Here is a 70,788-nt window from a genome sequence, read left to right as displayed (position 1 = left end):
TGAATTTGAGTTTGTTCTAAGTTTTAGTTGCTCTCTTCAAATTTCACATTTGAGGTTTCTTTAATTTTCAGTGTGTCTTTATTATATATTCTATAACCCCTACTATTTAACGAATATCCTACAAATATTTCATTTTCTATTTTTGAGGTAAATTTTTCTAAGTGTTCTTTTGTATTTAGTATGTAAACTGGGCATCCAAATACTTTAAAATATTTAATATTAGGTTGTTTATTATAATACAGTTCAAATAAAGTTTTATTTATTGTAGTTCAGTTTTGTACATAACAAGTTGTACTAACAGCTTCTGCCCAAAAGTATTTTGGTAAGTTATATTCATTCAGTATTGTCCTAGAAGCTTCAAGTAGAGTTCTATTTTTTCTTTCTACTATTCCATTTTGTTGAGGTGTTTTAGGAATTCGTAATGGTAACCGTTTTCAAAACAAAATTGGTTAAAGTTGTAATTTTTAAATTCTCCTCCGTTGTCACTTATGATTCTTTTAATTTTTAGGTCTTTTTTTGTAGGATCGAAAAGAATTTTGATATCTCCACAATGACATGATATTGTCCACTTTGGGCCTAAGCCCTCATGGTTTTGTTCTTGGACTCTACCCAAAAGGCCTCATGCCAATGGAGATATCTTTCTCTTATAAATCCATGATCTTTCCCATGTATTTTTAATGTGGAGCTATGTTTGCAACCTTGCAATCCCAACAATCCCCCCTTTCAAACAAAGGACCACAGGCTTCCCATGGCCGATCTGTTGGACCCCGTGGTTATTTTGATGTGATCAACCAAGTTTAGGTTAGGTCCTTTTTGTCTGATCTCTGTGTCTAAGTGTGCAGGAACTTAGGAGCATAGGAAGTCGAGTGGAAGACACAGCTAGTCAGAAGGACGGCACGGGAAGGGAGACGACGGGCGCGATGCGCCCGAAGGATGAGAGAGCTGCGGAAGAGTACACCGGTGGGCGTGAAGAACGTGCGTGGCGTTCGAGGGACGTAAAGCCAGGACGGAAGACTGCTCGAGGAGAAGGCCGGGAAGTGGGTTCGGGTGAGCCCTATTCCGGATGACCGAAATCACCCAAGCAAGCCGAACCAGAGCAAGTCAACCGGGAAGTTGACTTAGCAACTGTTCGGTCGACCGAACCCTCTGATTGGTCGACCGAACCCCTTTTCATCAGAAGCTAGCCGATGGAGACACGTCAGGAGCCACTTCAGCAACCAATGGCTGATCGGTCGACCGAACCCTCTGATTGGTCGACCGAACCGAAGATAATCAGAGACTTGGTCGAAGCGATTTGATCGGGTCAGATTGAGCAGAGACCATTGGCTGATCGGTCGATCGAATACAAGGATCGGTCGACCGAACATAAGATTGATCCACAGAGCCTGCATCCAGACGGGAAGCTGGGAAAGTACACAGGTTCGGTCGACCGAACCTGGGGATCGGTCGACCGATCCCCCTCTCGAAGTCAAACCCTGATCCCGAAGATCAGGGGCTCTGGATGAGTCTTGGAACCCCTATATAAAGGGGTCTCGAATAGTACAACGAAAATCATCAACTCTGTAATTCTTTTTAAGCAACCTCTGTGCTCTTAAAGTGTAAAAGGCTTCTCCGCCTTCAAAGAAGGAAACTCTTTTAGTGCGCCTTTCCACCGCCTTGGATTAACAACCGTCTCGGTTGTAACCAAGTCAAATAGCTGAATCGTTTCTCTTTTCTTTTCTGTTAATTACTTTTATTATTAGTGTTGCTTTAATTTTAGAGTTGAAAGTTTGAGTAGGGTACAATTTTTTATTACAGGCAATTCACCCCCCTCTTGTCGGTCCCCGCTGCACCAACACGATCCTCGACCCACTTGGTCTTCCTGCCCCTCGGTCCACCCGACCTACTAGGACTTCCTTGTCTAGCCGCAACTAGGACTTCCTGCCTAGTGTCTGGTCCTCTTGATCTAAACATAGGAGCCCCCACTTTCTTTGTTCGAGGTCAATATTGTACTCACATGGCTCAATCAGACCATAACTCTTGTGCATAGTCGGTGGTTAAATCTTCTGGCAGTCTGGGCTCTGATACTAATTGTTGGAACCTTGACACTGCTAGGAGAGAGGGGGGGGGGTAAATAGCGTCTCACCCAAATCGTTACTTCCTACACTTGTTAAAACAAAATACAAATACTAACAATAGAAAGCAAACCTAACACGTTGATTTAACGTGGTTCGGAGATAAAGTTCCTACTCCATGGTTGTCCGTAAGGTGGACAATCTCGATCCGTCGGTGGATGATTCCCTGGAGAACTTCCGGCTAGCTCGCGTAGCTTCTTGTGGGTGGAGAAACCTCGCCACAACCTCGTAAAGCACGCTAGATCAGTTGGGCACTTGGAGACTCTAATTAGGGTTAACCACCACTAATTTTGTCAACTTTAAACCAAGCTTCCAATATTTGTTTATATAGGTCACAAGTTAGAAAACTCCACCTACCAGTCGACTGTCAAAACTAGCAGTCGACTGTCCTCTGTGGAAATTCGATCGTTACATCCCAACGGCTCGATACCAGTCGACTGCTCCACACTGACCAAACTAACAGAATCATTATGTTCACACCTAGTCGACTACGCGGTCAACTGTACCAATTGACTGCTAAAACATGCAGTCGACTGCTACAGTACTGCTATAGCAACGCTATAAGTAAAACCCTAGAGTCTAGGATTTGACCCCCGAGTACATTCGCTCAGCATCATCCTCGCCCGACCAACCTAGATCTAGCCTTCTAGCCTCCTCCATCAGCCTTGCGTCCCTCGGATGTCTCTCCATCCTTCACGTCTTGCCTTCTGGAGCTTCCATTGCCCTTGTCATTGTTGTCGGGTCTTCCTTTGCCAAGAGGTCGCGCCTCTGAGACTTCATCTATTGCCAAGTCACACTTGGACTTATGTTGCCAAGACTACATGCTTGGACTTACACTACCAAGACTCATCCTTGGACTTTCCTCCTTTGCGAAGATCACACTTGGACTTTCCTTGTTGTACCTGTATCATACACACTCACAATGCATATCAAATTACGATAATAATCCTAACTTAAACCTTTGCCCAAACATCAAAACCTAGGACCACTAGATTGCTCCAACATTTTCATTTTCAACTTGTTTGCAAAAATTAGTGAAGATTTTAAATGTTTCATCTTTACTTTTTAAAAATTTTACTCAGTTGAATTTAGAATAGTCATCTATTATTAATAGGCAATATAGACTTTCATTTATTGATTTGACCCCATGGGAATCAAATAAGTCTAAGTATAATAGTTCTAGTATTGAATTTGTTTGAAGTTGATTAGTTGGTTTGTGGATATATTTTGTTTATTTTCCTTGTTAATAAGCATTACAGATTGTTGAGTCTAAGTTGGGTAATTTTGGTAAGCCTCTAACTAATCCATTTAACTTAGATTTCTGAAGTTTGTGTGTGGCATCCTTCTATATCATAACCAGGTTTCTTCTTTTTGTGTTAAATAACACTTAAGCGAAGAAAAAGTTAGGTTAATTACATAGATATTGTCTTTTCTAGACCCTTTTAGGCTTACAGTATGGTTATCTAAGTGTTTAATTAAACATTCAGTAGAAAGAAACCTAACTTTATATCCAGAAACACACAGTGACTTATACCAAGAAGATTGTGCTTGAGGTTTTCAACAAGTAAAACTTTCTTAATAATGAAATCGGTTGTAAGTTCAATGTTACCTATCCTAATTACCTTGAGTTTGTCATTGTTTCCAAAGACAACTGTTCCTAAGCTTTTGTAGGTTAATTGAGTGAATTTGGTGTGATCTTAGTTATATGTTTGGAGCAATTACTGTCCAATATTCACTTGGTTTTCTACAACAGGTAGGAGCTAAGATTAGTTTAAGTTAATTTTAATCTAATTTTTTAAGTTTAGTTTTTAATTTGATTTTTAATTTTAATTTTAAAGTTTAATTTTTTAATTTAAAATAATTTTCATACTAGTTTTAAATTTAAAAAAAAATTAAGTTAAAATAAATTTTAAGATAATTTTTAAGTTAAATTAATTATTAAAATAATTTTTGAGCTAAATTAATTTTTTAATAATTTTAAGTTAAATTATTTTTTAAAATAAATTTTAAGTTAAAATAATTTTTAAGTTAAATTAATTTTTAGAATAATTTTTAAGTTAAAATAATTTTTAAGTCATTTCACCCGATCTATGTTTTCAATTAGGGAATCCTATAATTTTTATGAGATGAGTTAACTTCAATTCAGGGTTTAGTTTAACTTTATGTTAGATTCAGGTTTAGCTTTAGGCTCAACAAACATGCATTATTTGGATAAACTTCTGGGCTATAGTGAGTCACCTGGATATTATTAGAGTAATCATGCCTTCGAGATTTTCCAAATAGTCTTATCCACTGAACTTAGTACAAAACCTTGGTCTAACTAGTTATGATCCATAAGGGGTAGCTTCAGTTAGTTTCACTAAGTCAAATACACCAGGTCGAAGTCATATCTTCCTAGACATGTATAGACAGAGCTTCCCTAACCTACTATCATCCAAAACTTCACCAGTACCGTAGGTCAAGTTAAACTTTTATCCCTTTTTAAGCTAATCCAAATTACCCTGTCGGGTAGGTTATTTTTGGAGGTGTCAACTAGTTTGGAGCCTCCCCTAAATTATTGATCTAGATTAAATTTTAGTTCTGGATTTATGTCGATTACTTTTATAATTGTAATAAACTCGATGATAGTTTGGATTTGATTTGGTTATGTAGTTATTTGATTTTGATTTAGTTGATTTAGTTTTATAGTTAGGATTTTTAATTGGGCTATTTGATTTTACATAATATACTTTATTTTTAGGTATATAGTATTGATTAATTTCTACTTGCGTGGTTAGACATACTTTTGGAACCCAAGCTTTAGTTTGTGTTTTGTTTTGAGTTACAAGTGACATAAATGATTTATTTGTTGAGCTGGACTTGTATCTAAACCTAGATTTGTTATATACTCCTTTTTGATTATTTAATATTAGATCCAAAATTTTAAATCTAGTTGTGAAATTTTCTAACAAGCCTTTAAGTTTGTTAATTTCGATTTTTAGCGTTGAATTTTCCTCCTCAAGTTTTACAATTTGATTTGGATTATATTTTTCAATTTGTTCCTTGAGTTATTGGTTTTCCTCAAGGATCTTTTATTTTGATTTTCTTGTTCAGATAATTTTCTATTTAAGCATGGAATGACTTTAAAAACCTTTTTGCTTAAATTAAAATTTATCTCATCGGAACCTTCGGAAACGAGTACAGACTTGTAGCTTGATTTGGGTTCGGATCTATCTTCCGATTCATCCTCCTATTCTGATTCGCGGTCCATCAGTGCAGGTAGCTTCGGTACTTCTGATATTCGGCATTTGATTCATCTGAAGATGATTCGTCCCACGTTACTTTGAGTGTCTTCTTTCTAGCTACCTTATTTTTATCGTTTTCAGCTTTGGGCACTCGTTCTTGTAGTGACCCTTCTTGTTGCATTCAAAGCAGGTCACATTCTTTGGTTCGATAGTGGAGTTGATCTTTTGCAGGTCTTTTCTGCTGAAGTTCTTCTTTATCCCAGTGAACATTTTTCTTACTAAGGGGGGTGTATTCAATGTTGGACTTTTAATTACTTTGAATGACTTTTGTGGATTTTAAAGTCTAGGTGTATTAAATCTAGACTTTTATAAATTCTATAGAAATCTAATGGTATCCAAATTGAATTTTTATAGAGTTTTAAAAAGTCATGTGGTATTCAAACTCGACTAAAAATCTTTTGGTATCCAAAATTTTAATAGATTTTCATGGATTCTTTTAGAATTCCTTGGAAATAAATTTTAACCAATGAGAGCTCTTCAAAATACTTGGTACAAGTTTAAATATAAAATAAAAATCTTCTCCTCACCCTTGAGATTTCTATAGACTTCAAATCATTTTAATTTTTTACGAATAAGTTATTTCTCTTTCCGCTTCTCGATTTTAATTATTTCTTTAAACCTCATCCAGAGCCTACCAATACAATAGTATACAATCCAACTTGACGCATATTCAACAAAGAATCTTCACCATCAAATTTAACATTGTTCTCGATCTTATTCCTTCACCACCTTGATCATGTCGACGATCTACCATAGAGATTACTTTAGGGGTGTGTTATCTTCTATTACAAAACTAACTATACATATTTTTTTAACTTTATTATTATTATTTTTTAAAATTTTATACTTTTCTCTAATTTTTTTTAAGTTTACGTTTTTTTTAAAATTTATATATTTTTTAGTTTAATTTTTTTTTTAAAGTTTTTACTTTACGTTTTTTTAGTTTATGGTTTTTTTAACTTTTACGTTTTTTTAATTTAAGTTTTTTTAAAAGTTTATGTTTTTTCTTTACATTTTTTTTTTAAGTTTACGATTTTTTTTTTATTTTACCATTTTAAAATTTTTCTTTAATTTTTTTTTAAAGTTTACGATCTTTTCTAAAATAAAATTTTTATTATAAAAAGTTTGGCTTGTGACGGATTACATAATTTTCTTCACAAGGAGTGTCGTTCTGATGAATTTCTAGTTGAACCAAATAATGAAGCTTCATCATCCTTACCAAAACAAGTTCATGGTGTCGATTGCTTTGATCAATTATCTGATACTCAAGAACAACAACGAGCAAATGCCAATGCATGGAGAGATACAATAGCGAATCGAATGTGAAGTGATGTTATCATATTAGCAATAACGAAACGAATTTTTCTTTCTCATAAATCCACAAATTTTCATGAAACAGTTTATAAATGTCTGTAAAAATCTTGCAAAAAAGTCTATAGAACTCCATAGAATTCTTTTCACAACTAAGCGAGATTCTATACAAGTCAATAAAAATCAATCAACTCTACAAAAGTCTATCATTAAAAAAAGTCAATGAAAGTCATTCAATCTTTTGATTGAATTCACCCCCCTAAGTTCACCAGGTCTTCTTCGTCTTTTGAGTCTTGATCAGACTCACATTTAGATTCAGAAATGATTTTTGACTTTTCCTAGGAGAAACCTATAAAAAGAGTAATACCTTTCTCGGTTATGGCGTTAGTTTGTTGTATAGCTCAAGTTCATAAAATAATTCATCTAACTTTAATTTTGAAAGATTTTCAAAATTTTGTAGGCATCCACGATGGATGCCCACAGTGCATTTCGAGGAAATGCGTTTAGGGCATACCTTATTAAGTCACAGTTCTTCATTTGGTGGCCGATGGTGTGAAGCCCATTGAGAATGTTTTTTATCCTCACGTGGAGTTGACTCGCTGATTCTCCTTCCTGCATTTTTATATTGAATAACTTATTTAAATAAAGATTACGTTCAGTTACCTTAGCATCACTTGTTCTTTCGTGCAGTTCGATGAGCTTGTCCCACAGTTCCTTCGCATTTTCGTGTGGGCCTACTCTGTTCAGCTACTACTTCATTAATCCACATTGCAGTGTGTTGAGGGCTTTGAAGTCTGTCTAGGCTTTCTTCTTCATCTCCAGATTCCACTGTTCAGAGTCCATCGGATTTCCGGAGTTGTCAATAGGAGTCTTGTAGCCTCTGGTGATGTTGAACCACTGATCGAAGTCTGTCTTCAGGAAAACTTCCGTTCGCTTCTTCCAGTATGGGAAGTCGTCGCTATTGAATAGGGGAGGTCGGACGGTACTGTAACCCTCGGACTGGGCCATGAATCCTGCACATAAAGACAGAAGAGAGAGAGGGTCTCAAGACTTCGTCTTGGATTAGTAGTGTGGGAGAAAGAGAAAAATATTATGACTGAATTAATGTTGCACCAATTCAGATTAATTTGCTACGAAAAAGAATTTTCCAAAGAGGTAATTATACCAATTTAGATTATGTCAAAAAGCTAAAAAAATGAAAAGGAAAAAAATCACCCCCTTTGCCTGATTGGTGGTTGCACCAAATCATAGCGACACCCACTCTGATACGATTTGTTGGATCGTGACACACGTGAGAGGGGGGATGAGTCACATGGTTTTTGAAACACATCTTTTTCAGTTTTTAAAACTCGAGTACGTAGCGGAAAGTAAGACAGCATGAACCAAGATACTAGAAAACATAGGCGATTTTTACTTGATTCAGAGACTTCGGCGACTCCTACTCCAAGGCCCAGGTCCCGCGGACCTATCGATGGGCAATCTACTAAAAATCTCTTTCGGCATCCCCGGAAGAGAGAGTCGAGTACGAGAAGATTGAACAAGTGCAGTATGTTGCACTTGTTCTTTTGCAGTAATTAATTACAAGGAAAAGGTTACCGACACTTGAGGATCTAAGTGGAAGTATTCGTGTGTCGGTGTCGGTCTACCGGCCGTGATCGAAAGTTCTCAGAACAGTCCTCGGGCGCAGTAGCTTTGCAGCAGAGTCGTAGCAATAGCCTGGAGCAGTCGAAAGCTCAAATGGATGCGCAGTAGCTCGTATGCCGTTATTCTTCCAATGTCTCCTCGAGACTGTTTTATAAAAGGCTTGGAGGGCGCCTCCCATAAGTATGGAAGGCGCCTCCAATGAGATAAAATTTATCCCGACTTCGCTGCGCCTTACCTGCGAACCGGTCAAATTTTATCTACGAAGGGGGGCCTTCCATGAACAGTACTGAGACGCCTTCCATAGCCATGGAGGGCGTCCTCGGGTACTGTTCACCCGAAGGCAGCTTTGCTTCCTTGCTTGTTTTATTGCCCTGCTACAAATTTGTTAGTCCAAATACCCTGCAAAACAAGTGTTAGCACAAATATAATAAATAGAGTAATTAGTTCCTGTCCTGCCAGGACTAGAAACTAGTCAAGGTCTTAGTCTAGGAGTCCCAAATGGATCTAGATTAGACTAAAGCCTACTGTCCCTCAACTAGGGCGCGCCCTCACAGTCACTCTCCTCTAGTGACTTATCTTCACTTACCGTTTGCCAGACATCTGGTCAGCCCGTCGACCAGTCTGAACTTCGTGCCAGCTATCTAATCAATCCGTTGACCTAATTAGATTTCGTACCAGATATCCGGTTAGCCCGTCGACCTATCTTAATTTCGTGCCAGCTATCTGATCAGCCCGTCGACCTAGCTGGGCTTCGCACCAGCTATCCAGTTGACCCCTCGACCTAGTTGGGCTTCACACCAGCTATCAGGTTGACCCATTGACCTAGCTGGGCTTCGCACCAGCTATCCGGTCAGTCCGTCGACCTAGCTGGATTTTTCCTGCACACTCAGTCAAAATATTAGATCACAACAAAAATGACTTAATCTATTTTGTCATTTATCAAAACCTGAGTTAAACCATTAGTGTTAATCGCACCAACAGTAATCATGGGATAGATTTGTCACATTAAGTATGGGTCAAATCCGTTAAAAATTAAGAATATACTTTCTCATGGAAATCATTTGTAGTTTTTTAATTTATCTTATAGATAGTCATGGGCCACTATGTGGGGACATTGTTCAAATAAATTAACATATTATATAAATTTGAGAAAACAAAACATCACAAGCGTTTGTAGTCCAACGGTTAGGATAATTGCCTTCCAAGCAATAGACCCGGGTTCGACTCCCGGCAAACGCATTTTTTTTTTTTTGCCTTTTCTAATTGTTATTTTTTTGCATTATGTATGCATAATAAAAGTAAAATTGTAGCATTTGCTATAAATAAAAACAAATAAATATTTTGGATGCGAAGGGTTTCGCATCCAAATCAGTCATGGGGTTTCGTTCCGTTCTCCTCCGAGCATCGCGGGCAAGGCTCAGATACTCGCCGTCGCCGGAGGACCCGCGCTTCCGGCGGTCCTTCTCTCAGCTTCTTCACTCGGAACCCGAAAGGTTTCCTCTCCTTTCCTTTCCCATGCCCTCCGCTTTAATTGAGGCGGCTTATTTGGCTCTGCAGACCTTCCTTCGGGATTGCGTTCGACATTGACGGTGTAATTATTCGAGGCCGAACCACCATCGGAGGCTCCTCTCACGCCCTTCGGAGGCTCTATCACGCCGACGGTATCGCCATACATATTTTGGCTTTACTCTTCTACCCCGCATCCAGTCGTTCTATTACTTGATTTAAGCATATGATTAAATTTACAGTTTTATGTGTGAAAAAAAATGTAATGTACAAAATGTGAAGGTTTCTTAGGAGGTTTTTTGAATTTACGTTGTATCATACTGGCGTCCATAATTAAGATAACTGTTAGAATGACTTCATGTTGGTGAAGTAAGGAAGTTAGCTTCTTTTGCTCCAGTTCATGTTTTCTTTTTCTTTTTGTTTTTTTTTTAAGTTTTGGGCTGTGTATCTTGCTTCTGCATCTGATGAGAGCGCAAATTTCTTCTTGGCAGGCACTCTCAAGGTTCCTTTTTTGTTCTTAACAAACGGTGAGCCTTGTCTATGGTTGTGTTTTAGTTTAATCTGATACAATGTGTTCGATTTCAATAAAGCGGACTTCAACTTTGTTAGATTGAATTTTTACTACTCAGTTAAATCTTCTCTCTACTTCTTTTGCAACAATAGATGATGTTTGTCACTCTGTAGTCTTTTTAATCTTATATTATTCACTTGACAAACACAGTAAATCTTTACTGGAGGGATAATTTTAGTACATCTCTCTTCTCTCTCCAACACACTCCTTAGTCTCTTTTAATCCTTCACTTAGCAAACATAGTAGAACCTTTACCGTTTTACTTGAGGGGGTTTCAATGACATTTCTCTCTCTCACATACACAAGTACACACAGTTTCCATATACGTACATGATAGATAATCTTTTTACTGAATAGGCTAATTGATGCCATTTTCATTCTGCCAACACACACATTGTTACATATGTCTACATGATAGATAGCCTCTATACTTGATAGATGCCTCTGTACTGAATAGGTTAATTGTTACCATTTTCATTATGTTTACGCTAAGCATGTCATGCTTGTTCAATATGAAGTGGAACCTACCTAAGTGATGGTAAGAAAAGTTACCTGAAACTTTAACTGTATAAATGTACAGGAGGTGGCGTCCCTGAAACTAAACGATCTTTGGAGTTGAGCGAGCTTTTGGGAGTTCCCATTTCACCTCTACAGGTTAGTTATATCCTTCATATATTTCTCCATATTTAGGATCATATTGACAAAGTTTAACTATTGATTTAGGATCATATGTAGCCGCATTTTCATACTGAAAAAAACCCTTATGGATTAACAAGTTTGTGTTAAAAGGAGCAGAATGAGTTAGGTTAGTTATAATAGGAAGATTCAAAACAACCTTTAGATTTTATAAGTAGAAAAGTTTAAGTCATTTAATTTAGAATGTGAAGAGTACATAGAGGGAAAATATATATTAATAATTAAGAGAAGCCCAATCAACCTTTGCTTTCTTTATGACATGGTCAAACAAATGGAGGGGAAGTTTATATAACTGACCAAAAATAGTCAGGATTGACTTCTTGTTTTTGTTTCTTGTACGCTAAGTAGTCTTTGCAAATGACAATCATGTGAAAACTGAAGATTGTAGAAGAAAACACACAAGATTTTTTTTCTTAATATTTATGTTTAAATTGTCACTGTAACAAAATTGTGAACTTAACATTGTTGTGTTTATATCAGTAGGCTGATGTTAGTATTAAAGGTCTTCCATCTTGTTATCAGACAGTTCCTTTCCTGCAGGGAAAAAGAAATGCACCTAAAATATTTAGTTTCACTTTTCCGACTAGTAACCGAATCTTTTTTAAGCTTTCTAAATTGGTATTTAGCATATGATCTCTCAAGGCTGTCAACTGATTGGATTGTGATGCAGGTAGTGCTCGGCCATTCACCTTTCCGACAATTGGTCAGCAGGTGCTGAAATTGGAAAAAATTAAAGCTTCAACAAAAATAATAACAATAATAAAAGGAAATTTACCTAATATATTGATGTGGTTTGTAGTTTATGAAATATGCAAGGAGGTTTATCTAAAGACTTCCCCTCAACACAATGCTTGTGTACAATAACAATCAAGATTGTCTCATAGAAGGATTCATTATCAAGGACAGAATATTGTATAATGAAATTTGTTACTTATAATATGCAGATTTGAGAATGAGCTTATAGTTGCAGTTGGAAAAGGAGAACCTTCCCTAGTGATGGCAGAGTATGGATTCAAGTAAGAAAAAAAACATCAGTATTCGTTTTCTTTGTTTTTGTTTTTTCCCTCCAGTTTCTGGAAGTGTGTTATTCCTAGCAGCCTTCTATTTTGTGTGCAGGAAAGTTCTTTCTATCAATGACTATGCTTCATACTTTAATCACATTGATCCCCTTTCTCAGTACAAAACCTGGAGTCTCAAGCAATCATTTGATAAAAATTGTAAATTAAGTTTCCAATCAAAATTTAATGTGCACTCTGAGAGGGTTAAAGGAGCATTTGTTGTCAGTGATCCTGTTGATTGGGGAAGGGATATTCAGGTACTCTTTTTCTTCACTTTCTTCCTGTGCAACTTATTTGCAAAATATTTACGTATGGTGATGTCTTGAGAATATGTATCATCATTTTTATTTCTTGCATCCCTGAGGCCCTGTACTTATGTCTCATCGTAATGTAAAAAACTCAGATCATGCTTTGTACAGAGTTCATTGTCGCCATGAGATTCATGTATCAGATCCCAACTAGTTAAGACTCATGTCTTCTTGTTGTTGTGTTTGGCCATTTGTTCCTTTGGTTATATAAATGATTTTTTCATTATTTATGTTGGTGAATTGTAGGTGCTGTGTGATATCTTAAGATATGGTGGACTTCCTGGTAAGGGAAATGGACATCAACCACCTTTATATTTTGCAGCGGATGATCTTGAATACCAGGTGTGATAAAATTTAGGCTATTGTTCACTTTTCATGTAGAAAGGCTGATGGAGAATGCCGATTGTAATTTGCGACTATGCATTTTTCTGAAATTTTGACATACTCCAACCTTAGTAGGCTGCATTTCCCTGCGAGCGTCTCGGGATGGGTGCTTTCAGGATAGCGCTGGAAAGCATATATAACAGGTACTAGATTTGGCTTTGGTAATTTCGTTAGAAAGTAATGTAATTTTACATATTCCTTAAACTCTTTACATCAAATGCAGAATTCATAGCAGCCCACTGGAGTATACATCTTATGGCAAACCCAATCCATCTGTGTTCAAGAATGCTGAATCTACTCTGACTAAACTAGCACTGACTACTTACCCGGCTAAGGAGACGAGGGTTAGCAAGAACTTTGCATTCAATATTATCTATATGATCGGAGATAATCCTAAAGTCGATGTCAATGGTGCCAAGAAGGTATGTGGTTATGAATTCAGAATAAACTTATACAGATCATTTCCAGTTTGTCATCAAGTGATGTGTAATCTTAGATTGTTGTTCATCCTTTCAAAAAGTAGACCATTTGACTAGTTTTTTGTGGTCAAGTTAACTGATGTTGGCTGTGATGTCTTGCTGCTTTGCTTACAATCTTGACATTATCATGATGAAATTCTCGATTACTGTCAGCATATCCACAAGGCTCGCTCTGATCTGTTTCTCCCCTGTTCTCTTTGAACTACTTGACCGCCGTTTGGTATATATATCAATCTAGCTTCCTTGACTGTTCTTTACTAATGATCTCTACCATTTCAAAAGAATGTATTGTATTTAACATTGGTCACTCAACAACTGATTGTAACTGTAACGACCCGGCCCCTTGGGCGGCTCAACTGGCGGCTCATTTGGCGGCCCCTTGACGGTCCCTTGGGCGGCCCGACTGGTGACCCCTTATGTCGTCGACCGACGACCCTCGGCCGTACCGTTACTCACATGGTCTTTCCACCCCTGGCCAGGGGATTTTTGCCTTCCTCAGGATTTGAACTCTAGCCCTCCAGGATAAATACTAGAGTTTATGAATCCTGGTAGCCAAGTGAGCGGCCAAATAAATTGTCACGCCCCAGAGGAGTCCCTGCCAGGGGAAATTCCGGCATCACCTCCCCTATACGGGTGACAATCTGAACCATTTTTACAGACACAATATACCTCAGCCACAGGCGGCTGGAATATACACACAACCACGCAATTTATATGCAGCATACTCGGCTGATACAATAAAAACACAACCACGCAGTTATATGTAAATCTAACAGCCCACTCGGCTATATCAAAACCAAACACAGCGGAAATACAATGGACAACACATACTAACTAAAAACGAAGACTGCTAGCCGGCTAGGCTTACACCACACAACAAAACAACACTCCAAAAATAAAATCAGAACACAAAGCTAAATACACAAGTTTCATATATCAAAATAAAAATAAACAAAAGCGGAGACAAGTCTTCTGATGTGACATGGGGACAAGCAAGCAGGATACTCCAAGCGACTCCATAAACAACCTGGTACCTGAAAAAGATAGTGTCCACGGGGGTGAGTTCAACAACTCAGCAGATACCTAGTTGACATGTATAGTAAACTATAACAAATAGTAATAACTATGGAGTACAGTCTCCTAGACAAAAGCTGTAAATGCACAATAAAAAAGGGTTGAAGAGAACTGTACTCACCAGAGCCTCCTATCATAATAGTCAGGTCGTCAGACCGACAGTATCATAAATCCTATATGCATGTCAAGCAAATGCATCCACCAAAATGCAGCACATAAAATGCAGCAAACACAAGCAATAAATGCATCAATGCGTATGATGCCAATGACATGTCATGGTCACCCCTGACATTAGTCAGCCATCTCACACACGATGGTGAGACCGAGTGGGTAGGGCTATGACAACCGTGCACTCTGCCTCACTGCTCCTGATGAGTGACCGAGTGGACGGGATGTTGTCGGAGTACACTTATCCTCCTATCCCAAATCATAAGTGGGGGAGCACAATGCTCTCATCTCCTGGTACACGATGACGGGGAGGGATCCCGGTGTGCTACCACGCTGCAGTCATACTACCCATGAGCGTCCCAACGGAGTACCACCGAGCAAAACTGACGTGCTACCATGCTGCGTCACGCTACCCATGAGCGGACCAGCGGAGCACCGACAGAGATGAAACTGACGATGTGCTCAACAATAATGGAGCAGACTATCACGCAGCATGCAATCATGCGAATGATGCATGACACTAAGCATGGCAAAATCCTGAACAGCATAGCAATATCCATATATATATAAAATGTGTACCATAGGACAATGAACCAAATCAAAAGTACACAGATCAGACAAGGTATAAAAACCTAGATCCTGAACATAATAAACATATGGTTGTGTCACTACCCCTATAAGCATGTATAATCAGGTAGGTACTAACATGAAGTGCATAATAAGTAAACAAAACAAGCATGTAACAGGTATCGGGTAGTGACCAACCGAAGCAAAGACGAACATATTCATTACTAAAGGTTATAACGTACTAAACATATCAACATGACATTATCAAAGATAAGTCAAGGTACCCGCTTCCAATAAGAAAATCGTATCTGTTCCGGTCCAAATCCGACGTCGAGATACTCGTCTCGCGTCAAAGTCCTGTAGTATATGGTATCCAGATTTAGCTAATTACATATAAATAAATTAGCTAAATCAAATCCTCGAGAAACTAACATAAATCCAGATCCAATTATAAACCCTAATTGGATCATCTAACTCCTCAATCGATTCTAACTAATCCAGTCGAATTAGAACTTGCAATAAGCAAAATCAATCATAGTATCTTACCCAATTTAGCCCTAATTCTACACATATATTAAATCCTTATGCCTTACCTCAAATCACAGCTTTGTTCTAGAACAAGAAGCTGCTGGAATCAGTGACTGCCGGATCCAAGAGCAACCCACAACACACTATACTTGCTGGAAACTTCACTGCTCGAACAAAAAGAGGATCAAGCAGTCAACAACACATAAGATCAAATACCCGATTCACTAATTAGGGCAACTCCCTTACCTCTACTATCACCGATCTGATGTAAAGAAATGAGTGGCACCGGCAGTGGAGAACTAGGGCACAATGGCAACACGGAGAGAAGGAATCCAACTAGGGCAGAGGGCACTAGGGCATCGGCGCTGCTCGGGTTGAGAGATGGCAGCGGCGTCGGTAGGGAACAGTGGCGACAACCGGCGCTAGGGCTGAGGAGCGGCGGTGGTGGCGTCGGCTAGGGCAAAAGGCTGCAAATCAGCAGTGGCTTGCCCTCAATCACTGGCTCCAGTGGCTCCGAGCGTTGGCAGCCGACTATTCGTTGAGAGGGGCTAGGGTAGAAGAAGCCGCGGCGGCGTAGGCTGTGGCAGTGGTGTCGGCGTTTATCAGGGGTCAGCTTCGGCACAAGAAGAGAAGAGAGGGGCTCGGGCAGGAAGAAGAGGAAGAGAGCTTGGCCGAGGGGTTTATTTGCGAGGGGGAGCGGCGGTTTTGCGTCGCCGATTGGGAGAGGGCGGTTAGGGCACGGGTTGGTTCGGCGGGGAAAGAAGAGGGGCGCGCACGGTTTCGGCGAGGAAGGGAAGAAAGAACATTTTCTCGCTTAAATGGGTAGCTTAAACAGGCTTTTCCCGGACTCCGTTTTTATCCTCGTAATCTGAGCCATACGAACTACGAAAATTCTCAGAAATTTTTTAAAAATTCCGAAAAATTTCCTTATCATTATTCGCTATTTTTCGGTATTTTACAGTAACTCAGTTCAAAAAAGTCCCACAAAAAGTGTGTTTTGAGAAAACATTTGTTTAGGGCTGGAACTGCTAGGTCTGTGGCATAATCGTCGCAACTTCCTTACTTTCCTATCGAACTTTGACATTGTTTCTTCTTGAGAAGATTCAAAATCTTCTTAAGACATGGTTTATTATCTGAATGTGCTTTAATTGTTTTGTTTTACTATTCTCCATTGCAGGCAGGACATCCTTGGTTTCCTATTCTGACTAGGACTGGGGTGTTCAAGGGTAAAGACAATGACGAACACTTTCCAGCAGACCTGGTAGGTCAATTTACTTATCTTACTGTAAAATCTTTCGACTTGCGATATGCTAAGGCACTTTCATTGCTAGGATTTAAGTTTCGTACTAAACTGTATGCTATTACTGTTTCTAATATTAGCTATCGATTTGTTTGCCTACCAAGTTCTGATACGAATGTAAACTAACGCAAGATAGCCGGACTTTCTTTCTTTCTTTGATGCTACTCTAGGTGGTGGATACTGTTGAAGAGGCTGTCGATTTTATCCTGAAGAAGGAGAACATACAATCATGACGACTATTTGTTTTATTTTCATTTGTCCAAAGAAACCAAAGTCGGGCGATGCACGGGATGAATGAATGATTCCGGTCAATTCAATAATTTCAAGCCCCGATTGTTTCAACTGCGGATTCGATGGAGATGCAAACTCATGCCTCAGTTGAATTTACAAATGACCTATTTATTCTTTCTCGGAAACTTTTAAGTATTTAGCCATAGTTCTTTCCTATGATTCAATGGTATCGACTGATTTACCCTGAAACCTAAATGAATTTTGGCAAATTTATATGTAAACTTAATTTTAATATAAATCCAAGCTCCTTATCTACATTTCTCACCGGATGTGGATGTAACATATAACGGTCCTATTTTTACTCAAAAATGCCATTTAAAATCTTTCGGTGGCTTCAAATAATTTGTCATTTTTATTAAGATTATATTTTATATTGTAGTAATTACGGTTTTGTAGTTGTTTAACTACAAATTATAATAGTTGTAATTTGTAATTGTAGAACCATTATAGTTTTGTAGCTGTTATAATGCACTTGATCGGTTTAGGATTTAGGATTTAGGTTTTAGGTGAAAAATATAGATAGGATAATAATAAGAAGAGTATTTAATGATAGTTATGTTATTTTACAATGTGGAGTGTTGTTTTGATAAAAAATTATACTAGGGGTGTAATCGAGTCGAGTTGAGTCGAACTTTTGAATGTTTTAGTTTGACTTGTTTATAATCGAGTCGAGTTCAAACTTTTTTTAACGAATATATTCATAGTTCATGAAGTTATTCGAACTTTTATGAGTATAAATGAGCTTAATAAATATAAATTATAAATTTAAATATTGATTAAAAATTAAATTATATATTTAAAGAAAAATTATAATATTTTTATTAAAATTTATAATTTTATTTTAATAAATAAATTTAATATATTTATCTATATTTTTCATAAATAAAGTGTAAAATCTATAAATTTAATATCAAAATTATTATTCTTTCATTTAAAAGTTAATTCAAGATTTTAATGAACATGTTTACAAATTAAAGAGTTAAGTATTGTGAAATTTGAGTTTGATTTATTTATCTTAATGAGTTTTATTAAATGAGTTTTCATTGAATCATTGCTAAATTATATTGGACGGCCTTGGACTATTTAAGGAAAAAAAACATACTTCTTGATTTTTGGCCCATTGTAAAGCCTACACCTAAGGAAAATATTATTATAATTAAGTGTAAAATGATAATAATTTAAAACTCCTAAACATTTAGGAATTTTAAAATGCTGAAGGAGTTTATTTTAAAAAAGTAATGTTTTTTTCCCTTTAGATATATGATCTGGAGGTAGTTTGGGACATGAAAGGAATTAAGAAGAGGAAAGGGAGCATTTGTGTCATTAGGAAGGAGAAGGCTTTAGGGATTTTAGTGAGTGCATATAAGTACTGTTGACAGGGAAGAAAAAGGGGTTTTTTTTCGTGAGAGGAACAAGAGGCCGCCGCCAGGGGAAATGGAGTCACCTTCTTCCTCTCGGGCTCCTCGCCGGCGCCGACGCCGGCCACAGGCCGCTCCATCTCCCCCTCTCCATCTCCCGCTTGTGACTTCGCCACTGGAGCAACCCACCGCCGCTCTTCTTCCTCCGCCTCGCGACGCCGTCACCACCCTCCTCCTCCACCTCATTGCGATAGTACGGCTGGACACGCCGCCGCCGGGGAGTGTTTTCTCCTTCGTTTTTCTACCTCGGCTGCCAACAGAGAGGAGAGAGGGGTTTCTTCATCTCTCTCGCGCTCCTCGCAGGTGGCAAGGCCGGCTGCAGGTCTCCGACCACTGCTCTTCTCCTCCTCACCTCTTCCTGTGGTCGGCATAGCCTCTGTTCTCCTCGAGATGCTGCCGTCGGAGCCGCCTCAGTTCGCCGGAGCCGCCGCAGGCCGCCCCTCTCACTACTTTCTCTCTTTTCCTCGCTGCACCGCCGTCGGCGGACCACTGCCGCCTTCTCCCGCAATCGCTGCCACCTCCCGCAGGTGTTGCCACCGGTAGCCACAGCTGCCGGCAGCCGCCGCTGCCCCTTTCGACGGCCCCATAGCTAGCTCCGGCGTCCTGACAGTCCGTATCGACGGCTGTACATTTGTTGTCTCCACTGCTTTTGGTGTAGATCCCGCCCTCCGCGGTGTTTCTAGACATCCATTGTGTTTTCCGGCCATCGAGCCATGATGTTCTGCTCTTTGTATTACTGCTATGATGGTGAGACATTTTACCAGCCGGCATAGGAGCCGTTAGTGTGTGTCGTATCCCGGCCTGTGAGCCAAGGACATATTCTGACCTACATGCCACCTGGGCTGCGACAACTTGATCAGTAGCTCGACCAGCTCATCCATCCATCCCAGGGTGCCCCCCGGGCCAGGGTAAGTTCTCGTACTCGGTATCTGTTCATTTTATTGCTATACTATTATGCGATTACTTATACGTATGTGGGATTCGCCTCGAGCACCGAGGTACCAGAGACCGGGGGAACGCGGTCGCTGGATACAGGTACAGTTGGCCGAAGGAGGACTTCTGACGATCTGGTCAACGTAGAGGACAGCTCACCACCGGGTCAAGAGGATGCGGTCAACCCTCCAGACACGTCATACCGGCAGGTTCGTCTTCTCAGCTTCAAGACAGGAACAATATAAATAAAAGCATTTTATTTTATTTTTAAAAAATATTTTCATGATTGTTGTATAATTGAAATATACTTAAATTAATTTGTTATAAAGTTAGTTTTCTGTCATCTACAAAGTAATAATTCCATAGACGATGTATTTTCTTTTTTTAAAAAAAAATTAATGAATTTTTTATTATGTTACATAGATAGTTTTACTTGGATTTCAATCGATCCCAACTGTTAAAGTTAAATGCAAATCGACGTACAGCATACTGCCAACGCATCAATCTCCGTCTCCCGATCAACAACCAATCAGATCACAGATCCTTGGCCTATAAATATCAATGCATCGAACCCTACTTGACCCATCGCTTCGGGTTTCAAAATTCCCACCTACCCCTTCGATTGTCGCTCCAAATCGCTCGTTAGGGATTGCGATGGCGCCGAAGGCCGAGAAGAAGCCGGCGGAGAAGAAGCCAGCGGAGGACAAGGAGAAGAAGGCCGAGAAGACCCCCGCCGGTAAGAAGCCCAAGGCCGAGAAGCGCATCCCCTCCAAGGATGCCGCCGCCGGTGGTGATAGGAAGAAGAAGAAGGTCAAAAAGGGGACGGAGACCTACAAGATCTACATCTTCAAGGTGCTCAAGCAGGTGCACCCCGACATCGGCGTCTCCAGCAAGGCCATGTCCATCATGAACTCCTTCATCAGCGACATCTTCGAGAAGCTCGCCCAGGAGGCCTCCAGGCTCGCTCGCTACAACAAGAAGCCCACCATCACCTCCCGCGAGATCCAGACCTCCGTCCGCCTTGTCCTCCCCGGGGAGCTCGCCAAGCACGCTGTCTCCGAAGGCACCAAAGCCGTGACCAAATTCACCAGCTCGTAACTGAGATTTGCTTTGTTGTTTCCTAGATTTGCGTTGTGGTGTAGAAGCTTAGCAGATTTCAAGCTTTGGTTTCCTCCTCCGTCCTTGTTCTATGTTTCACCGCTTTCTTTGATTTCGATTGATACAAAAATGGCTCTCTGTCTCTCTTCTTTTTCTAGATTAAGTCTAACAATTTTGCTCTTTCCTTTCTACTTTTTCTACGATGCCTGTTCCTCGCGATTTGATAGCATTCTGAAAATTTGTGAACATAAAATAATGTCTTAAGATTTATCTAGAAATCTATTCTACGAAGCAACACTCTTTTCTCATGATTCTACAAGAAAAAAATCTTCAACCTTCACGCCATCCAAACTAAGGAACTACTGCACTGAGTTAACTAGGTTTTCACTGAAGCTCCACACCCGCATTGTTTCTGAAAACAAAATTTAGGACGGTATTCAGTCTGGTAATATGATCGAACCGTCAAACAATTACGATGAAATCGATCACAAAGGTAAAATTGTAAATGAGGAAGGACTAATGCTTTTTGTTATTGCAAGATGAAGATGAACTTGCTAATCACGAGAGCCTCAATGAAGAAAAATGGGATCTCGTTAGCAAAATTTAGAGATAGATTGACAATGAAGATCTAATACGGTTTTGGAAAATTTGAAATCCTAGACCATTCAAACAAATGTGATCCCAAATAAAAAAATACATAAAAACTTTTTTTATCGAAAAAGCTCTACGTGGACTCGAGGAACTAATTCAACTTATTCGTGGCAATGCCACGAATAAGTTGAATGAGTTCATATTGGTTTGAAATAAATATTAAAAAAAAAATCCAATTCAAATCTGATTTGACCCTCACCATAATCCGAACCCAAATAATCTGACCAACTTGAATAATTCGAATAACTTGATAACAAATGACTTTTATTTATTTAATTTTTTATTCTTATTTAAGGGTGTAAATGAGTGAAATCTCTGGCGAATTAATCAGGTCACGATTCGAAAAAAAAATTCTTTTGAGTTCGTTTGATTAAGTTAACGACTCAAGCTCGAGTCTGATTTTGAGATTGAAAATATTATTCAACCGAGTTTGAGGTTTGAGTTTAACAGTATTTAGTTCGTGATCTCACAAACATATTCATTATATATATATATATATATATATATATATATATATATATATATATATATATATATTATGTCCGAAAACGGAAAAGTGGAAAGTTGGAGATGTGGCTGCTACGTTGACTAATTGTAGATCGCGCTCCGCTCCGCAAAAGAAGCAACATCAGTGCCAAATCAGGGAAGGGGTCCCGACTTTGACTCTCAGATGCTTAAGTCAATCACCGAAACAATAGTGTAAAGCGGAGCAACAATAACGCAAGCACGAATAGTGAATAATGGAAAAAGTGTATCTCCGTCGATGATTGACCCCCCTATATAGAGCCCTAGCGGGCGTCGTACACACTCCTCGAGATGTGAATACGTTTTCTAATACGTCCTATGAAAGGACCTATCAGGAAAGTACCTTTGACACCATACCTTAACAGGATATGTATATCCCTAACAAGACAGTAGAAGATTTCGCCGTACGATCCGTCTGTAGACTATACCTCGTTTCAGCGACACTATCTCCCAAAAGAATATCGAAAGATACGATAATGATCCCGCTGCTTGGCCGAGCGGGGTAGCTGCTCGGCCGGGACTTCTCCGCTCCGTTGATGGTCAGGTCATGTTGCTTGGCCGAGCGACAACGCCACTCGTCCGGGACTCCCCAGCTCCGTTGATGACCAGATCACGTTGTTTGGCTAAGCGGGGTAGCCACTCGGCCATGACTCCTCCCGATCTGTCAACCTCAACTTCTCTTCGTTGCAGTGCCCGGATATAATTGCTTGTCACTCTCGATTGAATAAGCTCTTCTGTCTCCTCAGCGTCTTGTCGTTCCGCACTATAACTATCCCGTGGTAATTTTGATGTGATCAACCAAGTCAACTTAGGTCCGGTTGGTATTTAACCCCTGTGTCTAAGTGTGCATGAACTTAGGAGCATAAAAAGTCGAGCAAAAGACGCAGCTAGAGAGAAGGACGACACGGGAGAGAGTAGACGGGCTCAGTGCGTCCGAGGGACGAGGTGCTGCGAAAGAGTATGCAAGCGGACGAAAAGAGAGCATGTGGTGTTTCCAAGGGATGAGAAGTCGGGGTGGAAGATTGCTCAGGGAGACGAACAAAAGACGTAGCTAGCGAAAACAATGACACGGGAGAGAGCCAACAGGCTCGGTGCGTCTGAGGGACGAGCCACTGCGGAAGAGTACTCTGTCGGATGAGAATGAAGCACGCGATGGTTATGAGGGACAAGAAGACAGAGCGGAAGACTGCTCGAAGACCGGAAGACTGCTCAAAGACCAGAAGTTGGGTTCGGGTGAGTTTTATTCTGGATGACCGATATCACCCAAGCGAGCGGAGCCAGAGCGGAAGGCCCGGACCAATGCAAGCGGAAACGAAGCGGAAGGCCGGGACGGAAAGTCAATAGAATGTTGACTTTCTGAATTCAGGCGCTCGGATTCCTTCTGGGTGCTCGGAGCAGAAATTTATCCGAAACGGGGTGTGACACGTTACGTTGCGACAAGGATAAAAGTTTATTCTCCCCAGACGCTAAGAACCCTTTTAGTCGCCCCGACCAGGGCTATAACTACAACCCTCGTCCCAATGATTCAAAACAACACTTGTGATTGATTCATATTCAGTTCTATTCTATAATCTAGTGCTTTAATTGCTATAAAGAGGCTTCTCTGCCTGAAGGCGAGTTTAGTGAGCATTCAATTTCTTTGGATTAACAACTTCCCCGGTTTAATCAAGTAAATCGTTTGTGCCTCTTCCTTTCTTTATTTAAGTCTCTTATTTCTTCTATGCAAGTGTTGATTCTTATTAAGTTATAAAGTTCAAGGAAGGTTCGTTTTATTTTACAGGGCTATTCACTCCCTCTAGCCAGCTGCCAAGGGACCTACAATTGGTATCAGAGCGGGTTCACTTCAGGAGGACTAACCGCCGAACGAACCACATGAGATGGTCGGACTGAACATCAACCCATCGAAATTCGAGGGGGAATTCATATTTTGAAGACATCGAACGGAGGCATATTTTAAAACTAATTTTAATATTTTACTAACAATTAAGTATGATTTTGATATGCCCAAAAGCAAAAAGGAAAAGAACTTGAGGAGCATCGATGGACTGAAGGGCAGCGCAACAACTTCTTGGCTAATGGTAAACCTGAGTTCCACATTCTAAGTATTCTGCCTACTTAGGATCTCAACAGAATCGGCAAGTACAATAGTGCAAAAGAACTTTGAGAAAAGTTCTTGAAACTCCATGCAGAATCTAAAGAAGTCGAACCCAACTCCGAGTCGTCGTCAGAAGAATCCGAGACCGAGGAAATTTCCAGAACAACTCTTATAACTGAGTACCTACATGAAGACAATGAAAGCTCATTCGAGATGAGCATCGTTGAAGGGGGAGAGTTTTCGGACAAAAGTATCAATGAAGGGGGAGGAACATCAGAAGAAATCATCCTTACAGGGGAGCATCAGATTCTGACATCGATAAGGTAAGTCAGGTACGATCTCTTCCTCCTAACAAATTATTTCAGTTCATAAAACTACTATCAAAAAATTACTGTAAGTTAGAAAAAAAAATAAAGAGTTAAATCAACTTTAGTTCTATTTTGTCGATTAGAAGATCTCAACAAGATTAAAAATAAAAATAAAAAACTTAAAACAGAAATTGAGGATTTTGAGAAATTGAAAATGAGAACACAAATTTAAAATATCAAATAGAAAACTTAAAAAATTCTGCATGTTTAAATTTATCTGCTTCAGCTTTCAGGAAATATAATGGATTAAATTGATAATTTAGATATTACAAGAGAAAAATTAGAAAATTATCTAGAAAGTATATTACTCGGAAATTTTTAATTAATCTAGTAGGAAGAAATTTATATTGAGTTCTAAAAACATGCTTAAGCTAAGTGCTTTTTTTGGCTTTCAGAGAGACAATTAAATGTTTAATTTTTTTAAATGACTTTGTCTATAATTGGTTGTTGTTCTAATTACCAAGAAGGTCTAGTGCTTCGCCATATCTTGGAAGTCAATTATTGAAATAAGTATTTAATTGACTAACTGTTAAGCAGTTTATTGTTATAAAAATGTTTTAAATTGTTTGTAAAAAAATTATTTAAAAATTAATTAGAAGTTAATCTTTCTGAGAAAGATAACTATCACGGTGAAAAAGACCTTATTTTTTTGTTTAATGATAATTTCATCTTTATATGAAATTTTTTATCTGCCTTATATATGTTAAATATTTATTAAACCGTTATTGATAAATCCAAAACTTTCGAAGCTTAAACTTTAATTTTTTTTCCCTTAAATTTTTTAGACTTTCCAAGGTATATTTTTAATGTACCCTACTTTTAATGTAATAAAAAACAGGAGTAGTAAAGATTAAGTCTAGGGAGAGGGTAATATAATTTTTAATTTGGTAGTACAATTTTTAATTTTTGTACTTGTAAAAAATTTATAACTGTTATTTTTGTAGGTTTAACCTAACTTAACTTGAGTTTGCTCACATCAAAAAGGGGGAGATTGTAAGTACGCTGTGGTAGTTTTGATGTAATCAACCAAGTCAGGTTAGGTCATGTTGGTATTTAACCCTTGTGTCTAAGTGTGTATGAGCTTAGGAGCATAGGAAGTCGAGCGAAAGACGCAGCTAGCGAGAAGGACGACACGGGAGAAAGCCGACGAGGTTGGTGCGTCCAAGGGACGAGGTGGTGTGGAAGAGTACGCGGGCGGACGAGAAGGGAGCGTGTGTTGTTTCTGAGGGACTAGAAGTCGGAGCGGAAGATTGCTCGGGGAGACGAGTAAAAGACGCAGCTAGCGAGAAAGACGACATAAGAGAGAGTCGATGGGCTCAATGCGTTCGAGAGACGAGTCGTTGTGGAAGAGTACACTAGCGAACGACAAGGAAGCACGCGGCGGTTCCGAGGGACAAGAAATAGGAGCGAAAGACTACTCGAAGGTCGGAAGTTGTGTTTGGGTGAGCCCTATTCCGGATGACTGAGATCACCCATGCAAACGGAGTCGGAGCAGAAGACCTAGACCAATGCTCGCGGAACCGGAGCGGAAGGCCTAGACGAAAAGTCAATAGAATGTTGACTTTCGAATTCGGGCGCTTAGAACTCTTCCGAGCGCCCGGAGTAGAAATTTATCCGAAATGTGACGTGGCGGTTCCGTTTCTGCGAGGATAAAAGTTTATCCCCCCTAGGCACCTGGAACCCTTCCTGGCGCCCCAACCAGGACTATAAATCCAGCCCTAGTTCCAATGGTTCAAAACAACACTTATGATTAATTTCTATTCAGTTTTGTTCTGTAATCTAATGCTTTAATTGTTATAAAGAGGCTTCTCTCCCTGAATGAGAGTTTAGTGAGCGTTTAACTTTTTTAGATTAACAACTTATACGGTTGTAACCAAGTTAATAATTTATGCCTCTTCCTTTCTTTATTTAAGTCTCTTATTTCTTTTATGCAAGTATTGATTTTTATTAAGTTATAAAGTTCGAGGAAGGTTCGTTTTATTTTGCAGAGCTATTTACCCCCTCTAGCTGGCTGCCAAGGGACATACACGCACTAAGTGTTTCTCACCGATCGGACACTGATTGCTTTGATCGACCGCTGTAGATGTCCTCCACTCTGCCACCTTAGACGAGCCCTTTGACATTCTGGCGTTGACCACCTTGACTTTGATCTCCACCTCGACAGCTAACCCGTGCTGAGCGGGCCCTCCTTTATCACCGTATCACTAGTCTCCCTCTCAAGTCTAGTTAAAGAAGGTTGCAAGTCTGACTGACTGGGCAAGTAGAGTCTTCGGTGTTTTCCGCATCCGATCGGACAACATATGCTCCAAAGTTTTTGATCGGCACAGCTGTCTACGTCGTTCGACTTCCTATCGCCACTTTGTTGGTTGTCGCACTTGTTCATTTATGCATCGACACTCGGCTCGAGTAGGACTACGATCTACTTTCCATTTTGTGAAAATCTCTAAGTGTGGTTCCATGTCCTCTCGATCGTCGATGTGATGAGTCGCTGGGATGCTCGAGCGATCACTTCAACGCTATCGAACAACATCATTTTAGTGAAAACTGATGCATCTCGACGTCGCATGTTTCCCGATCGACCTTATTCTCGGCTTATATATTCGTCGATCCTTTGCATTTGTCATATACTTAGTTGTAGAGTGGCCGATCAGTCGTTAAATGTGGTAGACTCGGTCTCATAACTGACACTCGGCTAATGAAGGTGCGGACTTAGGTTTAAGGTCGTCGCTCAACCGTTGGTGCAGACATAGTTTAAGGTCGCCGTTCGATTGTTGATGTAGACGTGGGTTTAAGGTCGTCACTCTACCCGTTGGTGAACACTAGAGTTTATAGTTGTCGCTCGACTGTTGATGTAGATGTGGGTTTAAGGTCACCACTCGATCGTTGGTGAAGATTAGGGTTTAAGGTCGTCACTTGACTGTTGACGTAGACGTGGGTTTAAGGTCACCGCTCGACTGTTGGTGAAGACTAAGATTTATAGTCGTCGCTCGACTGTTGGTGAAGACTAGGGTTTATAGTCGTCGCTCAACTATTGACGTAGACATGAGTTTAAGGTCACCGCTTGACCGTTGGTGAAGACTAGGGTTTAAGATCGCCACTCGACCTTTGACGTAGACGTGGGTTTAAAGTCGCCGCTCGACCATTGGTGAAGACTAGGGTTTATTGTCGCTACTCGACTGTTGGTGAAGATTAGGGTTTATAGTCACAGCTCGACTGTTGATGAATACTAGGGTTAATAGTCGTCACTCGTCTGTTGACATAGATGTGGGTTTAAGGTCGCCGCTCGACCGTTAGTGAAGACTAGGGTTTAAGATCGTTGCTCAACCGTTGACGTAGACGTGAGTTTAAGGTCGCCGCTCGACCGTTAGTGAAGATTAGAGTTTATAGTCGTCACTTGACTGTTGGTGCAGGCATGAGTTTAAGGTCGCCGCTCGACCGTTGGTGGATACTAGGGTTTATAGTCATCTTTCGACTGTTGATGAAGACTAGCGTTTATAGTCGTCGCTCAACTGTTGGTGAAGACTGGGGTTTATAGTCGCCGCTCGACTTTTAACTTGGCCGATCGACGTAAGAGTACTCTTGAACACTTGGGAATTTATTCATCGTTCACCTATGTTTACAGGACATACTCTATTGCAATTTTTATTTATATTCAACCATGCACCTCTCATATGGCCCTATAGGGACGGAGATGGTTCGCGCTCTAGGGTCGATCGAGCTTTCTTTCATCCTCGTCCTGCATGTAGTAGGCTCCTGAACGGAGTTTCTGAATGACCTTGTAGGGACCACCCCACGGTGCTTCGAGCTTGGCGACGTCGTCGACCGACTTTATGCTTTTCCACACAAGATCGCCGACCTGAAAGGACCTTGGGATTACCTTCTGATTGTAGTTCTACTTCATGCGCTGTCAATACGCCATCAGCCGGGCGACAACCTTGTCCTGTCCCCGAACGGATGCATGCTCTGCCCGGTCTCCATATCCTATTTGATGCCCGACCGCTGATGTCGCACTCATGCATTTGGCGTTTGATCAACGCTTGTTATTGTTGTTGCTCGACTATCCTTGCCGCTCGGGTTTGTATAAGCATATCGAGCTCCTTGTTTGTCAGGGCCACTGTGGTGAGTCGTCCAACGTCCTCCATCTTCGCGATTTGGATGTAGGCTACGTTTCTACAAACGACGCTAAAATGATCTTATCCGAAAACGGGAAGGTGGAAAGCTAGGGATGTGGCTGCTACGCTGATTGGCTGTAGACCGCACTCCGCTCTACAAAACAAGCAACGTCAGTGCTGAGTCAGGGGAAGGGGTCCCGGCGTTGGCTTTCAGACACTCAAGTCAGTCACCGGAACTGTAGTGGAAAGCGGAGCAACAGTAACGCAAGCACGAATAGTGAATAATGAAAAACACGTACCTCCGCTAGTGATGGACCTCCCTTTATATAAAGCCCTGGTGGGCGACGTGCACACTCCTTAATGTGTGAGCACGTTCTCTAATACATCCTATGAAAGGACATGTCAGGAAAGTACCTCTGACATCATACTTTTACAGGGCATGCATATCCCTAACAAAAGAGTAAAAGCTTACGCCGTACGATTCGCCTGCCGACCATGCCTCATGTCAGCGGTACTATCTCCTAAAAGGATATCAAGAGATATGACAATGGTCCCGCTGCTTGGCCGAGCAGGGTAGCCGCTCGGCCGGGACTCCCTTCTCCGTTGATGACCAAGTTTCACTGCTTGGCCGAACGGGGTGCTGCTTGTCCGGGACTCCCCAGCTCCGTTGATGACTTGGTCATGCTATTTGGCCAAGCGGGGTAGCCGCTCGGCCTAGACTCCTTCCACTCTGTCAACCTCAGCTTCTCTTCGTTGTGGTGCCCGGATATAATTGCTTGCCACTCCTAATCGGACAATCTCTTCTGTCTCATCAGCATCTTGCCGTTATCCACTAAGTGTCTCTCGCCGATCGGACAATGATTGCCCCGATCAACTGTTGTAGTTGTCCTCCGCTTGACCACCGTAGGCAAGCCATTTGACACTCTGACATTAGCCACTTTTACTTTGACCTCCAGCTCTACAGTTGACCCGTGTTGGACGGGCCCCCTTTTATCACCTATATATATATATATATATATAGTCGAGCTCGGATTAAGCTCATTTAATTTTTAAACGAGTTTTTTTTTTTGGAATCAAGCTCGAGTCGAGTTCGAGCTATTTAATTTTATTACGATCCACGCTCAAGCTTAGGAACTAAAGCTCAAATTAAAGGTAGATCCACTACCTCAGCGGCCCTCCTAGTGCCGACCCCACGGAAATAGAGGGAGGTTTATGCAGGTACACATGTTATAGGCGTATGGCGGGGTAAATCTCAGGTCGTCAGTTTCTGAGAATCGACTCCTGACCATTACGCCAGAGATACCATACACCCACCGTCTGCGCTATGCCCTGGGGACAACTAAAGCTCAAATTAAAGCTTGAACTTAGGGATAATAAATCAAGCCCGAGCTAAGTTTTTTACTATTCCGTTCAATTTGATTATACCTCTACTTTTATTTTAATATTTCATTATACTAATTGTAATTATATATATATAGTTTTGATCTACTGCACGACGCGATGGTACGCGTCGCGCAGAGATCAAGCTTTGTTTTTTTATTTTTTTTATTTTTTAATATTTTAAATTAAAAAAATCAATTAAAAAATTTAACATTTCCTTATATAAATTTCTAATACATTACTATATCCCCTCAACATATTACAATACTCAATAAATACTTAAATTAATTTTATTTTATTTTTTTTTAAAACCAAACACTATAATCTAATTGGGAAACCTGAACCTCAGAGGTAAAATCTAAAAAACAAAATAGTTTTGATACAATAACCCAAAGCGTGAACCCTAAAGGTAAAATCTAAAAAAAATAATTTTGATACTATAACCTAAAGCCTGAACCTTAAATAGCTTTGATACTATAATCCAAAGTCTGAACCTTAAATAACTTTGATATTATAACCCAAAGCCTGAACCCTAGAGATAAAATAAAAAAAAATAGCTTCGATACTATAACCCAAAGCCTGAATCCTAAAAATTAAATTTTTAAAAAATATTTTAATTATTTTTTAATTCAAATTTTTTTAAAAAAAAATTAAAAAGAAAAAAAAAGCACTGAAATCCTGCGCAACGCGCATAATCGCGCACTGTGCCGTCGCTCAGGATATCAGCGCTATATATATATATATATATATATATAAAATTTAATCTTAAAAAAATCAACTATATTTTAAATTTAAGTCGATCCTAACGCAACTCGAAAACACCTTAATTCGAACACAAATTCAAATCTTTTCGAATTTGAAAACTCTCGATCCAATTTTTTTTTTTTTTAATTAACTAAGCTAGTTGGGACAAACATAATTTACTACACTAAACTTGGACGAGATGAAAAATATACTATTTTATTTTTCTTTATACTATTTTATTTTTCTTTTAACTCATATTTAAAAAAAAATGATAATTCTAATTAGTCTACTATCCCTCTGGTGACCGTCCCTTCTTTTAACTCACATTAAGATACGGAGAGGAAGGTCCATGGAAAAGAACTCATCTGCGAACGCCTGTGACTGACTTCAAGATGTCGACTCTCGCCAATGGCGAAGTCTGCAAGACGAGCTTCTCGGCCTCGCCGCGATGATCACGCGAGCTCCGCGGAGGGCAAGCGCTCGCGCGGTCTCTGTTCCGACCCCGCTCGCTCCTCCTGATCAAAGAGGGAAAAAAGCAGATCGAGATGAGATTTTTTTTGGGTGGAATTTGGAGTAGAGATCGGAAGTTTGAGATTAGGGATTTGAGTGTTGGTGGGGAAAGGGGTCGAAATCTGAGCTTTAATTTGATGGAGTTTTGGGAGGACGAAGAATGGGGAGGAGATCACCGGTGAAGATGGCGGCGAGGTGGGAGGCGTCGAAGCGGATCCGAACCCGCTGGGGCAGGGGATGCCCGTCACCAGCCGGAAGAGGCCCATGGTCGACGGCGGCGAGCGGGGGAGAGGGAGATGCGGGTGCGGGGAGCGGTATTTATGGAAGCGAGTGGAGCCCCAGCGAGTACGCCATAGCAAGTACAAATATGGTTGACGGATATTTAAATTTTCAACTTATAAAATTTTGTCTCCTCTAAAAAAACTAATTTTATATAATGCTAATGCTATAAACCGTGAAATAATAGCTAAAAATTTATTTTAATTTACCAAATCCAAAAAATCAATTAAATTTGATAATTATTTATTGTTTTTGTTTTAACATACGTATATATAATGAGGAAATTTTAATTTATTCTATTTTTTTTATTTTCGATTTGAAGATTTTATGGATTATATAAGTAGATTGTGTCATTTATTATAAAAGTTTTAAAATTAATGATACATTTAAAAGGTTGAATTGTGTAATGAAAATGTTTTGACTGAAAAAATAAAATTGCCTAAATTGATTAGCAGTTGGTCGTTCGTACGTACGTGGACTGGAAAATTTTAATTATTTGGAAAATAAAATAAATTTAATAATTAAAAAATAATTTAAAAATAAAAAATAAGAAAAATAACATAAAACATTTAAAGTCAATATTAAAATTATATAATTAAAGTTCAATCGATTAAAATCTAAAAAATAATAATAATAAGAATTCGATCAAAATTTGAGGCGTCATTTGTCAGAAAAAAATCGAATATTTGTCCTTAAAAATTTTAATTTTTAATATGTCAAAAAATTAAAATAAAAATATTTAGTTTATTGATATTCTTAACTTTCAAATTAATTTTTTTCCAAAAAATATGTCCGAATATTTCTTTCATCAATTTATTAATCTCTTTGTTGGAAAAAACTCAAGAAATTAAATATTTACTAATTTCAAATTTGGCGACGAAATAGTCGTACATGACGGAATGATAGCTGAGTACGTTCGAACATATTAACATAATTTATGTGAGTTTTAACAAAATTTTATGCAAAATATTATTTATAAGATTAGTTTGGACGGCCAAAAGCTCAGTACTTAATTGTAAATTTAATTTAGAGATTTTTTTTTTTTATAAATACATGGTAGTTAAAAATTAAACCATGAATAGTTGAAAGACAATTGAACCCTTACTGCTGTATCATAGTCTCAGGGATAAACAGAAAAGTATAGACAGAAATATTAGATAGAGAAGATTAGATTAGGGATATTAGGATGGGAGAGCCATAGGGGTCTCTTCATCTAGCGATCAAAAAAATATATAGAGAGGAGGTTTGGATAAAGAATCTTCGAATAGGATAGTCTTAAGAAAGAGGAATCTTGGAATAGGAGAGTCATCGAGAGGGAAGGATCAATGAATCTTCTAGAAACCTATTCATTGAACAATCAACGAATCTTGGAATATGGTCTAATCCTAAGGTTGACGATTCCAGTGGAATAGATGACTCTTGACGTGGCATCCAAACATTACCATTAGTTCAAGCATCATTAAGTATGCCTTATATGCTTTTTGATTTATCTTGATTGTTGATGAAAATTTTTTATAGAATCGAATCGATCATCTCCAAAGATAATCAATAAGACTAACTGAAATTATCATAAATGTATCTGTATGAAAATTAAATTCTCGTTACTTGAAAAAACACCCTGCTGTACCATGCTCCGGGAGGAAATATATCTATATAGGTATAGTAGATAGAGGGAGGTTGGATTAGGAATCTTTGAATATGAGAGTCATAGGGATCTATTTATACAACAGTCAAAGAGAAAGGTATATACATAGAAAGGGTTGGATCGTGGTGAATCTTCAAATAGAAGAGTCAATGTATAGACATGTTGCTTTAACAATCAAAGAGAAATTGTAAATAGCGAGGGGTTGGCTTGGGTTAGGACTCTTCAAAGAGAGTCTTAGGAACCTATTTATTAACCAATCAAAGAGAGATATAGTACATAGAGGCAGTTGGATCGGGAATCTTGAAATAGGAGAGTCACACGGACCTGAACCAAACTGATACGAACTAAATAACACCTAAATAACACCGAACCTAGAACGAAGCGAACCTAGAACGACTGGTCCGGACCGGTGTGGACATGTCCATTAACTCTCAATAGATGGAGGTGCTGTTGAAATAATTGAGAATAAAAATGCCAAAGATCAATAGTTGATTTCATTATTTTTGGGGTCCAACCATTAAGAGAATATCAAACACTAAAATAATGACGAATTGGAATCTGGTTTGGCATTGATTACCAATCGCAATTATGAACTATTCGTTTAGGAAGTGGAAGCTCAAGCTAGAAAGAATTTAATTAACAAGTTTTATTTATCCTACCCAAGCTTCAAAATATTTATACTGAAGGACTTAAAGAGGATTCACTCATATTAACAATAAAGCAGTCCAGCTTAAAATAGATAAATATTAACTAAACTAGTATCAACATGCATACTTTTGCAAGGTTTATATCACAAAAATGCAAATATAGGCATGCACTGAGAAAATAGAGGCTACCTTGCTATTTCTGATTCCCCTGCTCGCCTGCAAAGGGTGTGTTCCAAACTGCAGCATTAAACCCTGATTTATAATCCTTCAAAAGTGACCTGAAAAATTGCAACAAGAGGCAAGAGGAACACATTAGCACGAATTACGAGAAGCAATAAGACGTAACTGACAAAAATTACAAATTTACAGCATTCTAAGCTTTGATACACCCTATTCAAACATATAAAGCTTTCTCTAAGAATAACAACTAAGCCTTTATCCCACCAAGTAAGATCAGCTATCAATCTTTCTATGTAACTGAAAAAAAAAACTATTTTCAAATCAGGTTGTGCTGTTGAACCAGAAATTTTTTTGTAGGTAGTTTGGAAAATAAAATGAATAAGCCAGGCATATTTTTATTAAAAATTGAAAGGGAATTTCTCATCGTAAGAGCATGTTCTCATGAATTCACTTGAATTCCTTTCAGCAGAAGTTCAGTAATATCAGAAGAAGAAAAAGCCAAGTGAGGTAGGGTGGCCCATGAGAGGTCGCCTCAGGAGAGATCCGATTGGGCGACCTGGTAGTGTTCACGAACCTCATAAGGTTCTCATGGTAGCCAAAAACAGTATGGTTAACATAAGAGCAGGACAACAAGGATACAATCCAAACATAAAAGAATCATCCATTTCTATACTGTGTGACTATGTACTTGCACTACTAAGAAATCAAAAGCAATAAGAAAGTCCTCAGAGAATTACTTGTTCAAAGCCAGTAAGGATTGTTCAGCTTGCGTGGGCTGATGAAAGAGTTCTGAGCCGTGGTGAAAACCTTAATACAGGTTTCTCTGAAGGTATCTTCTTTTTCTTAGCTTTTGAGGTCTCTCCATCTTTTGAGATCACACCTGTAGGAAATTCACAATCGTACATTGCAATTATAACTACAAAACCAATGATAGCTTATGCATGTTAACAATAACACTATAGGAATAATTAATGTTTTTGTCACCTTGGTCTTCAATAATGCCAAAACTGGACTCCTCGGTCCTTTTCTTCTTTTTGGGTTTGCTATCACTACTGATTTCTTTATATGTTGAGACCACTGCACAACTCTCGCTTTCAATCTTCTGAGCTGGAGCAAGATTTTCATCATTTCTTTCTACAAATGCTGGACCATTGTACACAAGTTTCCTTGCTACTTGTTGTCCAGAAACTATTAGCCTTGTGTTTACTGAGCTGGAGAGCTCTGCTACAGGTCCTTTATCAGCTAATTCGGACATTTTCTTTCTTGCTGCCGAACGGGTTAGCCGAGCTGTGACTCCATGATTTATGTTTGCAATGGTTGCTGATATTTCTGAATGACTTGCAGTTGCAGAGGAGACCAGGTTCCTGTTTCTTGGAACTTTAGATGCTCTGGCTGATTTCTTGAGGGAAGTAGCTGAATATGGGGAATCATCAGAAAGAGACTTACTAACTTTCCTTTTACTAGTAGTGACCGAACTGTGTCCTTCACAAGTAAATCTGGAATTAGCTGATCGTCGGACAAGATGTGGAAGTTCAGTGTTGTCATCCATGGCGATGGCATCAACTTGGATCACTCTGGCTTCTACTAATGTATATTGATCTGAGTTGCGCTTTTCATTTTTCGGAAGGAGGCCCAATACAGTTTCTTGTAAGCAAATGTTATCTGAAAGTTTTTCATGCACCAAGGAAGCAAGAGCTGCACGGGCTGCGAGAGGACTGAGTAAAGAAGTATTATCAAAATGATTCACAAGGACTACATCATTCCGTCCTTTGTTCTGCTTCCTGGTGATATCTTTAGACTCAACTTCATTTTGTTCAATGGAGTTAGCTGCAATATAATTGATTTTAGTAGTGTGATGCTACAAATTGGAAAATTACCATGAAAGTTCTATTGAAACAAGTTATATCATCTTCTATAAGCAATGGTGTACATAAAAAGTCTAAATTCTATTGTGTGATAAACACACAGCTGCACTAGCCCAGAAAAACTAGGCACACATGTTGAATCTTGTCAAGGGTAACTAAACTTGTGGAGAGCATTAAAACGCCAGGGGCTGATATGGTGTTTTCTTGGTGTCATGTTCATAGGGGTAAGAATAAGGAGGTGCACTTTGTGGCAAGGGTGAGTTTTAGAGGAGGGTTGTGATTATATACGTGGAGAACTATCAGTATAGTTGTAACTTTCTAAAGAAAGTAATCCTTTAGTTACTAGTTCTTTAAAACAGAATTTACTGTATTCTGTAATGTTTAGAAGCCTCCTTATCCTAATAACTATATTCAAGTCACTAACTGACTATCTGATTAGTTTATATTTACTTCCTTGTGACAAAGGTTAGCAAAGTATCAAAGATTCTGATATTTTGCATAGACAAACTAAGAATTAAAGAAGTTGTACCTAAAAAGACATTGTTTGACAATACAGATCCATCTGCCAGCTTGCTTATCTCCTCCACTTGCTTTTCCAGTATGTGATAGAGTTTAGCCTCACCAGTATTATTTTCTAATGAACCAAGGGGAGGTTGCATGGCAGCCAAGAATGCAGATATAACTGGGTGGCTATTGATGTTTTCATCAGAAAGCTTCATAATTGACTTAAATGGAACCGTAGTTATCCTATTCAGCATAGGCGAAAGCCATTTGACCAGAAAAGTGCATCTGCATGGCAGCCTGCCTGAGTGTCTCACCTTGTGTACCTGCCAAATTATGTAACTCTGATAAGTTTTTCAGAAGGCAACTTAACTTACCGACCAATATAGCATAATAGTTTCAAAGAATCTAAGGATTAGATTTGTTAAATATCTTTGTCTATGAAAAAGACATGGAGTAATTCATCATTTCTTTCACTCTAAAAAAAAATAAACGGAGAGCTTATCATTATTTGTTTTTGTCATATTTTTATATGGATGTAGCAAACAAGTTCGTCAACACGGCAACTTATCCAATGCTCGCTCACCTGAGGGCATGGCATGTAAATATGTTTATTATACTGCTATACTTTTTGCTCATAGTCATAAAGAGGAGAAGATTTCCTAAAATAATTGTCTTGTTTAATCATCATTGTTCCCATCATTAGCAATCCATTTTCGTTTGGGGTTAAATGAATCTTATACCTTGATTGAACTCTATGGAAGGAAATACTATTAGTAACATTCAAATTGATTAAATTATTTTTATATTATTTTATTAGATTGATTAGTGTTTTTATTGATTCTTACTACCCCTTACACCTTCCATTCTAATCAATTCAATTCTTCTAACTATAGAATCTATGATCAACTATGAATATCTCCATAGGATCTCAACATATTTTCTCCAATTTTCTCATAGTATAAATATAATTAATAGTCATGTAATATTAACATTTAAAATTTTAATCTTCCTAGTAACTCTCCGCATCCAAATTCCAGAGTCCCAAACTCCAAGCATTAGCAAATCATACATTTTCCATTAATTAACATACTATTTGCATGTGAGTGAGGTTGAGCAGAATTTCAGCCTTTCAGGTATTATGTTTCAATGAAACTAAAAGTTTCCTTAAAAAGTGTTGGTTTTAAATGGCTCCAGAAAATTTCCCCTGGAAATGTAAATAAAGTGACGATGGAACATCATTGTTTTACAGTTAGAAGCAGATGAAAGTGCTTTCATAGAAGGATAGTTTCTACCCAAAATGAAAATGGATGCTAGTGGCAAGAAGGGCGATTTCATCTCGCACAAGATAAAAATTTGGACAGTTGTAAAAGCTCTATTATGTCTATTCTATTTAGCCACAGTTACATTAACACTCAAGGATGGATGATAGTTAAAACAAGGGTACACATTCTTTAACGGGGAGGAAATTTACCTGTTCTATAACGGCATCAAAGTACAAGCTCTCAGAATGCTCATTGTTCATGGCAAGAACTTTTTCTCCTTGTTTGAGATGAGAGCAGTCTCCGTCCTGCAGAGGCTTTGAACGAAATCGTAGATGCTCAATCACGTCTTCCCTAGTCAAGACGATATCTTCCATACCACAACTTTCCGTGTTGAGATGAATATCAAAATTACCATTGTATGAACTGCACGAGCGGGCCACATTTCAACTTATAAATCATGTAGAAACAAGTAGTTGTAGATGTATTTGCAAAACACACTGCGTATTTACTACCGAATTTATGCATATACACAAACAAATGAAATTTTCATGTCGACTATAAAACCATAGTTTTGTTCGTTGAAGATCTGGAGTAACATTTGGCGTTACATCCGTTTACCCGAAACGGTGGAAGATATTCTACCTCTGTTTTACTAGTGGAACTTCAAAACCCAAGATCACTAGTGAAAACAAGCGCGTAGAATCGATCTGAAACAAACCGATCTACTCTCTACTCCCTAGTTGATCGATTGGTGTAATGGGTTTCTTAATGTTCATAAAAGATGCAAGCAGGTAGCCGCTACGATTTAGGCGAAAAGGAAGAGAGATTGAGGGGGGGGGGGGGAGAGAGCGCGAGGGGGGACCTCGGAGAGACGCGGCAGGGATGCCAAGACCCATCGGCCCAGCGCTTGGCCTCGAGATCGAAAGCCTCTTCCCCGGCGGCCATGCGATCGCCGACGAGATCGCGAAAGATTCCTTCGAGTCTTCTGCGCCGACGACGAAGAGACTCCCTATCGGTCACCCTCTCTCTCCGCCATGTGGCCTGGGCGGAGGAGGGTGATGATGCCTGAGCTGCATTCCATTGTTTATAAGGTCATGTTTAGTTATCGTACTCAACATGATCGTACGGATTAGATTTACTGGTAAAGTGTGATGGATGGTCGATGCGATTAAGTGTGGGTTTATAATATTGATCCTGCGGACTAACTTTTGTTGGAGTAGTGTAATGAAAATACAAAAGAATCCAATTATTTTTGTTATTGTAAAAGCACACCTCACCATTGGTGTTTGAAATTTAGCGACTAATTTTACGGGTTCTTATTTGGTCAAAAATTCATAGTTTCTAGGTGTTTTCCTGCTAATCTTGAAGTAGATATCCAGGCTTTAACCACTAAGCTTAGAGTAGATAATCTTCTTCTTTAGTTTACTTTTTAGGTAAATTTGAAATAGAACTTATACATAGTTAGAAATCAATCTTTAGAATATTTGTCGTTATTGGGATTTAAACTTTGATCGTCTAATTTATCCTCCCTGAGTGATTTATCATCACACCGTACCTTCGTTTGTAAGTGAGTAAAATCAAGTCAAACAGTATTAGGTTTGAGTTCGACTTGTTTAAGTTTTCTTCAGACTCAAACTTAGCTCGAGCTTAAATCGAATTTTTATCACAATGCTCAAGTTCGGCTCATTTTGAAATTATCAAGCTCGCGAATAGTTCGAGCTCAGCTTGTTATTAGCTTGATTATCATAGTTAACTAGCCTAACTTGTTAAACGAGCTCGGGCTCGTTTTAGATCTCATTTTTTGGCTTGTTTTAAGGCGTATTGTAGAGCTCATTTTGCAGGCTTATTAAGCGAGTTCAAAAACTCATTTGAATAAATATTCAAAAAATCTAACAATCAAAATAATATAAACTTAACGCATCATTAAACATCTTAAACTACTACATTAAACTTCGAAACTCAATACATCATTGAACATGTTCATGAGTCCTTTAATCGAGTCGAGCTCGAGCCCGAGTACACGAGCCTATAAACCAATAGGGATGGTAATGGGTGTTAGGGTCGAAATGTGCTAGGGGGGAGGTGAATAACTCGTCGTTGCTTGCTTCTTGGTGATGATATGCAACGGAATATACAAGAAACAAAAATACAACGCTAACACAAGGATTTACTTGGTATCCACCTCAAGAAGAGGTGACTAATCTAAGGATCCACACACACGAGCACTCTCCACTATAAAAACACACACTTTTACGGTAACTACCGAAGGCGAAGAAACCCTACAACACTCTCAGTACAAGAAGAAAGAAAGGAAAGCAAATACAATTGAAATCTTACAAGATTTACACTTGAAACTCTAACCCTAGCTTCTTCTTCTTGTTGTTGATCGCCTCTTGACTTAGACGTGCACAAGCACTTGCCTTCAAAAACCTTCAAGAACAGGCGGTGAGAGCTCGGAGAAGTTGCTATGAAGATTTGAGATGAATCAGGTGAACTCCTCTGAAGAAAACGCTCACAACGGCTTTATCCAGCGCCAACGGTCGGATCCCAATCGATTGGGGAGACTTTGGATCGATCGGTCGATCGATCCAGACCGCCTCTGTGCTCTCTGAAAATCGCTTGAATCGATTGCCCGATCGATTCAATGTTTACTTGCGATTTCCAGCGATCCAATCGATCGCCCGATCGATTGGAGGCTCCCAATCGATCGGGTGATCGATTGGGAGGCATTCTGTGCGACGTCGATTCTTCCCCGATCGATCAACCGATTGATTGGGAGAAGATTTTATCGCAGGACTCACCCAATCGATCAACTGATCGTTTGAGCATGAGTCAATCGATCGATTGATCGATTGGACTCACTTGTGACTTGCCAAATCACGTCCAAAGCCCATAAAACCCAACATCTGGTCCACCATGACCTATTGGGACATCATGCATATCATCTGGTCATCCTCGACCTGCTAGGACTTCCTCACCAAGTGTCCGATCAATCCCTTTGACCCACTTGGACTTTTCTCCTCGTGCCAAGTATTCGATCAACCCTTTGACCTATTTGGACTTTTTCTCCTTGTGTCAAGTATCCGATCAACCCTTTGACCTACTTAGACTTCTCAATACCATGTGTCCGGTCAACCTTAACCCACCTGGATTTCCACGTGCCTAGCTTCACTCACTAGGACTTCCCTTTTGCCTAGCTTCACCCACTAGGACTTCCCATCTGCCTGGCTTCACTCACCAGGACTTTCACCTAGCTTCACTCACTAGGATCTTCATACTGCCTAGCTTCACTTACCAGGACTTTCACCTAGCTTCACTCACTTGGATTTTCATACTGTCTAGCTTCACTCACTAGGACTTTCACCTGACTTCACTCATTAGGATTTCTCATCTGTCTGACTTCACTCACTAGGATTTTTCATCTGCCTGGCTTCACTCACCAAGATTTCTCCTCTGCCTAGCTTCATTACTAGGACTTCTTAGTCAAGTACCCAGTCAGTCTTTACCTACTTGACTCTTCTTCACATCTAACTGGCCAACCTTGACCAAAAGAGAATTATACCAACAATCTCCTCAAATGAATGATTGCACCTGCAATCTCCATGTATTATCAGTCTCCATGTATTGTCAAACATCGAAACCCAAACATCAAGACTCAAGCTTGAGTCATCTCAAGCTTAATCAACCAGGTTAACCTTGACATAGGAAATATTGCACCAACAATGGGGCGGCTTGAAATCCGACCCCGGAACAAACCCGCCCCGACGGGGCGGGTTTAGACCCGCCTAAACGAGTCTCAAGGCAGATCCAGGGTGGGTCATGAGTTTAACCGAACCTGCCCTGGACCCATCCCGTATAATATTATTATTATTATTAATTATTAATTAAATGTAAATTGATAATTAATTTTTAATTGAATCAAAATTGATAGATTTTAATTTGTGTTAATATTTTATAGTTACAAAATATTATTAATATAAATGTTGAAAATAAATTTAATGTTTAATTAATTTTTAAACTTTTTTATTTTGTATTTCAAATAAAATAAAATATTACAGGTCTAGCGAGTATAACTTGGATCTGCCCCACTGGTTCGCGGGGCGGGTCCAAAAGGAAGCGGGGTGGGTTACAGGTTTGGTTAAACCCGCTCCAACTTGGACCCATTGTCATCCCTATAAACGAGCATATTCTCGAGCCCTTTAAACAAGCCGAGCTCGAGCTCGAGCCCGAGCTCGTAAGCCTATATATAAATATGTTCACGAGCTCATGAGCCGAATGTCCTTAAGCTCGAGCTCGGCTCGATAAAACAGTCGAATTCGAAATAGAGCTCGAGCTCAGCTCGATAAGATAAACGAATAAACTCGAATGAGCTTTTTATCTAATTGAGTTCCAAATAACTCACGAACCATTTGATTCATTTATATCCCTACTATAAAAGACTAATCCCATTTAAAATTTAAATTTTTATCCTTTTAAAATAAATATAGGGCGGATCAGTTGGAAGGTATGGAATACTTGAACTTACATTTTGTGATTATAAATAAAGTCACTACGATAATCATCATCAAAAGCTAAAATGATAAAAAAAAAAATGTAGAGCTAATATCTACATAATTTAATATTATTATTCAACACGTCACTGGTGAATATATAGCGTGACTGTATCGTCAACTTGACTATTGTGGGTGATCAAGATGACTCCACTAAAAAAAATCAATTTTACCGATGGATATATATATGTCGGTATTCCGTCGGTACATGTCCATACCGACAAACTTTCGACGGAATAATTTCTGTCAGTAAAATATCCGACGGCCCATGATTTCCGACCGAAAACATAATTTCCGTCGGTAATAAATACCGACGGAAATTTAATTCCGCCGATAATCTATTGAAATCTGTAGGTTTTGATAATTTTCGACGGAAACCGTTCCGTCGGTATTCCGACGTAAAATGAAAAAAAAAATCACAATTTCAGATCGTTTACACGTTGTTCCCATATATTTTTTCCAAATATATAAACAAACCATCACAATCGATGGTATCATACAATCCACACAACAAATACAATCCACGGCAAATATAATATACATCAAATATAAACCACACACATATATATATATATATCATATGACAATCACACACTAATAAAATCCATAGCTAACCAAATCTACAGAATGTATATATGCAAATATTCATATCTAAAGTCAAGTTTACATAATACATACCGAACTAGAATATACTCCAAATAATACAAGAAGCGAAATCATAAAGAAAATTTTGTAGAAAGGCAAATACAAAATGATGTATAAATAAACAGTTTGCATAGATATGTTTAATGAATTTTATATGAAATGATACCTGAACAAAAATGAGCAAATGATGTAGTGAAGAGCCAATATGTAAATAGGACTGAACGTGACTCTTGAAACATATAGTAATAAAACATTTAGAAATAAACATATTATAATATCAAAACAGGCTCACGTTCTATATGATAAATAAAAAACTAAAGTATAGTTGAACAAACCACAAAAAAGCTAATGATCACCGTCTGATGGATCTTGTGTCTCCTGTGACTTAGAACCCTGTGATGCCTGGGTGAAAGAAGCCACGATCACTTGCATTTGGGTCATGAGATCTTCATTATTCTTGTCACGTTCAGCTCTCTTCTTCTCCTCATCAACTCTCCACTGATCCATATCAGTCATCCTTTGATCCATTGATTTCAGTTGAGAACGCAGTTCTTGATTATCACGTCTTAAAGACTACATCTCACTAGAAGAAGAGGAACTAGCATGGCCTACTGGATTCCTTAAACGATCAAATGACACTTTAGCCTGAGAGCCAAGGCCGTAGAGGGTGGAGTTTTTTGTCCTTCCACCGACAACATCATAATAAATCTCATTTAGATCGTCGGTGGATAAAGACTATGACTCTCCACCCTCTACTGATGGTTGAGATGTCTGAGCCACCCTTTCTGTCATTTGTTGCTGGATAAAAAATAATATAATATCAATTTGATCTGTATTACTAAATACTAATCAAGATAGAAATGAACAAATGTAATAAAGTTATAATCTTACATATATAGTTTGAGATCGAGAATCAACAAATGACTCATCCTTTTTCATGTGGGTCTTGAGAAAGATCTCCATACATATAGGTTGTCGGGCAAGCTCACGTTCCTACATTCAAAAAATTCGGGAAAAAATTATACAAGGTTAGTAATAAATACAAAATTTGTTACAAAGTATAATTTTAAATTATACTCACCAGATCCATGGTATGCTCAACAATAGATCTGGATCCTGACGTATGCCGAGCAGTTCCGGTGCTCGGGCCACCTGGCTCTGTATTCCTATTTGCTTTTGTCTTTTCGATATTAGCTTGCCACCTTTCTACAACCTAGGTGGCCGTTCATGCACTCCATATAACCTCCGAAACATACGCAGGCCTAGTGCCCTTCTTTCTCATGTAATACATATGATCTCTGTAGAGTTTGGCACAATAAGTATTCCATGTAGCTTTAAATTATTCTTCTTGGACGCCCACTCGTGTATATATTTTCTGTAATTATAAGTTAAATATTTCGTCAAGTCTACCATAATAATCAAACTCAGTGTTATTGTTGTCCATAGATCCTTTGACGCAAACATCAGAATTATAAGTTAATCTCCGTGAATCTTGTTGTGCCACGTGAAATTTTAAGGCCATTAACATAGTAACCATAATACACCTTTATTTTATAAAGAGGTCCTGATGCAATATTCATTATCCTATCATCTTGCACATTTGATATTCTACGGTCTTTCACCTATAAAAATAAGTAACATATATCTTAGGACACTTCTTAATAAACATGAACTCAAAAATTTCACAAATTTTCTAACTTACATATATTCGAAACCACAATGCAAATTCGATCTCTAACTTTGTAGCTATCTCACTTGCACCAAATGATGGATTTTGTAGATATAATTGTTGTTCGTACAAGCTGAGAAAAAAAGTAATTATATTAAAATTGGGATATCAAGCAAAATAATTAAACGGAAGATAAATGTTTGATTTAAAAAGTTTACTTACTTTATGTATGGTGTGACATCTTCACAATTTAAGAGTATATATGTTCTTGCAGCATAATATTATTCTTCGGTTAACCATCTAGAAAGTGATGCACCCATTAACTTACCAGGAAACTTAAAAATAGAAAGCATCGATGGATCTATCGGCTGACAAGCATCATCAGAATTTCTAGGACACTTGCAATGTCTTGTTTGCACACTATCAACAAAATAATAGGAGCAGAAAGAAGATACTTCTTCAACTAGATAAGCATTGCATATTGACCCTTCAACTCTTGCTTTGTTATAAACATTATTTTTTAATTTCCTCAAAAATCGTCCGAATGGATACATTCATCTGTATTGCACAGGACCTGCTATTTGTGCCTCATATGGTAAATGTACTGGTAGATGTTCTATTGAATCAAAAAAACTTGGTGGAAATATGCGCTCCAGTTTACATAATATGAGAGGAATGTCTATTTCTAGCCGAAGCATATCATCCATCGTAATACACCTTGCTGTCAAATATCTAAAAAATAGACTCAATTCAGTAAGTGTTTGCTAAACATTTTGAGGAAGTAAGTCATGAAAAGCTACTGGAATAAGTCTTTGCATAAATACATGACAGTCATAACTTTTCATTCCAAATATCTTTAATCTATTCATATCCACGCATCGAGCCATATTTGAGGCATAACCATATGAAAATTTGATTTTTTTCAACCAATTACATAAAGCTTGCTTGCCCTCTTTATCCAATGTATAACAAGCCTTTGGAAATCTATTAGTTATTTTATCTTGATGCAACTCTGGTATATTGACTAGTTCTTTTAATTCTTCGCGTGATTTTGCAGTGTCTTTAGTTCTTTCAGGCACATTCATCACAGTGTTAAAGATATTATCGAAGAAATTTGTCTCAATATACATAATATCTAAATTATGTCGAATAAGCAGATACTTCCAATACGGTAACTCCCAAAAAATACTCCTTTTCTTCCAACCACACTTGCACATCCTAACAATATATTTATTTATCTCATCAGAACCAGATTGAGATACTATAGAAATTCATAGCTATCAATTTGCTCAATGATTTGTTCACTTGAAGCATGGAGTGGAGGGGGTTTTCTGACTACAATATTTGTTAGGAAATTTTTCTTATTTCACCTAAGAGAGTGATCAAGTGGTAAAAATTTACAATGATTATCAAATCAAGACACCTTTCCACTGTAAGATAGTGAAAATGCATTAGAATCAGTCATGCAGTGTGAACATGCTAATTTACCAGCCATGCTCCAACCCGACAATATTGAGTATGTTGGAAAATCACTGATCGTCCATAATAATGTAGTATGCAATCTAAAATTAATTTTACTTGCAACATCATAAATCACCGACCCTATATTTCATAATTCATTTAACTCGGCAACCAGAGGTTGTAAGAAAACATTTATTTTCTCTTTGGGATTGGTTGGACCAGGAATAAGTATTGTAAGGAACATAAATTTATCTTTCATACACATCCATGGCAGTAAATTGTACGGTGTCAATATAACCGGCCAAGATGAATATTGTTGCACTGACTATCCAAATGGCTGAAATCCATCTACAGAAAGTCCTAATCTCACATTACGTGGTTCCATTGCAAAAGAAGGAAACACAACATCTAGATGTTTTCATGCAGGTGAATAAGAAGGATGACACATTATACCTCCATCATGCTCATGCTCATGATGCCACGTTATATGGCAAACTGTAGCAGCAGATGCATACAAACGTTGAAGTCTAGCAGTTAACGGAAAATAATACATCACTTTCCAAGCAATTTTTTTCTTCTTCTGCCCTGATATACGAGTACCATGCTTATAACGAGGGTGTGTACAGATTTTGCATTCAAGCAGATCATTATTGTCTTCATTCCAAAATATCATGCAGTTATTTATATAATAATCAATCTTCTCCACAGGCAAACCTAAACCTCTGACCAATTTTTTTGTACTGTAAAAACTATCCGTCATTATGTTATCAGCAGGAAGCAATTCTGACATCACCTGACAAATATCATCGTAACATCTTTCTGAAAAATAATGTTCTACTTTCATATTTAATAACCTTGTAGTAGTTGATAATTGAGAAAGACCAGAGGAAATGTCTTTCCACACTTCTCTTTCACTAGCTTTTAACATTTCATATAGTTGCTAATATTCAAGTGTTGGTGTTTCATCTATATTGGAATAATCAATTGCAGTATTCATCACATCATGAACCATTGATTGCATTGCAATATGAATATTAGTTGATGCTTTAGGAGCGGTAACAGTTGTCCGAGATGACAAACCATCAGAAGGTTCAATTGGTTCATATAAATAAGACTCTATGTGACAGTATCAATTGTAGTAATTTGGCACAAAATGATTTCTACATATATGCATTTTTACAGTATCATCATCACGGAACGCTCTATTTTGACATTTTTTATGATTGCATGAACACAGTAACTCAGCACCATTTATACATTCAGGGTGACTTTTAGCAAATTTACAAACTGTTCAACTTTAGCAATAAAATAATCTCTGATAAATTTTTTTCTAATCAATTGTATAACCAATCTTTATTCATAGACATTTTCACCTAAAACTAATATATTGAGAACTAGAAATTAACATAAATTAATATACTAACACAAAACAAACAAATGGACTAAATTATGTTATATATTAACATACTAACATAACATATTTCTAAATTGAACCATGTTAAATAGCATACGGTATAATTTAGCAAATTTTACCTAAAGATGTGTAGGTCAACCAGAGAAGAGCGGCAAATGCTACCTGTTTACAAAATAAAAATAATTTAGCTAAAAAATTATGACAATAAATGACAAGTTGCTCGCGGCAATAAGCACAACCTGCCGACGGGCGGCACAGCTGGATCAGGCCAACGATGGACGAGCACAACTGCCAACAGCTAGCTGCCGGCAAGGACAGCAGCCAGCTGGCGGCCGACGACGACCGTCACAGCCGCTGGCACAATCGCTGGCTGGCGCAAACGACCGCTAGCGGGTGCAGACGGCCGCAGGCTACCACCGCCGACCGCCGCTTGTGGGCGCAGGTCAGCGACAACTGCTGACCGCTGGAAAACAAAGAACAAAATTCGGAAAGAAGGAAAACTCAAACCTGCGATCGGGATCGGGGAAAAAGGAGAAGAGTCGACCGCGTGCGTGAGGGAACGAGAGAAGGGGTAGGGTATTTTTAGGGAGCATTACCGACGGAATTAAAATTTCGTCGATAAAATCCTTAATTTACCGATGGAAATTTCTCTTCCGGTAGTACAATTAGAGTTTACCGATGAAATTAATGATTTCATCGATAAAATTAAAGTTTACCGATGGAATTTTAATTCCGTCGGTAAAACTATTTTTTTTTGTAGTGCTCTAAGACCTTAAGCAATATCTCGCTGCCATGTACTTCTGTGGATGGTTGATTACTCGATTATAAAAGTGTTTAGTTCTGATTTTTAGGTATTGAAATAAGAATGAGAATAAGAATTATAGTGTTATAAAACAGAAATAAGTATGAATATGTTTATCACTTTTAAAAATAATATTTAGTTTAGTTGAATATTTTTTATAGAATAAATTATAATTATCTTTTTACCTTTAGAAGAGAATAAGAGAAAAAAATTAGATGGGAGAGAAAGTTGAATGTGAGAGAAAAATATAATAAAAGAGAATAATAAGAGAGAAAATGTGATGGGAAAAAAATGAAGAGAGGAAAAGTGTGATGAGAGAAAATTAGGAAAGAGAGTGTGATGAGAGAGTGCATGATGAGAGAGGATGAGAGGAAAAATGTGATGATCAGAAAAAAAGTATGATGGGAGAGAATGGAAAGAAAGAGTGTGTGATGAGAGAAAATGAGAAGAGAGTGTGTGTGATGGGAGATATTGAGGAGATAGAAAGTATCATAAGAGAAAAAGCGTGATGAGAGAAAAAGTATGATAAAAAAATTGAGGAAAGAGAGTGTGATGGGAGAGAAAGTATGAAAAAAAAAATGTGGAACCGCCACATTAGCGGCCCCCCTAGAGCCGGTCCCACGGATATGGAGGGAGGTAAATGCAGGTACACAGGTGGAAAGTGCATAGCGGAGACGTTAACCCCAGGCAGTGACACCCCGGGGATCGACCCCTGGACCTTTCAGCCACAGAACCATACACTCCCCATCTGTGCTACGCCCTGGGGACAAATGGGAGAGAAAGTATGATTAGAGAAGATGAGGAGAGAGAAAATACGATAAGAGAGAAAGTGTGATGGGAGAGAATTAAAAGAGAGTGTGTAATGAGAAAAAAATGAGGAAAGAGTGTGTGATAGGAGAGATTGAGAAGAGAGGAAGTGTGATAAAATAGAGTGCGATGAGAACAAATAAAGAAAGAGAGTGATGAAAGAAAAAGCGTTGTGAGAGAGGATGGGGAGAGAGAAAGTGTAATAAAAGATAAGTGTGATGGAATAAAATGAAGAGAGAGAGTGATGAGAGGAAATGAGGAGAGAGTGTATGATGAGAGAGATGAGAAGAAAGAAAGTATGATCAAAGAAAAAAAGTGATGATAGAATAAGGAAAGAGAAAATATGATAAGAAAATTTGATATGAAAGAAAATTTGAACAAATATATTAAGAGTATTTTTGTCTCAAACTTAATTTTCATTCCATTCTCATCAAAACTCAAGGGGGAGAGGTGGATTTTATCAATATCTAAATTTTTAGATTTCATTTCAAAATTTGAATTATATTCCCATCAACAAAATACAAAGTTTAAAAATAAAACTATTCCCTCATTTCCAAATCCCTAAATTAAACACCACCTAAATTCAAAGAACAATTATGAGTTGCGTGGAGCTTCCTGTTTATCTCAAGTTTCATAATTAGTAAAATTATACTAGTTTATCTGTATCATCGTAAAATATGTCCATAAACAAAATGCAAGAAGGGAAGACATCAAAATGATATGAAAAGTAATAAAAATAGTAAGTAAAGACGTCAAATAAGCATATAAGGTCTTAAGCAACTAAAATGATAAGTATCAACGAAAGAAAAATATAGAGTGTCCATACCCTCTCATTTTAATCTCACTAGATAAATCTCAATATAAATCTATATTTAATATCAATTATATATATATATATATATATATAATCCATTTAATTATTTATTCATGCTTAAAAATAATTTAAGAAGTAAAAAAAACAGAGCTGCAAATTATCCTAAAAGTTTGTATACTACGGAGGTTTTCGAGAACTTAATCTATAAAAAATAACAGTTTACATTTTAATATAATCCTCGACATTATTTAAATTAATTAGCAAATGATTTAGTCAATTTAAATTATTAATTTTATTATTATTAAATCATTGGCCCTAAATCATTTACAACTTATTACTTGGCAATTACTCAAATTCATATTTTAATTATCTTTTTAATTCTCATTTAATAAATTCAAATTATTCTCAAACAATCCATCAAAACTTTTGATATCCTTTTAAACTAAAACATTTAATTAATTAATCAATCTGTATATTATTTTCTTTATCTTCCACCTTCCCTCACCGTGCAAAATCAAACTTTGGAAACTCGGACAACAATAACAACTAAGAATTATCTCATTGGATGAGATCAGTAATATGGATACTTTTAATTTATTGAGTACTATTTTTTATTATATTATTATTTATATTTAAATAAATTTTATTTTATTTTATTATTATTAACCATCTTCCTCATTTTATTGTTGCAAAATCAAACTTTGGAAACTCAAAATAAGTTAAAATTACCCAGCCACCCATCGATCTTAGCCGACAGATTAGGAAGACGGGGATTGCACGACGGAGACAACCAGAATTGAACTGGGCCATAGCTAGAACAACCTTTTCCTGATCTATCTCCGTGTAGATTAAAATTTTAATGGAGCGTTTTGAAAAAAAAATGTGCAAATTATTTTATTTATTTCATACATGATTAGTGGGAAATATCCCTATTGATAAAAAAAAATCAATTGGTGATAAAGACCAATCAACAATCTTCATTTTTCTAATGGAAAATAGTATTTTGGATTATCGGTGCCTTACTTTTTCTTCATAAACACCTTATTTTAAAAAAAAAAAAATGCACCCCTTAATATTATTGTTGTCAATTTTTTTTACTATAGATAGTATTATTATATTAAAATATTTTACTATTTCTATTATAATTATTCTAATTAAAAACAATTTTGATCAAGTTAAAATTATTTTTGATAAATTTTAAATTTGGTCAAATTTAGTCAATTTATTTTACCTGTAAAAATTACCAAGACAATTGTTATTATAAAGCTAAAATAAAGATATGAGTTATTGGCTGCTGTTAGGAATTTGGAGGTGGTTGCTTGGTTTGACGAAGAGACTGATGGGTTGGTAGGGCTTATGAGTTTTTTCTACGGTCGAGTCCAAGGAAGTCTTGTGTTATTACAATCTCGAAGAGCTTCTATAATATTTTGGATGACGACAAATGGAAGATTACCCACGAGATGATTTCAGGAGGAGATGTAATGCACATCTTCTTTGGATGCCCCCCTATTGTGGAGTTACGGAACGGATATGAGATTCGTGTTGGTCTGGAACGATTTGACAGAAGCGCTGGGACGAATATATTCACTTTTTTATCATCACGAAACGAATCCGAGAGTGATTGCACATGTAACATGAGATGTTTACTCATGGCAGGATGTTACAAGTCTACAAGTAGTCCTATTGTGGGATTGGAGTTTTAGCCAAAGCTCGTCAACTTGTTGTTTCTTCTCTAATGTTTGGTTAGCAATAAATAATTATTTATTTTAAGAGTACAGTTTGATATAGATAGTAAATTTATTAGACCTTTATTAGGGTTGTAAATAAGTCGAGCCGAATCGAGCCGAGCTTTGGGTGTTCAAGCTTATTTGATAAGATAACCGAGCCGAACCGAGCTTAAAATGAACCAAGCTTTTGAAATGAGTGTTCAAACTTGGCTTGGTTTATTTTTTATGAGCTTGTTTGAAGCTTGGCTTGAGCTTGGTTCATTTAGATGTTATCAAGCTCTCAATTCGAGCTTGGCTTGAGCTTGATTCGAGTTTGGCTTGAGCTTGGTTTGAACTTGGTTCGTTTAGATGTTATCAAGCTCTCAATTCAAGCTTGACTTGAGCTTGATTTGAGCTTGGTTCGTTTAGATGTTATCAAGCTCTCAATTCAAGCTTGTTTGATTGTTTGAAACTTTTAATTATTTGATTGGTTATTAAGATTGATAATTTAAATTTATTTATTTATTATATTATATTTTATTATTTATTTAGCATATTGAAAAGAATTTTATTAATAAATATTGTTCGTGAACATTGTTCACGAACGTTGTTCACGAACATTGTTCACGAACGTTAACGAGCTGAACACATGTGTTCAAGTTTGTTTGTTTAGCTTAACGAGCTGTTCAAGCTTGTTTGTTTAATTAATCTAATGTATATTGAACAAACATAAATAAACTCTTACCAAATCAAACATCAAACTTATTCACGAACGCTTGATTCATTTACAGCCCTAGCCTTCACTAAACACTCATAGCAAACCTTTTACATTTTGTCCCGTATATATGTATTCACATACTTATCATTAAAATAACATAAAATAAATAGATGAATAGTTGTTATAATAATATTAAGATTAAAAAAAAAACAAAAAATACGTTGGAATTACGTTTTTTTTTTTTAATGAAAATGATAATAAAGGTCTTTCCGTCACAGAGAGAAGAAGAAGGGTAGAATTACGGTAGATATGCTATATCTAATTTAACAATAGTTTAGGGGTTTATTTGAAAACCCGTTCTATTTTATAATCTACTTGCCCCTTGCTTTTCTTCTCCTTTTGGCCTTTCCGTCGCCGCGTCGCCGGCGCCCATGTCGGGACCCTAATCCCCGCCTCCCTCCGCTACGATGAGGAGGCCCCATGGCACCTCCCACGGTTTCCTAGTCCAGCAGAAGTGGCTGGTGCTCCTCCTCGCAATCCCCCTCCTCGCGCTCTTTCTCCTCGTCCGACCCCTCGGCCCACTCAAACCCCACCGCGCCTCCGATCTCGACCGATCCCACGAACACATCCGCCCTCCCGCACCTCCACGTCTCGCCTACCTGATCTCCGGCACCAGGGGCGACGGACGCCGCGTCAAGAGGCTCCTACATGCTCTGTACCACCCATGGAACTTCTATGTCCTCCACCTCGACCTCGCTTCGCCTCCCGAGGAGCGAGCGGATCTGGTGGCCTACGCCTCGTTGGTGGCCACTTTCCTCGAGTTAGGCAATGTCCGGGTGGTGAAGGACGCTAATCCGGTGTCGGAAAAGGGGCCGACCGTGGTGGTTTCTACCCTACACGCTGTTGCCGTTATGCTGAGGGAATTCAAGGATTGGAGCTGGTTTATCAATCTCAGCGCTGCGGATTATCCTCTGATGCCCCAAGACGGTATTCTTCCTCTACTTTTACAAAAAAATTCCTTTCTTTTTTATTTGCCTACTTTTCTTTCACCGGGTAGTATTCATTGGATCAACCACTTCATCGGTTCGGTCTTCGTCATAAACTTCCACTTCGGGGTTCTGATTCGATAGAGATTCGGAATTTCCATAGTGGCGAAAAAAAGGAGTTTCGATCCAAAAAAATGACTTTTTATTTGTTGGTCTTTCTCTTTGTTTCTTATTGCCTTATTCCTTTTCTTGTATGCAGATATTCTTCATGTTTTTTCATACTTGCCTAGAGATTTTAACTTCATTAGGCACACGAGCGATATTGGTTGGAGGGAGTAAGATCAAAATCTCCAAAATTATTATTATTATTTGTTCTTGTAGGATTATCATTTTTTTTTTTTATGTTGACATGGTTCGTACAGGTATGAGAGGGCACGCCCGATCATCATAGATCCAGGGTTTTATAAGCCAAATAAAACTGCTGTCTTCTGGGCTAAAGAAAAGAGGAGCATTCCTTCTGCTTTCAAAATATTCACAGGTTAAGATTCATTTTTTTTTCCACCTATGTTTTATTAATATTCAGAATTTTATGTTAGTTTCATATCTAGGAATTTGTTCTATATGGTTTGAAAAATTATTATTAGTTATTTCATCAGAAGACACAAGCACTGTCGTAGAGAAAGATAGTGATTGGATTTTGTAGACACTCTTGTGCTTTCACAAACTTATGCACTCGTTGGACCTCAAAGCTCATGCTTAGATGGCTTCTCCTTGTATTTTTGCAAAAGAAAATTTAGGTTTTTTTCCTCCTATTTTTATGTTCTTTTATGAAGTGATCTTCCTCAGTTTATCCAAATTAAAGTAGGCCAACAGTAGCAAAGTATATGAGGTTAATTTTCAGATACGACTACTTAAGATTAGTATTGATTTCTTCTTTATTCAATTAAGGATAGCTGGAACACTGCTATACGTTGGAAGTGGTACACTAGCAAGTGGTGACTCTATTCTTTTCTTACTTTACATGATTAACACAGTTTGATGGATCAGTAGTGATTCAGATCATATCTCTTGAGATGCTCTTTAGTGGCGACTAACATTCTTTTATGATTGGTGTAGCAGTTTGGTTGATGAATTTTTTCTGCATTTTGTCATGCTTTGTGAACACTAAGATTTTGGCAAAACTATGTTATTTCCTTTGTAAGCATAGGTCACTGTTGGCAGTTTACTCAAGAAATCCTTTATTATTATTTTATTCTTTAATGGTTTGGAATAGTTTGCATCAACAGATTATCAGGAGATGCGTCATTTTTCTTTCAACTATCTCCTATCTACTATCCTTTTAAAATTTTAATGTATATCTTTTTGACCGTATGATTTCAATGTTGCTTTCATATTGACAAGTTTGATCAACAAATTGCTATTATTACTGCCAAAGCACCAGGTGCCATTACTAATCTTTCATCCAGCAATAACTACATTGAACAACAACTTAGACTACACAGTTCGTTACGTAGAATCAATTGATGGTGACTCTGTTACATTTTATATATCATCAATTTACAATGATTGTCGTTAAATGTTAATGCAAGTACATTACCATTAACCATCTTACATGAAGAACTTAGCAATTGAATATCTTTACATAATTGAAAATTTTTCATTCAGTTTTTCAAAGTGTTTATATTCATTGTTTCAATGCTTATGTTAGTCATTCTTGTTACCTAAACATTGTCATTAGTTGAATTATAGAAGATTAGTTTCTATATTGATGGTACTGATATTAGTTTTCCTTTTTGTGATATTTCGATTTACTATGAACTGTGTAATCGGTTTTGTTCTAAGTTTCTTCTCCATCTTTGTATCTTGTGTTTTTTATCTTGTGATACCATCTTTGTATCTTGTGAACTTTTTACATTTTGGTCTACTCTTTTCTAGGTTCCTCATGGGTGATTCTATCACGACCTTTTCTTGATTTTTGCATCAGTGGATGGGATAATCTTCCTAGGACTTTGCTTATGTATTATACAAACTTTTTGTCATCCTCAGAGGGTTATTTCCATACTGTAATGTGCAACTCCAAAGATTTTCAAAACACAACAATTAATGACGATCTGCGCTTCATGGTGTGGGATAATCCACCTCGGTTGTACCCGATGAATCTGACATCACAGCACTTCGGTTTGATGGTTGAGAGTGGATCCCCTTTTGCACATTCTTTTGCTGAGGATGATCCTGTTCTCGAAAGGATTGACCGCGAGCTTCTGCATAGATCCATAGGGGGATTTACACCCGGTGGCTGGTGCTTGGGTGATCCCCAGCTCAGTAGAGATCCTTGTTCCGCGCATGGAAGACCCGACACCATACGGCCAACCTTAAATTCAAGAAGGCTGTGGGCATTGTTGGTGAAACTTCTTCATCCTGATAATTTCAGGCCTAGACAATGTATATAGCTGAGATACGTCAGAAACAAAAGGTTGTAGAAGTCAGTTTCCACAAGGCTGTGACATCGCTGGCGAGGCAACAGAAATTTTAGGTGGTCTGTCGATTGACAATCCTCACAGAACAACTCCCATTTTGATGTTTCCATTTCGGCCAGCTTTAGAGGATTATGTTTTTTAAAAAAATTTGTTGTCAAAGGCTTCCAAACTTCTATACGGTGACCATGTTTTATTTTCTTGCATATTGAGGTCCCTGTGTCCTGCATGTTCTATTAAAGTGAGAAAGATAGAGTGGAAGGTTTCTTCAGGTCCTGTAAGCTAAATTTCGTTGTTCTCGTGGGAAATCTGTACAAATTTGAAGTCTTTGGATTAATTTTATCTTCTTTACTTCTGATGTTTGCAATTTCTACTGTATGTGAACAATTTATTTTAATAGATCATTTTTATTTAGGAGCATAAATAATTAAGGAGATTTTTACTTTGATTAGAGGAGTTTTTATTTTATTTTTTCATTAATAGATTTGCACGAGAAATACTTTTGTATTTTAAGAAAAAAAATATGAAAGGGAATTTTTAATTTCATAGAATATCTAAAACTTTTTTTTGGAAAAAAGTATAATTCTAATAAATAATAATAATAATAATTTTAAAACGCAATGGATCTGATCGAGCCTTCACCCCACGAGAACGACTCGTTCTTGAATTCCTCCCGCCTCATGACGGGCCAATCTCGCCCGTCCATATCGGATTGGACGACTTACATTACGCTGTCGGAACATTCTAGAACCTGGAGACGCTATATAACCCTTCTCCCGTCTATGCTTTCTCCTCCTCTATACTTTACGAACCCTAGAAGCGGAGTTCGTTCTTCTCGCTTGCCGATACCTATCTTCTTTGATCTGTCAAGGTAATGGCCGGAAAGGGTGAAGGTCCTGCGATCGGGATCGATCTCGGCACCACTTACTCGTGCGTCGGCGTGTGGCAACATGATCGGGTGGAGATTATCGCCAACGATCAGGGTAATCGAACAACCCCCTCTTATGTTGCCTTTACTGACTCCGAACGCCTTATAGGAGATGCGGCCAAGAATCAGGTCGCCATGAACCCCATCAATACCGTCTTCGGTGAGCATTCTCTTCTGGATCTATATCTTCATCTCGTTTTTGGCATTTAATTTGTGTAGTAATTTTTTTTCTGATACCCAGCGATATGAATCCCGAATATTAGCTATTTTTGTTATGGATCTGGATTTATTTGCACATCTGGATTGCCATTATGTGTTTAACTGAAGAACTGTGTTTCGCATCTGTGAGATCTTTTATCCATGTTGCTATGATAGAGAGTGATACGGATCTGTATTCGAGTTATTACTATTATAGATCTGTTTTTAGTTTATAGAATAGAAATCTTGATTATGCGTTTCCATAAGATCTATGATTCACTTGAAGCACTCGAAGCATCATCGCTTTATTTGTATTCGATTTGGCAAGATCTATTTATATTTAACTTTTGTCTACTAGATTTTTCCTCGTCAACTACAATTATCTATGATATCATGCTTCATTATATTTTTCTGTAAGGTTTGTTGATTTGATCCTGTTATTTTTCTGATATATGATTGATCCTATCGAGGTGTTTGTGTATGTGTGAGTATATAGTGATTTACAACTATTATGTTTAGATCTAACATTTTTGTTATGATTTTGTCCTTGTATTAGTTTATGTTCTATCCCAAAGTGCTAGAAAGTTCTGGCCTCAACTTAACCCATTTAATAATTAAATACATTTATATTCAGCGAGGTAGGGATCTTTATGCTCAGATATTGAAGTTTAGTGCCTTACATTGCAATTGTTTGAAAGAATTGCAACCCATGCCTAAGTATTAGCATGTTTAGAATCGTCATGATTTAGATGAGTAATTTTTATTGCTACTTGTAATAAATGTATTACTTGTCTGCTGTTTGATTTTAGTGTTAATTTGTTTTGTCATGGTTATCTATGTTTGTTGACTGTTCTAGTGTGATGTAGTTCAGATTTGTTCAATGATTTGTATATGTTTGGTTGGTACATAACGTTGAGAGGATTTCCTGGCTGCCTAATGTTGATGGGTATATTTTATTGTTCTATTGGGGCAGATTTAAAATTGACTTTTTTCTTCTATTTGTGATTTTACTCGTCATTAAGACTTCTTTTTTCCTTGTCTTGTATTTTCCTATCTAGATGCTAAACGTTTGATTGGAAGGCGCTTCACCGACAGTTCTGTTCAGAGTGATGTCAAGCTCTGGCCTTTCAAAGTTGCTTCTGGCCCGGGTGACAAGCCCATGATTGTGGTCGATTACAAGGGAGAGCAAAAACAATTCTCAGCCGAAGAGATTTCTTCCATGATCTTGATCAAGATGAAAGAAATTGCCGAAGCCTACCTTGGATCTGTCGTCAAGAATGCCGTTGTCACTGTCCCTGCATACTTCAATGACTCACAGCGCCAGGCCACAAAGGATGCTGGTGTCATCTCTGGTCTCAATGTGATGAGAATTATCAACGAGCCTACTGCCGCTGCCATTGCTTATGGTCTTGACAAGAAAGCAACCAGCGTGGGTGAGAAGAATGTTCTCATCTTCGATCTTGGTGGTGGTACTTTTGATGTCTCTCTTCTCACAATCGAGGAGGGTATCTTCGAAGTCAAAGCTACTGCCGGTGACACTCATCTCGGAGGTGAGGATTTTGACAATCGCATGGTGAACCACTTCGTCCAGGAGTTCAAGAGGAAGAACAAGAAAGACATCAGTGGAAACCCCAGGTCACTTAGGAGATTGAGGACTGCTTGCGAGAGGGCAAAGAGGACCCTCTCCTCAACCGCACAAACCACCATTGAAATTGATTCTTTGTACGAGGGCATTGATTTCTACTCCACGATCACGAGAGCTAGGTTTGAGGAGCTGAACATGGACCTTTTCAGGAAGTGTATGGAGCCCGTCGAGAAGTGTTTGCGCGATGCCAAGATGGATAAGAGCTCTGTTCACGACGTGGTTCTCGTCGGCGGATCCACCAGAATTCCAAAGGTGCAGCAGTTGTTGCAGGACTTCTTTAACGGTAAGGAACTCTGCAAGAGTATCAACCCCGATGAGGCCGTGGCTTATGGTGCTGCTGTCCAGGCTGCTATTCTTAGCGGCGAGGGTAATGAGAAAGTCCAGGACCTGCTCCTGCTCGATGTCACTCCTCTTTCGCTTGGTTTGGAGACTGCTGGAGGTGTCATGACTGTCTTAATCCCCCGAAATACCACCATCCCAACCAAGAAAGAGCAAGTCTTCTCGACCTATTCTGACAACCAACCTGGCGTCTTGATTCAGGTTTATGAGGGTGAGAGGACTAGGACCAGAGATAACAATCTGCTCGGTAAGTTTGAGCTCTCAGGAATCCCCCCTGCTCCTCGTGGCGTTCCCCAAATCACTGTTTGCTTTGATATCGACGCAAACGGTATCCTGAATGTCTCTGCCGAGGATAAGACGACTGGACAGAAGAACAAGATCACCATCACCAACGACAAGGGCAGGCTTAGCAAGGAAGAGATTGAAAAGATGGTTCAAGAAGCCGAGAAGTACAAGTCTGAGGATGAGGAGCACAAGAAGAAAGTGGAAGCCAAGAATGCGCTCGAGAACTACGCCTACAACATGAGGAACACCATCAAGGACGACAAGATCGCATCTCAGCTTGGCGCGGCCGACAAGAAGACGATCGAGGATGCGATTGAGAAGGCCATCGAGTGGCTCGACGCCAACCAGTTGGCTGAATCGGACGAATTTGATGACAAAATGAAGGAGCTGGAGGGCATTTGTAATCCCATCATTGCTAAAATGTACCAAGGTGCTGGGGCTGACATGGCTGGCGGAGTCGACGATGATGGGCCTTCGGCTGGCTCAAGTGGTGCGGGGCCGAAGATTGAGGAGGTAGACTAAGCCTTGTCTTTCTCCTTTTGACAGTGCGCTGTTCCGCTGCTGCTAGAGTTTGCTTTCGCATTTGTTTTGTGGTAAGATTTGAATTGATACTATTTTGAATTATCTCGTCACTGTCATTTGCATGGTTTTTTAATTCTCGAAACATCTTTTGCATTTACTATTAATATTAGTACTTTTCTTGGAATAAGTTGCCGGATTCCGCACCTTCAGCTGCAGCTTTCCTCGTGCCATGTTCGGTACCATTCTGTCATTTCCTGAAATGGGTATCAATTTTAATTCGTGTTGTATTATTAAATCCAGTTTCATCCATACAATTTGCATTTAATTGACAATACTATCAAATTAAACAAAAAATCAATCAATAAATAAATTAGTTACGAGTCATCTGATACAGAGATATCCTCAATTTAGTCGTAACACTTCATACCACTCAGTATCTGATCTCGAACTAAGGGTCTGTACAACTAAAATACAAGAGCACAAGCAAATGAACACCAGTAAAACTTCAAGACTGACACAACCAATCCTCTATCGCGAAACGGAGAGCCTGATTGGGCGTTAGATTTCGGTCTTTCAGCTTCAGGTTGGTCATAGGAGAAGTATCTTGTCCGCTGCTAAACCACTTTCGCAATGCTCTACCTTCGTAGGTGAACCCGTCTGCTGCAACTTGAGGATCTTGCATGATCTCCTATTTCATATGGTAACTAAACTTGGTAAGCTCAATGATGGAATAAAATTCATATCCGATCCCAAATAGAAGGATGGAACAAACATGGCTCAACATAATTAAAGTTGTTTTTATTTTACCTGAAGGATTGGACACAGGAAAAATGAGGGTACTGGTCTTTCCTCTGTCACATGCAGTTGCTCTAAATCATTTACAAGCTCAGGTGTCAGCTCTGGTTGATCTTGAGCATTTGGGTTGAGGCATCTCAAGCCGACCTCTGCGAGCCTTCTTGCCACAATAAGTGGCCAATCTCCTGCTCCTGCATCCAATATCGATACCAAGTTGCCAGACAATAGAGCCTGACGAACCTCACTCTCCAATCCCCTTGCTGGTTTCCCAGTAAGCAACTGGAGGATGATGATGCCAAAAGAATACACATCAGATTTTACCATCAACTCTTTAGTCATCTGGTACTCTGGATCATAGGAGAATGATGCACTATAAAGTTCTAAGTGTCGGGATTTGAAAGGGTTGTGTTCATCCTGCTGCGCAAATTGGCATCGGCCAAAATTGCTAAGTTTGCATGTGTAGTTGTCATCGAGAAAAATGTTCTCAGGCTTCAGGTCACCGTGGACGATTTGTTCAGGTTCAGACGAGTGCAAGAAGAGAAGTGCACAGGATATTTCAGCTGCTATGCGAGCTCGGATCCTCCAGGTCATTCGCAGTGTGGTGTTTTTGTTGCAGAGGCAATCTTGGAGTGTTCCATTCGGCATATATTCATAAACGAGGGACAGGGCTTGAGGGCACATTCCAATAAGAGTCAGCAGATGTGGATGCCTTATTTTGCCCAGAACATTGACCTGGAACACATAAAAGGTTACATTGCATTAGCAATTCGGCATCGAAAAAAAAGCCTACTAGAAAGAATGTTGTCGTCACACAAAAAAAGTGACTGCATCAGGTCATTGAATTACGAAACTGAATGTCTCTTTTCATTACACTATCCTATAACAAAGAAATATTTTAACAGTCGAGAAAAGATTGTATGTGTCCATGGCCAAGGGCGTACCTCCTGTAGAAACTCCACCTCACCTTGAACATTACGGCCGTGCAACTGCTTTATCATCACAGTTTTGTTCCTAATTTCACCCTTATAAAGACAACCACATCCCCCTTGTCCCAACTTGAAGCTCTCTGAGAAGTCACACGTGGCGGTTTGCAGATCTGCCAATGTAAACTCAATGCAACCATTACTGTGATTAATAAGCCGCCTCTCCTTTGGCCCGTTGTTCTCCTCCCTTCGTGTCTTGAGAATCTCAATTGACGATTGGATGAGCTCCAACTCCCCGGCAGCTTCCTCAGTCAGAAGAGCCATTTCATTTGCATGAGCATATAGGATCTCTATGGTTTTCATGGAATATTGTAATTCCTGCAAAGCTTCATCCCGCTGGCTTAAAACCTCTTGGCAGTCTTGCTTAATAGTTTTCAGAAGACCTTCAAGCTCTTCTCTAATTTGGATTTCATTCTCATGTGCAGCTTCATAAGTCTCGACCTGGTTAGCACATCAAACAAATTCAAACATTGGAGTTAAACTTCCAGAAGATAAACATGATTCAAGTATATATTATCCTCAGTAACCTAATAGAGATACATATGCATTGAACTAAGCAAACGTTTCACACAATAGCTCACCGTGAACAATTAGTATGGAAAGATAAATATGTCATTAGTTACCGTGCTGATAGCTTCTGCAACTTCATATTCCAATTTTTTCCGGTTTGAAAGCTCCAAAAATGCTTCTCTTTTTGATTTTTCAATTTCCATTGTTACTTCCTCGAGCTGACAATACAAGTCATCCTTCTCTAACTCATCCTATTAAATAAAATCAAACTGAAAAAATGATTGCTGAGAATCTTGAAAAGCTAGCAACAAAGCTAAATCATTTTCATACATCTTCCTTGGAGTTGATATCATTTGGCTGCTCTGTATCAAAAGATGAAGCCATATACTTATCACAAGGTTCTGGTAATTCAAATTTCATGCTACTAGTTATGTTAGAGTCAGCAGTTGGGATCCCAACTGTGCTCCTGTATCCATTCAGCTCCAAGTTTTTTATCCCTTGAAGATCAGCGCCGAGAATACTATGCATCGTGAGCTCTGAAATGAACAGTGGCTCACCGTTACAACTTTGTGGACTTGACCAAATTTTCTCTGAATAACAAGTTGGCACGATGCTGTCTGCAAGTTCACTGGCTTCCCTTGTCCAGATATGTCTGCCTTTGCTTACAAAACATATCTCGCAGAATGGAGGCACACTCTTTGCGCTAAACAATGTTTTGCTGAAGCTCCCTTTCAACTTGAAGCAACTGCAGTGATTCCAGCATAAAATCCAGATATCAGGCGTGGTAATCCATGTTGGTTGGCTAATTAATACACGTAGATTATAGGGTGTGAATAACACAGCTACCGACATTTATATCAGTCACACGACTCACACCCTGGATTAAGCATTCACTTTTTAAGTAATTTTGTGCATATGCCTGAACATGGACATCTAGAAACCAACAATTAAAACTGCCACTTACTTCTCTGTACTCGATCCCATAACAAGCTTCCTAATGCTATATTGAGATACTATGTTAGCGATTCCATTCCATAGTTGATCAGTCTCAATCACCACAACTCTCGCAAGCACCTGCATATCGCTAAGCGAAAGTTTAGCTTTATTCAAGTGTTTAACCAACAGTGAAAAAGGCAATAACATGGCAAAGACATTGCATGGAATTCCAAATTCATTGTATGCGATCGAACTGGAACTATAGTTCTATAATTCTAAGGTAACTACAATGGGAGAGACACTACAGTTTTAAAATCGCATTTAGGAAGTCCTACAAAAATAACATGAGTTAGAGAAGAAGAGCTCCTCTGAAAAGTCAAAATGCCAACATCGAGTGATTCCATTTCCACCTACAATGCATAAAAGTTAACAAGATATGGGAAAACGTACCTGTTCTTCATCGCAGAACCTAAGATAGTTTAGTAGGATTTTCTTCGTCTCTTCCCTCTCAATTCTTCTATATGCGGACACCAGCTCCTCGTTAGCTTGGCTCACAGGAATTTTTCCTACTGAAATTAGATAGAATCAATTCAGAACCAAAGAAATCATAGGGCAAAGCCAACGAAAGGAAAACATGCAAAATATGAAAACAACATGGTCTCAATTGAACTTGAACAATAAAACCTATTTAAGAAACTTGAACAAAGCAATTCATAATGCCCAAGAAGACAAATCAGTTAATTCATTGCTTGACATGCTTGCAATAAATCCAAGGTAACATCTTATGATCTTATCCAACAAAAATATATCCACTCCAAGAGATAACAAAAGAGTGCAAAACAACAGTAGCAATAAACTCTATTTAAGAACTTCAGCTAAGCAATCCATAATGATTATGAAAAACCAATATATCCATTGCTTCACATGCCTGCAATAAATCCAAAAGTAACATCTTATCATCTCATCCAACAAAAATATATGTATTTCAAGAACAAACAGTTACATATCATCATCAACAACAATAACAACGAAGCCTTTAACATGAATTTTATCATATTTTGCCTTTCCTAATCAAATCTTATTGGGTTGCATCAAGCATTGGGGCCTTTCATTTGCTTCCGGACCACAAGAACAAGACGAGACAAAGAATGATTGAGCTCCATTCCAAGGTAGCGCAAGATTCGTAGGACACAACGTTGCAGAGATAGAGAGAAATGATTAAAGAAGAAAAGTATAATTTTAAATAAAGAAATAGATAGAAATCAAACAATGTTTTGAAATCTCGAAAAGGGAACAGACAGATGTGAACGGGGGGGACTCACAGAGGGTGGGGATCAACGGCGATGGCCGGTGAACATGGAGCAGGCAGATCTCCCGGCACTCGAAGCGGCGAAAGGTCCATCGGAGCAAGCTCAGGGTCTTCTCCGGCAACCGCCCCACCGCAACATACAACTTCCCGCCATCGTCCCGGACCCCCGGCGACGCGCGGCGGAGAAGGAATCGGAGCGCCGCGTCCTGCCCAGATCCGTACCGCTCCACCGCCGGGCTCAGCGGCGGCGACGGGCTGAACAACTCCATTGATTCCCACAGCGCGAGGGAAGAGCGAGAGGGGGGGGGGGGAGGGAGCAATGGGAGATAGCTCGAGCTCGACCTTTTTACTGACGCGTGTGGATGGGGAGAGGAGTAGGTAATCTCGTCAACCGTCGACCTCATCACCAACCCACCGTATCCATTGGATGATATCCACGGGACCCAAACAATGTCCCACAGAAGACTCGGCCACGGGTAAAGTGTGTTTCTTAAAAATAGGCGCAACTTCGAGCATATTCCCGGCCGCTCTTTTTAATAACAAGTTTTCCTGATTTGCGAATAGACCTTTGAAAGTTTTTAAAATTTTCAGCATATCGTCTAAAGATATAACGGCAATTTACCAAAAGGCATATTACAATTAATATATTTACCAAAAAGTACATCACGATTTTGTATTTACCAAAAGATACAGGTAAATGATATATATTACCGAATATAACCCTACCACCAACCAACACCTCTGATCAGTCATCAATTCCCAGGCATCCGAACCACATTTTTAAAAAACTTAGATATTAAAAAAAAAAAACGATCATTAGGGTACCTCCCTCCTTCGTGACATGCGAGTGCAGCTCGGTCTTGTGAAACCCTAGTTTAGTGTTCGTGAGCCATCAGTTCGAGTTTTTCTCAAGCGCCATCTAGCTAGCATTTCAGTTTAATTAAAAACTAGGAGTGTTCGTGAGCCATCAGTGAAGGATTCTAGGGTTTACATTACATTAATCAGCTAGTATCATAATGGCGCAAAGACATCGATCGGGTGAATCATCATCCTCGCCACATCAATTAGCTGTAAAGGTTATCATTTTACAAATTCTGTGATATTGAGAAGCTGAACTAGTATGATATAATTTTTTTTATTTTTATAAAGTATAGGGTTCAGTTGATGTTGGACAGAAACTGCATTGGAACAGTGTCCTCGGTCACTTTAAAAGTTTTTTTCAACCATCCACGAAGAAAGGAACGCATGGAGGCGGTGTTATTTTACATGACCGACACATAGTGCTGATCAAACAGTCACCCTTTCGTATTTTTTTGGACATAGAAGATATGCAGCACATCCGTGGGATTTTGGTAAATATATTTGAAAATTGGGATTCAAGTAGTCAAACCTTTAGATTCTCAGGTACAATTTATAAATTTGTATTTTAATTACAAAGTAGTTGTATGGTAAAATTTAAGCTTTTGCTAAACGTGGGCCTGATACGGCATCGTATCAGGCCCAACGTGGGCCTGATACGACATCTTATCAGGCCCAACGTGGGCCTGATACGATGGAGTATCAGTTCTTGATATGACATTGTATCATGTCCACGGTGTTCCTAATACTTTTGTATGTGTTGGTAGAATTCTAATAATAATTTAACTTGGTCAGGTGTTCCGGTTTGCTTCACAAGAGGAGACGTTTCATTGCTGCTCGGTATTGCAGACCGAGGAGCTTCAATTCCGATTGATTCAGCTAAAGCATCCAGTGACCTTTTTCTAACTTACTTCTCAAACAAAAAAGAAGCTACTAGATCAAGAATTGAGGAGTTGCTTAAATTTTATGGCAATCGCGTTGAAGTTGAAGATGATGTTTTATTATTTTGCAAATTCTATATTTTGTATATATTTGTTTGTGTCTTATTTTCTTCTAGTACATATAAGGTCCCGTTAAGTCTTATAGATATAGTAGATGATTTTGAGAATCTTGATAGATTCAACTGGGTTGAATCAATCCATGAATTTATGGCTCCACAATTACCTAAGATTGGGGACATATTTTCATCAATCGAGACAAAACATGCTAACACCAACCTCCCTTACCTAAAGGGATTTGCTGGTCTTTTGGCAGTAAGTGTTTAATTTGTGTGAAAATTTTTAATATTTTGCGAACAATTATAAAATAGTTAACCCTTGTCATGGTGAATCAGGCATGGTTTTTGGAGCATGTTCCAATCCAAAAACCATATAAAATAAAAGGAGCCAGAATAAATAAGTGGAGGAATATTCCTTCACATATTAGTAAGGTGAGAGAAATGATTAACCAAGTTTCATCTGAAGAGGTAAATTTAGAATACTTTGACTATAGTTTGGTAAAAAAGTATGGTTTTAACATGTGGTTTAATATTCTTACAGGTTGTGATTGACCTAATCCTTAACCAAGATGAAAGATCATTGGTTGAGAACCTTGCTGGCGTTGAGGACAGTCCACATGCAATGGAGGCATCACAAATTGAAGTGAGTGTAGGAGGAAGACAGATTAATAAGGATTGTTGTAATTGCATTATTCAAGCAAACATAAATAAAGAGCTAACAATGGAGAACATGCAATTGAAGGAGAGGGTGAAAGAGTTACTTAAAATAGTTGAAAAAAAAGGCATGGAATCTCAATATAGCGAGCCTGTAGACGATCCTCAAATTGAACCTGTAGGTGTTACAACAAGAAGTAGGAGAGGACGTGACAGAAGTCGCTATGATTACAGGGATACTCCAATTGATAGTCCATTGTGGCTCAAAACTTTACCTAAGAGGCAGCGTAGAAATATGCATATAAGTGAGCCTGCGGAAAAAGTTACAAGTATAGGAGAAGGAAAAAAATTTGTCAAAGAATATGTTGTTGTGGGCAAGGGGAAAGGAAAAATAGGTTTGGATGAAATGGAAGAAGAAATTAATATTGTACAAATGATGGAAGATAAATCTGATGAAGAGGCAGACAAGGATGTAGAAATGTTTGCCAAATATGACAAAATGAGGAAACAAGCAATTGCTGTAAGATGATATATGCAAATTTCTTTGCAATTTGTTAAATATAATGGATTATCTAATTGCCTTTTTTGCTTGTATGCATAGTATGTGAAGAAGCAATTTAAGTCTTCCAAGAAAAAAAAACAAGACGAAGAAGTGACGTACTTGTTAAAAGCCTTGGAGGAAATAAAGTATGTAAATTAAATAGTTGAATAGTAAAGTATAATATATGCATATCTGATTTCATATTTGGGCTAAGGTTATCAAAAAGAAATTTGTAAAAATAATCTGTGATTTGTTTACTTTGTAGGTTTACAAATGATATAGTTTGGGAGGAACCACCCTTTTGTTTAAATTTGTATTCCCTTTTATCTGGTGTGAATGGAGAAATGTTGACAAGAGGGGATGTAATCGACACGTATTGTAAAATTTTATTTAGGGGGGCATTCCCGTCTGGAAGCACATACAACAAGTCAATATATTGTTCAACATTCTTCACAGTAAGGAATTGATTTGATGATAGTAAAAAATAGAATTCTTTTTATTAGTTGGTTATGTATGTATGACTTTGCATATTTGTAGTCATTAATGAAATCGTTAAGTAAGTTTGCCTTCCAACACATGATAAAGACGGATAGACGAGATGAAGAGGTAAGGTATATATTTATACCTTTGTGCAGTGATAATGCACACTTCCACTTGCTGGTGGTGGACACCAAATCAATGACGTTCAATCAGTACAATTCTCTTGCAAGTGGAAGTAAATACAAATATGAATTTGAAGCAGCGGTGAGCATCTAATAATAATGATATTGTTTGTATTTTAATATAAATGCTAGTTGATGGAAAATGAAAATTTCCTCTTCAATCTTCAGGTATCAGATTTTAAATTATATAGTCGTGAGCACGTTGCTGCTATTCATCCAAACTTGGAAAGGCATTATCCGTTTGATAGATGGGTCTCTCGCACAATTGAATGTCCACAACAACAAGCAAGGTAAATCGAGCACAATGTGTGAATATAAATAATTGATAAAAAAATATTGACAATTAAAATGCTGTTGTTCTTTACAGCGTTGATTGTGGCTTCTTTGTGATGCAATACATTCGATGTCTCCTATATGATATGAAGATAGACTTCAAACAAGGAGACATGAAAAAGATTAGAATTGATGTAATGGTAGCAATTTTGAGGGATAAATATTTTCAAACATTGGATTAAATATCCAGTCTTGTAAGGCAAAAACTTGTATAGAATGTAAATGCAATTATTACGTAGTGTAGGACTTTTAATATCTTTGTATGTAGTCTTTGTTGTATAATACGGTGGTATGTAGTGTATGAGAAGATTAGAAATTGTCACTGGAATATTAATAATATTGCATAGTGATTAGTCAGAAATATAAATCACAAAATACAAAATGCAATGCTGGTGCTTATCAGTGGAAAGAGACAATGTATATAAGTTGTAATGCACACCATTTCTATCTTCTCAAAACTGAAAACATGGTAACGGTTGGGATTGTTTAAAAAATCAAATAGGCTCGGACCAACAGTCGGTTTCCAGAGCACGTCACTAGGTTCCGTGCCAACTGTCACGGAGCAATACCTTATTAGAAATGGAGTATAAATACGTTTTGACACCAGATATACCATCTTCCCAGTTAGAACTTCACAGGGAACATGATTTCAGGTAGAACCAAGTAGGGGAGGGCCATCAGTGGGTTTTGGTCAAAACCCACTGATGGACCTAAACACATCGGATTGGACCCATTTCAGGGCTAGTGGTATTCTGGAGTTGCAAGGACTCAGAATCTGGTGGCAAATCCTTATTTAAATATTTATAGGTGCTGGGAAAAATTTAAAATACAATCAACCTCTGTTGGGCCTGATATGCTTGGATATCAGGCCCAAAGTGGCCTTGGCACTTATAAATGGCAATTGGCACGGAGCCATACTTCGTAATCCATGGTGTATAAATTATGTTTGACACCATAAATACCATCTCCCCACCAAGACCTTCACAGGGGATTTGATTTCATGAAAATCCAAGTAGGGGAGGGCCATCAGTGGGTTTTGGTCAAAACCCACTGATGGACCTAGACACATCGGATTGGACCCATTTCAGCGCTAGTGGGTGATAGGACTATCAGTTAATAAATGTTTATTTATCTGGGAAAAATTTAAAATACAATCATTCTTCAGGGGCCTGATCAAAATGATAAAATAACATCAATTTTAATAGTCACCTTCCATAAGGTAGAAAAGAAATGGCACTGCCGTGCGAGCCATACTTCGTAATCCATGGTGTATAAATTATGTTTGACACCATAAATACCATCTCCCCACCAAGACCTTCACAGGGGACTTGATTTCATGGAAATCCAAGTAGGGGAGGACCATCAGTGGGTTTTGGTCAAAACCCACTGATGGACCTAGACACATCGGATTGGACCCATTTCAGCTATAGTGGTATTCTGGAGTTGCAAGGACTCAGAATCTGGTGGCAAATCATTATTTAAATATTTATAGGTGCTGGGAAAAATTTAAAATACAATCAGCCTCCGTTGGGCCTGATATGCTTGGATATCAGGCCCAACGTGGGTCTGATATCCAAGCATATCAGGCCCAAAGTGGCCTTGGTATGGTATCCTTTCTTATAAATTTATACTATCTCCCCTTTTCTATAAACTCAAAATGTGCTACCATGCTCCTTATGAAAAAATAAATGGCAACTGGCACGGAGCCATACTTCGTAATCCATGGTGTATAAATTATGTTTGACACCATAAATACCATCTCCCCACCAAGACCTTCACAGGGAACTTGATTTCATGAAAATCCAAGTAGGGGAGGGCCATCAGTGGGTTTTGGTCAAAACCCACTAATGGACCTAGATACATCGGATTGAACCCATTTCAACTCTAGTGGTATTCTGGAGTTGCAAGGACTCAGAATCTGGTGGCAAATAATTATTTAAATATTTATAGGTGCTGGAAAAAATTTAAAATACAATCAGCCTCCGTTGGGTCTGATATGCTTGGATATCAGGCCCAACGTGTGCCTGATATGAATATCATTTAATAAAGCAGTATTCTATCTCCCCCTAATAAAAACTCCAAGCATTCTTACAGGGGCCTGATCAAAATAATAAAATAACATCAATTTTAATAATCACCTTCCATAGGGTAGAAAAAGAAAAGGTGTGCACTGTTCCGTGCCTACTGACACGGAGCCATACTTCGTAATCCATGGTGTATAAATTATATTTGACATCATAAATACCATCTCCCCACCAAGACATTCACAGGGGACTTGATTTCATGAAAATCCAAGTAGGGGAGGGCCATCAGTGGGTTTTGGTCAAAACCCACTGATGGACCTAGACACATCGGATTTGACCCATTTCAACTCTAGTGGTATTCTGGAGTTGCAAGGACTCAGAATCTGGTGGCAAATCATTATTTAAATATTTATAGGTGGTGGGAAAAATTTAAAATACAATCAGCCTCCGTTGGGCCTGATATGAATATCATTTAATAAAGCAGTATTCTATCTCCTCCTAATAAAAACTCCAAGCATTCTTACAGGGGCCTGATCAAAATAATAAAATAACATCAATTTTAATAGTCACCTTCCATAGGGTAGAAAAAGAAAAGGTGTGTACTGTTCCGTGCCTACTGGCACGGAGCCATACTTCGTAATTCATGGTGTATAAATTATGTTTGACACCATAAATACCATCTCCCCACCAAGACATTCACAAGGGACTTGATTTCATGAAAATC

At 38.3% G+C, this 70,788-nt stretch overlaps 6 protein-coding genes and 1 non-coding gene across 8 annotated transcripts; 5 read left to right on the top strand and 2 right to left on the bottom strand.

Annotated features, from left to right (window-relative positions):
• The first annotated feature begins 9,520 nt into the window (after nt 1-9,520).
• On the top strand, nt 9,521-9,592 carry TRNAG-UCC. Its single transcript has one exon. It is a non-coding gene; the product is annotated as a tRNA-Gly (tRNA).
• A 107-nt stretch (nt 9,593-9,699) lies between these two features.
• On the top strand, nt 9,700-17,540 carry LOC122021398 (uncharacterized protein YKR070W-like). The gene is made up of 12 exons (XM_042579519.1): nt 9,700-9,846; nt 9,911-10,014; nt 10,351-10,386; nt 11,011-11,084; nt 11,797-11,837; nt 12,071-12,142; nt 12,243-12,441; nt 12,739-12,834; nt 12,952-13,019; nt 13,100-13,298; nt 16,870-16,953; nt 17,163-17,540. Exons 1-12 carry the CDS (start codon nt 9,728-9,730, stop codon nt 17,223-17,225), a joined length of 1,155 nt encoding a protein of 384 aa, XP_042435453.1. The 5' UTR covers nt 9,700-9,727; the 3' UTR covers nt 17,226-17,540.
• Nucleotides 17,541-19,487: 1,947 nt separating this feature from the next.
• On the top strand, nt 19,488-20,862 carry LOC122020446 (histone H2B-like). 2 transcript variants are annotated; one of them, XM_042578380.1, is made up of 2 exons: nt 19,488-19,843; nt 20,120-20,862. In XM_042578380.1, the coding sequence occupies exon 2, from the start codon at nt 20,196-20,198 to the stop codon at nt 20,730-20,732; it is 537 nt and encodes a 178-aa protein (XP_042434314.1). In that variant the 5' UTR covers nt 19,488-19,843; nt 20,120-20,195; the 3' UTR covers nt 20,733-20,862. The 2 variants fall into 2 exon arrangements, with proteins under 2 accessions (XP_042434314.1, XP_042434312.1); XM_042578378.1 differs by having other exon boundaries at nt 20,058-20,862.
• A 12,828-nt stretch (nt 20,863-33,690) lies between these two features.
• On the bottom strand, nt 33,691-38,551 carry LOC122020466. Its single transcript, XM_042578411.1, has 6 exons — nt 38,362-38,551; nt 37,709-37,922; nt 36,263-36,560; nt 34,853-35,695; nt 34,606-34,748; nt 33,691-33,966 (listed from the first exon to the last, which is right to left on the bottom strand). The coding sequence occupies exons 1-5, from the start codon at nt 38,442-38,444 to the stop codon at nt 34,630-34,632; spliced, it is 1,557 nt and encodes a 518-aa protein (XP_042434345.1). The 5' UTR covers nt 38,445-38,551; the 3' UTR covers nt 33,691-33,966; nt 34,606-34,629.
• Nucleotides 38,552-52,466: 13,915 nt separating this feature from the next.
• On the top strand, nt 52,467-55,912 carry LOC122020110 (beta-glucuronosyltransferase GlcAT14B-like). Its single transcript, XM_042577874.1, has 4 exons — nt 52,467-53,072; nt 53,331-53,406; nt 53,494-53,609; nt 55,007-55,912. The coding sequence occupies exons 1-4, from the start codon at nt 52,553-52,555 to the stop codon at nt 55,519-55,521; spliced, it is 1,227 nt and encodes a 408-aa protein (XP_042433808.1). The 5' UTR covers nt 52,467-52,552; the 3' UTR covers nt 55,522-55,912.
• Nucleotides 55,913-56,344: 432 nt separating this feature from the next.
• Nucleotides 56,345-59,649, top strand: LOC122018484 (heat shock cognate 70 kDa protein 2-like). The gene is made up of 2 exons (XM_042575811.1): nt 56,345-56,633; nt 57,730-59,649. Exons 1-2 carry the CDS (start codon nt 56,420-56,422, stop codon nt 59,460-59,462), a joined length of 1,947 nt encoding a protein of 648 aa, XP_042431745.1. The 5' UTR covers nt 56,345-56,419; the 3' UTR covers nt 59,463-59,649.
• A 155-nt stretch (nt 59,650-59,804) lies between these two features.
• Nucleotides 59,805-64,296, bottom strand: LOC122018483 (U-box domain-containing protein 33-like). The gene is made up of 8 exons (XM_042575810.1): nt 64,009-64,296; nt 63,137-63,255; nt 62,715-62,824; nt 62,081-62,495; nt 61,864-62,001; nt 61,199-61,681; nt 60,270-60,989; nt 59,805-60,150 (listed from the first exon to the last, which is right to left on the bottom strand). Exons 1-8 carry the CDS (start codon nt 64,262-64,264, stop codon nt 59,968-59,970), a joined length of 2,424 nt encoding a protein of 807 aa, XP_042431744.1. The 5' UTR covers nt 64,265-64,296; the 3' UTR covers nt 59,805-59,967.
• Nucleotides 64,297-70,788: the final 6,492 nt, after the last annotated feature.

This window comes from Zingiber officinale, chromosome 9A (genome assembly GCF_018446385.1).
Source record: "Zingiber officinale cultivar Zhangliang chromosome 9A, Zo_v1.1, whole genome shotgun sequence".
NCBI lineage: Eukaryota > Viridiplantae > Streptophyta > Magnoliopsida > Zingiberales > Zingiberaceae > Zingiber > Zingiber officinale.
This window is presented reverse-complemented; position numbering and strand designations above follow the sequence as displayed.

What these genes read in the sequence shown, in the direction of transcription:
- LOC122020466 (XM_042578411.1), bottom strand. Translation starts at nt 38,444, where the DNA reads ATGGCCGCCGGGGAAGAGGCTTTCGATCTCGAGGCCAAGCGCTGGGCC. An exon ending in CCCTGCCGCGTCTCTCCGAG is followed by an intron (nt 37,923 to 38,361) that starts GTCCCCCCTCGC and finishes CCGCTCGTGCAG; the next exon opens with TTCATACAATGGTAATTTTG. An exon ending in TGGCATTATTGAAGACCAAG is followed by an intron (nt 34,749 to 34,852) that starts GTGACAAAAACA and finishes AATTTCCTACAG; the next exon opens with GTGTGATCTCAAAAGATGGA.
- LOC122021398 (XM_042579519.1), top strand. Translation starts at nt 9,728, where the DNA reads ATGGGGTTTCGTTCCGTTCTCCTCCGAGCATCGCGGGCAAGGCTCAGA. An exon ending in TTCCCATTTCACCTCTACAG is followed by an intron (nt 11,085 to 11,796) that starts GTTAGTTATATC and finishes ATTGTGATGCAG; the next exon opens with GTAGTGCTCGGCCATTCACC. An exon ending in CTGGAAAGCATATATAACAG is followed by an intron (nt 13,020 to 13,099) that starts GTACTAGATTTG and finishes CATCAAATGCAG; the next exon opens with AATTCATAGCAGCCCACTGG.
- LOC122020110 (XM_042577874.1), top strand. Translation starts at nt 52,553, where the DNA reads ATGAGGAGGCCCCATGGCACCTCCCACGGTTTCCTAGTCCAGCAGAAG. An exon ending in TCCTCTGATGCCCCAAGACG is followed by an intron (nt 53,073 to 53,330) that starts GTATTCTTCCTC and finishes TCTTGTATGCAG; the next exon opens with ATATTCTTCATGTTTTTTCA. An exon ending in TGCTTTCAAAATATTCACAG is followed by an intron (nt 53,610 to 55,006) that starts GTTAAGATTCAT and finishes ACTCTTTTCTAG; the next exon opens with GTTCCTCATGGGTGATTCTA.
- LOC122018484 (XM_042575811.1), top strand. Translation starts at nt 56,420, where the DNA reads ATGGCCGGAAAGGGTGAAGGTCCTGCGATCGGGATCGATCTCGGCACC. An exon ending in CCCCATCAATACCGTCTTCG is followed by an intron (nt 56,634 to 57,729) that starts GTGAGCATTCTC and finishes TTTCCTATCTAG; the next exon opens with ATGCTAAACGTTTGATTGGA.
- LOC122018483 (XM_042575810.1), bottom strand. Translation starts at nt 64,264, where the DNA reads ATGGAGTTGTTCAGCCCGTCGCCGCCGCTGAGCCCGGCGGTGGAGCGG. An exon ending in ATGGGATCGAGTACAGAGAA is followed by an intron (nt 62,496 to 62,714) that starts GTAAGTGGCAGT and finishes GAATCACTGCAG; the next exon opens with TTGCTTCAAGTTGAAAGGGA. An exon ending in AGGTGGAGTTTCTACAGGAG is followed by an intron (nt 60,990 to 61,198) that starts GTACGCCCTTGG and finishes TATGTGTTCCAG; the next exon opens with GTCAATGTTCTGGGCAAAAT.
- LOC122020446 (XM_042578380.1), top strand. Translation starts at nt 20,196, where the DNA reads ATGCATCGAACCCTACTTGACCCATCGCTTCGGGTTTCAAAATTCCCA.